Source organism: Dama dama, chromosome 5, assembly GCF_033118175.1.
Source record: "Dama dama isolate Ldn47 chromosome 5, ASM3311817v1, whole genome shotgun sequence".
NCBI classification, from domain to species: Eukaryota; Metazoa; Chordata; class Mammalia; order Artiodactyla; family Cervidae; genus Dama; species Dama dama.
The window spans coordinates 106,792,602-106,853,549 of NC_083685.1; the positions used below are offsets into that span (position 1 = coordinate 106,792,602).

Sequence of the window (60,948 nt, forward strand, 5' to 3'; positions counted from 1 at the left end):
GGAAGATGACCTGCCCATGGGTCTATGGCAGTAAGTGGTGGAAGTGGGGCTAGAATCGAGGGCCTCTGGCTCATGTAGGAGGATGGGGTTAGGGTGGTCCTCATTGCTTGTCCCACTTCAGGCTCTGTCTTGGGGACTCAATCTGTGTCTGGGCTATTGGCAGATTCTGTGTGATAACCAGTGTCCAGGGCGCCTGCATGCTTGCCCCCACTCTGCTTACTACTTCAGCAGACACCCCTGACGTCCCTTGCTGTGGTTCTTAGTGCCTGGACATTGGATAGTTCTGCATAATCAATAGGGAGCCCCTAACTGGGGATGGACATGCCAGGATCCCAATTATGCCTAGAGCAGGGGGAAGTGGGAGAGGCCCCAGGCCAGGCCCTTAAGAGAACAGAGGACAAAATCTTATAGCCCATAAGCAAGGGGATGGAGACATACATTTACTTACTTAACCACTAGGTTTTAAGCATCTACAAAGACCTGGCTCCTGGATACACAGGGAACAGCACGGAGCAAAGAAGTCTAAAGCAGTTGTTTTCAAACAGAGCTTTGGGGCCGCCCCTACCCCAAAGATGCTGCCATGGGGGATGGGAAAAGGGGCTTGAGGAAGTCTCTGCTTCCCACCTCACCAATCCTACCACTTCAATCAAAATAGCTTCCACTTTCATTTTAATCAGACTTCTAGGAAGATTTCATTTGAAGGCTCCCAATATTATTAGAGAAGAAATATTGAAAACCACTGCTCTCTCAGGGAATAGAAGACAAGATTCCTGCCCCCGCCAAGTCCAGACAGAGGTCACTGCTGGAATTAAAGAAAGCTGAGAGTGTCTGCTTCTCACTTCAGAGCAGTGACTCCAGTGTCCCAAGATTGCAGTTAGACCCTAGGAAGGACTTCACAGATATTCCAGGCTTTGCTCTTGACTCCAAATTGGGTCAGCCTCCCTCCACAGGACCTGCCTCACTACACTGCTGAAGTCGCATCAGCTAAAAGTGCAGAGTCTTTAAAAAGGGTCCAAGGATTGGAGTGTCATCCTCCCGCCTCCTGCTTCCAAACCAGGGAACAATCGGGCCCTTTGTCCGACAGGAGGATGCCCAAAGGGTGAGGTCACCCCTAACATGGCTCTCTTTGTCCTAGAGCCAAGGAGACACCAAGGCTAAATCCAGGCATCCTTCCCCTGTCCCCAAAACCCTGGAAAACTCCCCATCCCAAGAAAGGCTTTCCCAGGGGCACAGGAAGGAGCACTAACAAGGAGGGAGGCAGGAGGCACTGGCAGAGGCGCAGAAGGTTCGATACGGATACGCTCAGGGCATGGGGCTGAGGAACAGTCCCAGACTTACAGGGTGACACTTCCTCACAAGGATCTCCAGACTCTAGAGTGGCTTCATCCATAAAGACAGTTCCAAACTCGAAAGGAAAACCTGAGCGGTCTGATCCAAAAGGCCCCAGTAGCTTGCCCCAACATTCTACCCGGAAGGCGCACAGGCACAGTCAGAGGAGGCTTTGGGTGAAGCGGAGGGTGTCGGGGGCCCAGAGCACCGGAAACGCTGGGGCTGCGGAAGGTAGGCGAGCTTGTCCACAGCCTGGAAGGGCAACACAGCCAGAGTCTGAAGCACTGAGATGGGAGAAGCTGAGATGGGAGGCCTTCCTGGGGCTCTACTGTCGGAGGGGGTTAAGGAGGATGAGAGGGACAAGAGGGCTTCTATGAGGAATTTGGAGGACACATCCTCATGGTGTCATTGGACACCAGGATGGGAATCAAAGGTGTTGGGTTCTAGTCCTGGCTCTGCCTCTAACTCACCCAAGAGCTCCAGGCTGCCTCACTCCTCTGGGTCAGTTTCCCCCATCTCTGCAACGAGACCCTTCCCGAACCAAAGTTCTAGCAGTCCCAACTAAGATGTCCTAGGAAGCAGGGTGTGCGGGTACAGATCTGGGGCCCAGGCAAAGGGGCTCCTTGTGGTCACCCGACGAGACGTGGTGCAACCTGGCCGGGCAGCTAGGTGCCCTCCAGAGCCTCAGCATGGGAGAGGCTGCCACGGGGATGGAGGGGCAAAGCTCTGCAGGAGCCAACCATGACTGATTCTGCCAGGCAAGACCCTCGTGCCATCAGTGGACAGTGTGGCTGTCCAAAGACCACCAACGTTGGCAGTGTGGAGGGGTGAATCCACCTGTGGGGCTGAAAGGACAGCCCAGAGAGGGCCAAGAGCACGCTGGGTGCAGGGGCCAGTGACAGGACAAGGGAAGGATTCTCAGACTTTGGAAGCACCCTGCCTCCTGGCCCCTCCTCACTCCAGGCATTCCCGTCCAGGCCCCACCCCATCTTGGTGGAATGTTGTGTGAGCTGAGAAGAGTCACTGCCAGGGTCAAGGAAGGGAGGGTCACCAGGGACTAATTGCCCTAAATAAATGAGCAATTAAGGCTGTGTTACAGGAAGAATCCGGGCCCCTCCAGCCACCACCCTGAAAGATCACCATGGCAACCACTGCTGGCTCCACCCCGGAAAAGTGTGAACCCTTGATTGGCTCACATGGCTGTCATTCAGACAAGGTAGAGGGGGTGTGGCTTCAGTCAAGGAAAGGTGAAAGGGAGGCAGAGGGATGGCTGGAGGGACCTGTGACAGAGGATTCTGGGTGATTCTTCCCCCGTCAGTGGGGATGAGAGGAAGTCTGGAGTACACTCTGGCAACAGCCTGCAGATCAGTTGCCCCAGAGGTAGGGGTGGGGGGTGAGATGGAGGGTCGTTGCCAGGGGAAGTAGACCTTGCCAGGCGTTCATCTCCTCTCAGCACCCCGGCCCTCCCCCTACACTTCCTGTAATGGCGTCTCCAATGGGGAGGCCATTAGTCCTGCTCAGAGCAGCGCCTAAGTACTGTGGCTGATAAATATAACATGAGCTCATCGATTAGAATCCTCTAGTCCTGCAGCAACTCGGCTCTCTAATGGCTCCCCTCCCCTCACACACTGACTACCCACCCCACCCCCACCCCAAGCAGTTCCTTACTTACTTGGGACTGTGAGGCAGCCGGTGCTCAAGAGCGAGGTGATGGAGGCAACACCCAGAGCCCAGTCAGAGGTATTGCTATCTGGAGACTGGCTGGACCAGTCTGAGCAAGTCTGGGCCCCAAGACACGCCGGGAGCCTCTTGTCATTGGGGAGCGAAGGGAGAATGACCCTGTCCAGCACACAGGGCACAGTGTAGAAGGCTGAGGGCTCTGCCCTCAATGGGGTGGCTGGCGCAGCTCTCCTGAGATGGGGCTTTCCTGGTGACTATTAAAAGAGGTATGCAGTGAGACCAACTTACACCCTGTCACTACATCCTCTTCTCCCTGACATCTGCGACCACCACCACCACCCCCCCCCCACCATAACTGTCCCAGCCTAGCCCAGCATGCCCCTCCCTGTCTTCCCCATTCTGATCCTCCCAACTTCATTTCACCCATCTCCAGATGTGTCCATACTCCCTTGTCAGATTAGGAGCCCTGAGCACACAGGCTGTGTCTCTCCCCTTGGTCTGGGGCCCCCTGAGCAGTCAAGACATTCTTCTCTATGGGAGGGCGCTCTGGAAGTCTGGAGCTGTCTCCCCAAACCCCGAAATCCAGACTGGGAACTCCAGACAGTGGGGTGTGCCCTCCATAAGGTAGTCAGGCCAATTAGACCTTTGGACTTTGTTAAGCATAATTGCTAAGAGCTGAAACAGCAAAGCCAAGACAACTTTGCACACCTCCCCCCAACCTGAGACCCCCTCAAGTCTCTGACTGGCTGCTCAAAGACATCTGGAAGGCCTTGGCAAGAGGCACAGGAACATCTCCTGCCTGGGCGCCAGAGGGGGCTGTGGTGGGTTTGTGGGGGCCCAGGCCAGGGAGGGGCTGTGGTTTTGCAGAATTGTGTCTCTGGGCAGAGGCTGCCCACAGAATCCTCTAACAGGAAGACTGAGCCAGGCTGGCTGCAGCCAGGAAGTTAATCCTTAATGTGCCTCTGGCCTCACTGCTGTGCAAATTCACCACTTAAACACTCCAGGCTGATGGGGACGAGCCACAGAGCTCACACTCCTCAGGGTAGGGCTTGGTACCACGGCAAGCTGAGTCTCAGGGATGCTGTGTGTGTTACAGAGGTGCCTGTCTGCTACAGTGGCTTCGTATGAGAAGAGTGGGTGTGCCAGAGGCCAGGAGTGGGTTTGACTGTCTCTGCTGTACTTGCAACCCACACCTCTGTGCCTCCCGTAAGCCTCTGGTAGGCACTCCAACAAAGAAATGTGGGTTTTTTGCAGGTTAGGATTTGAGCATCATTCTTCTCTCCTACATGTCTAGTTGCAGCTGTAAAGATTGTGGCTAGATTGCAAGAGGAACTTCCTCCTGTGTGTTAGATGGGAGACTAGAGTAACCATCCTTGAATTTCTGGAAGGGAACTTGACTCTTGTCCTAGCTCCAGCCACCATAACAAAATACCACAGACTGGGAGGCTTAAACAACAGAAATTTATTTTCTAACAGTTCTGAGGGCTTGAAGTCCAAGATTGAGATTCTAGCCATTTTGGTTTCTGCTGAGACTTCTCTTCTGGCTTGCAGATGACTTTTTTTTGGTGCATGCATGCAGGTGGCCCAGGAAGTGACTGATTCTCTGGTGTTTCTCTTTTTATAAGGACACTAATCCTATCAAATCAGGGGCCCACCCTGTGACCTCATTTAACCTCAATTATCTCATTCCAGACCATATATATGTAATCTCCAAATATGATGACTTTAGGGTTAGGGCTTCAACATACGAATTTCTAGGCAAGACACGAACCAGCCCACAGCACATGATAAGGCATCTCTCTTCCTTTCCCCCCCACACTGTATCCCCATTTTGGGGGATGATCTAGCTCGGATCTCCCCTTCCAACTCTCTCCCACCCCGCCCCACCTTCTGAGAGGCCCACACTCCCGATCCCAACCCTACTCCCTTCTTTCCCAGCCTCTTCTGCACCAGCTTTCTGTGGCCTGGGCCTGGGGCAGGGCAGCAACAGGCCTGTTCCCTCAATAGACTGAATTCAGCCCCCAGCCCAGGCTATATTTAGACTCGTGCCTCAAACACTGGACAAAGCCACTTTCCGAGGAGCTGGTGGGGACAGAGTTGAGAGGGGGCTGCCCTTCCTGCCCCTTCCCCTTCCTGATATGGATACCCCTCCGTTGCCCTTCTGGAGTTACCAGGAATGCTGTTCACAGAATCAGGGCCTGGGACTTTGTGTGACTTGCCTTCTATTTCTAGTTTCCGCCCTGGAAAGGGAGTTCTGAACCCCTTGCTCCAGTCTGAATGGGCACGTTCTGGAGCAATTTTCATTTCATGTCCTCACAGTGCATCAGAATCATTTCAGAAGTGGATGGATGCCCAGGCCGCTGCTCCTAAAAATTCTGATATATCAGAATTGGTCTGGGATGAGTCCCTGGCATGCTTTTTTTTTCCTTTTAAAAACCTCCCTGTGTGTACTAAATCACTCCAGTCGTGTTTGATTCTTTGCAACTCTATGGATTTTAACTGTCCAAGGGATTCTCCAGGCAAGAATACTAGAGTGGGTTGCCATGCCCTCTTCCAGGGGATCTTCCCGACCCAGAGATTGAATCCACCTCTCTTTATGTCTCCTGCATTGGCAGGCGGGTTCTTTACCACTAGCACCACCTGGGACCCTAGGTGACTGTAAATGTGCAACCAAAAGAAAAACCATCCTGGCCACTTCAAGTGTGGTTCCTGGATTGGCAACATCAGCACCAAGGGGGAGGGGAGGCTTATTAAAAATGCACATTATTCTCACCCCAGCCTGCTGAATCAGAATCAGTATTTTAACAAGATTCCCAAGGGGTTCTAAAGCAGGCTGAAGTTTGAGAATCACTGTTCTAGAATCTTCCACTGTAAGTGGGCAAGACTCCAGGTCTGTGCTTCTAAGTTGTTTAGGTAGACAAGGGTTTCAGTTAGGCTGAGCAGGAAGAGGTTATGATGCTCACTCTTCATGTCTCTGCTCTATTCTTAGGAGAGGGTTGTGACTTCTTGGGAGGGTCCACCTCTTCTAGTTCCAAACCATGATTCAGAATGGTTTCTAGGTCTTTCCTTCACTCTCCCATGTGTCCTTACACTCATACATGTGCACATGTGCACACACATACACACACACACATTTCAGATCTCAGTCCACACCCCTAAGGCAGGTAGGATCTCCACAGTCCATGCTTGGAGAGCCCCAGAAATGTGTCTTGACTCTCATTTCCACAAAAGAGCTGTCCACCTTCTCCTTCAGCATCAGCAAGGGGCTCCATATTTCCTGCATAAGAAATCCCAAGGGTCCCCAATCACCAGAAAGTCTGTCTCATGTCCAACCTATCTTCTCAGGATCTGCTTTACTAAGACTGTGTTATGTCTTGCCTTACCTAAAACCCTTCACTGGTTATCCCTGTCTGTAAGAAAGTCTGTTGTTAAGTGGTGTTCGACCCTGCAACCCCGTGAACTGCAGCCTGCCAGGCTCCTCTGTCCATGGGATTTCCCACACAAAAATACTGGAGTGGGTTGCCATTGCCTTCTCCAGGGGATCTTCCCAACCCAAGGACTGAACCTGGTTCTCCTGCATCTCCTGCATGGCTGGTGAGTCTTTACCACTGAGCCACTAAGGAAGCCAAGTCTGGGAGAAGCATCATGGCCCTAGTCATGTAAGAGACTTTCCTCCTGCTGCGAACCTACCCTACACCCAGCACTAGAGCCAGACCCAGCGCCTTCTGCCTGCCAAGCACACACTGCTCCTGCTCCCTTGATGATGCTCCTTTTGTACAACAGCGTTTTGCATTTGCCGTTCCCTTGCTGGACTGGCTTTTATCTTTTCTTTGCCTGTCTCCCTGCCAGGTTCCTATTTATCCTTCAAGTCCCAGATAAAGTCACCTCCCCCGGGAAGCCTTCCTCAATATTCCAGGCACAGTTAGTAGCTGTTTGTATAGGCCCTTCTCCCAGCACCTATTATATTGTCTGTCCACCTCTACCTCTTCCACTAGTCTCTTCCAGGGAAGAAGCAGTCTCATTCATCTTTGTAACTCTGGCATCTTAGCCCAGTGCCTGGCAAGGAGTAAAAGTAATAGCTACCATTTATTGAGTGTTCATTCTGTACTAGGTACCATACAAACCACTTCCTATATATTATATCATGTATTATTCACAACCACCTTACAAAACAAGTACTTCTATCATCTGAGTTTTATTGATGTGGAATCTGAGGCTCAGAGAGGTGAAGCACCTTGCCAAAGTCACACAGTGAATCACGGCAGAGCTGGGGTTTGGACTCTGTCTGTCAGACTCCAGGGCTCGCATTCTTCACCACTGCACTTACAGAGCTCCTTAGATGGATGATGGAATGTATGAATGAACAACTTAATGACTCCCATGTAGGAATTTCTAGGAATCCAACCTCTTCATCAACACGTTCTTCTTCATTAGTACCGATCTCATCTTTCTATCCTCCTTGTTACCTTCACCAGCAAGACTCCCCTGTAGGCGTCAAGCAACCATTGGTCCTGGAACCACTGGCCTGACACAGGGATTAGGGTATCATTCCTGAGCTTCTGCTTCAAGTGAATGACTCGCAGGGGTCACATAGCTTGGGTCCAAATCCTGGCTCTTCGACTTCCTACCTGCATGACCCTGGGTCATGTCTTGGGGATAGTGATGGTCCTCAGCTGTGAGAGGACTAAGTGAGGTGATGTCATAGAGGTCCGGCCTGTGGGGATGGCTCAGTTCACTTTAATGTTGAGCTAAGTCCCAAGGGGAGGTGGAGCTGCTGAGGAAAGGTGGGTTTCCTGGTTCAGACATCTTCCTCCTGCCAGGGGTAAGGGACGTGGCTATCTGGACACTGATCTTGATGAGGGAAGAGGGTTGTCACACGGTGTTGAGATTCCTTTCCTCACACTGAGCGGGGTTGAGTGAAGCCATCCCCACTCCCCCATTAATCCAAGAGGACCCGAGAGGAAGAGGGGAATTTTGAGAATGATGGAGATGTTGTCCAAGAGGTGGTCCAGAGGGCTGGAGATGGGGATGGGGATGCAGAGAAGGCAGCAAGGATGCCCTCAGGGCCACCACACACCAGCAGACTCTCTGCTGGGTGGCTGCCTACAGGGCTTCCCCTCTTCCTCCCCCCATAGTGCTTCCCCTCTTCCTCCCCCCACAGTGCTATGGTTGCTATATTCAAACCTGGAGGTGACCACTACCTATCCCAGCCTCATGCCTTCCTTCTTGGCCCGATTGGCACCATTTCCGGGGTGGGCACCAAGAGGCATAGAGCAGGAAGAGGGGACCTTTGTCCAATCCCCCAGAGACGACAGCTCTTCGGGTCAGGGCCAGGCCGAGGGGCCGATGCCCAGCCCCCTCCCCTCGTCCTTCCCTGCCCCGCGAGGAATGTGTCCTCAGAGGCTCACCAACTTGGCGGGCGGCTCCAGTTCACAGAGGGGGCTGTGTCCTGCCACCCATCCCCTCTGAAGCCCCCATTGTCAGGCCAGGGGGGTTGGGGGCAGGCCGGGGGCACATCTCAAAGGCCTAATGTTCTCAGAGGTGGGAAGGCCGAGGGGCCTGCCGGAAGGACCAGGCTGTGGGACACCTGGCTCTTCTCGCCTCGGCTTCAAGCCCTGGCTGGCCAGGAAGAAGGGTGCCCAGAAGTAAGACAGTGGTGGGAGCCTCCTCAGTCTTTGTCAGCCTTGTGCCAAGCTGTTCCCTAAGTCTGGCAGATAGGCTAGAGGGGATTAGAAAAACAAAACAAGCAGATGGTTAAAGTAATACAAGCTAACTTTATAAAGTCCTCCTGAGAACCAGGCATCCTGCTATGGGTTTTCCAACCATCACAGCCCACCTTGAAGTGGATGTGATTATCAATGTCCTTGTATTGCAGATGAGGAATGCCACCTGGAGATGTCAGGCGACTGCCCGAGGTTACATAGGCAGGGCAGGAAGAGCAGGTGGAACCCAGGCAGCTCAGTCGCAGAGCCCACATCTGCAATGGCTATGGGAACCAGGGCCAGATGATGCCCTTTCGTACCCCAAGGCGGTCCCCAAGGCACCTCAAAGGATCCCGCAGGCCTCTCGATCACAACTGAAAACAGTTCTAAATCTTCCCCCAGGATCCTGTCCTCAGTGGGGTCTCCAAACCATGGCTCTTAGATGAGTCTTAGATTGCTTTAGTCTGGGACCCACTTGAGGGCAAAAGACAATGGGCACATCTGCCCACCAGCCCACCTTTAGTGCAGCTCCACCAGCTTTTACCGAAGGCCCTTCAGGCTGGGTGGAAAGTACGAGTGCATGTTTTCCAGGGGCTTGAGGCCAGCACTGCTGGAGGAAACAGGGGCCCTGAAAGGGAAGTACAAGATGTCACTGATGGTTTTGATAAAAGCAACAGGAGTCACTCATCAGACCACGTGTGGTCCCTTTCAAAGCCCTCTTTCTAGGAACCCCTCCCCCGCCCCAGGTTGTGGGAAAGTCTTAGACCTAGCAGCTCAGCCTTCTGGCTCTTTAGGACAAAGTCAAAGATTATAGTCATGAGGACTCAACTTGAGTGTGGGGGCAGCCAAGAGCCCCTGGAGTCCAACATGGTGTGTGAGAGGCGCTGCTTCCATCCGGGCAGGCAAGCGTCACTCAGCACACAGCTGGTGAGCAGGCACAGACCAGGGGCACAGTGCCAGGCTAGGGTGGGGGTGGGGAACCAAAGAAGACTAAGGGGTCCAGAACACTTGCTGTCCAGTGCAGAAGACGACCCCCAGCAGTCCAGGGTGATGTGGACAACACATGTGGGGCCTCCTGCAGGTCAGGCCTTCCATGCACGGGCGTGGGGGTGCTCCAGGACAAGGGGGAAGGTGGGAGAAGGGCTGCCATGAGGTTCAAAATCAAGCACACCTGAGAGATTATCTCCAGCATGTGGAGAAGGGTTTACAGAATCCAGGATGACTTCCAGGAGGGGCAGGCTTTGTCCTGAGCTTAAATGGGTCAATAGGATTTGGATAGAGTTAAATAGGATTTGGATAGAGGGCTTCCCTGGTAGCTCAGCTGGTAAAGAATCTGCCTGCAATGCAGAAGACCCCGGTGCAATTCCTGGGTTGGGAAGATTCCCTGCTGAAGGGATAGGTTACTCACTCCAGTATTCTTGGGTTTCCCTGGTGGCTCCGACAGTAAAGAATCCGCTTGGAATGCGGGACACCTGGGTTCAATCCTGGGTTAGGAAGATTCCCTGGAGGAGGGCATGGCCACCCACTCCAGTGTTCTTTCCTGGAGAATCCCCATGGACAGAGGAGCCTGTCGCAAAGAATCAGACATGACTGATCGACTAAACACAACACGGAGTTAAATAGGAAGGGGATTCCAGGTAGAGGGAACAAGCTGGTTAGTGCCATTTTGTCTAAACTAAACCAGTAGATAAAATAAACCCTAACCCTAAAATAAACAGTTGTTATAGGAGAGTGGCAGGCACATTTACAGTTCTGGCTGAGGACCTAGACCTGAGTTTACATCCAGCCTCAGTCATTTACTAGCTATGTGTCCTTGGGCAAGTGATTTAATCTCTTCCAGCTTTGGTTTTGTCATTTGAAAAATGAAGTTAATAATAGGGGCTTCCAGCTAGGATTCTTTGAACACAAAACAAGTGGGCAGTCAGTGACTGGCCCATGGTAAGGGTCCAGCCAGTGTCAGTTCTTGTGACAATGGCAGCAACTCCTTAGAGGCTCCTAAAGAGACCAGAAGGGTTAGTTCTCAAAATGGATCCCCAAGCTACTCTGAGCCACAGAAAACATGTGAGGTGCCCTTTGCCCTGCCCCTCAACAGGGTTATCAAGGGAGGAGATGACTCTTGGTGGGTTCTACCCTTAGCATATGGTCCCCATGGATGACTCCTGCTTCTAATCAGTCAACAAATCCCGGGGATTCCTCTAAAGTGATTTTTCCACTCTTCCCTCTTTACCTCCAACCAGAAAGCAGCAGCCTGGTCCAAGTGCTCTGTCTTGGTCTCTCCTCACCAAACCTCATCTTCCTCATGGCCTCCAGAGCAGAGCAGATCTGGCCTCTCGCCTGCTGAAAAAACATCCATGGCTCCCACTGCCGGGAAAAATGAAACCCAACTCCTTAGCCTGGCACCCAAAGCCCCTCCTCCACAATCCAGCCCCTGCCTGCCTTTCCAGCCTCCTCTCCTACCACGCACATGCCAGACCCTCCAGTCACACTGGGCCAACCAGCTCCAGGTAGTGGACAGCCTGAACCCTCGTTACAAGCAGCCCTTGCTTGCCTTACCCTCTGCCTGGAATGACCTTTCTCCCTTCTCTGATGGCTGAATCCTAGACAAGTTTCAAGGAACTATCTCAGACAGCTCACCCTCCCTGGAGCCCGCCCAGACTCTATTCCCCAGCAGGATAGCTCTCTCAGGGCCGTCTCCTTCTGCAGCTGGGTGTGGAACATGGTTGAAGGCTGGGGCCACTCTTCACAGCGTCCCAGAAGACCTGTTGGGGCCCACTCCTCTCAGGGCAGAGACCCCTGCTGAGAGATGCTCCACCCTGCAGCCCCCTCGGAATACAGCAGGGTGGGGCTGCAGAAACTTCCACGGAGCCTTGGCATGGATGCCAGCAGCCCAGATAGAGCCCAGGCAGCAGCCTTGGCACGGCTCCGCTGCCGGAGATGAGGGTGAGACAAACAGCAATTAGCCAAGCACAGGCTGGGCTCTCAAGGCTAATTACCAATTAGATGGGGCCGGGCGATTAGCGACATGAAAGAGACAGTCAGCAAATAGTCACTGGCAAGGCACAGCGGAAGGTTGGGGGTGGTGTCTGTTCTTGCAAGCAGGCCTGGCCGCCTGGTGGTCAGTGCAGCCCTGTTATAGGGGAGGAGAGAATTTCCAGCCATGCAGGAGCTAAGCTTTCTAGGGGGGCTTGAGCTGATTTGCCTTCTTCTTTTTGATTTCCAGAATCATCGTCCCAGTGGAACTCATGGCCTGTGTTTCTAGGGGGTGTGGGGTGACGGGTGATGCATGATTCGACCCCCTTGGCCAGGTGAGCCCAGGAGGACCTTGCAGCACTTTGGAGCCTGTGCCCAGTAGGCTACATTTGTATCTGGAGCCTGCCTGGCTTGGCCAGGCTGGAGGAAGGAGCAGAGTGCGAGGGAGGGAGGCCGATAGCTTCCTTCCTCCTATCTCTTGGCTCAGCACTTGGCTACCCTCTCAGTCTCCTCTGCCCCCCTCCCTGCTGGTCTGCTCATTTTCTCTTTCCCTTTCTTTCCTCCTCCCTCTTGCCCCCTGTGTCTCCATCGTTTCCTCTCTGGCTCGCTGACTCTGTCCTTGTCTCTGGCTCCCTGGGTCTCACCCTCCCTCCTCCCTGAGCCCCACATCCCACAGGCCCTGCTTCTCTTGGGGTGGGGCCTCCACCACTGCAGGAAGGATTGGGACCAGGCAGATATGGTGACTTCTTGGCCACCAAGACCAGGCCAGTTGGCTGAGCTGCCTGGGATGAGAAAGGGTGGGAATGGTGGGAGAAAGGGTGGGAATGGACCTTCCTCGCTCTTGGAAGTTTGGCAGGGCAGCGGGGTGCGGGGGCGGGAGGGGGAATAGTGATTTCTGGGAATGATCCTTCAAGGAGGCCAGGATTCAGAGCTGAATCAAGTTCAACCTATCCCTCGGCCATTCATTTCTCTTCAGTCCTGGTCTGCTTGAAGCCTGGTGGGCCCTGCTGGGCCAGGAGGAACAACCTACTGAAATGCCTGGTACCAAACCTGCCCACCATCCAGGCCCCGATGAGCCTTCACAGGCCCGGCCTGTGTGGTGGTGATGGGAGTACTGGCTGGGGTAGGCTGGGGGACAGGGCCTGGGCAGACCAGTGCAACTGTCTCAGCACCATCTATGGAATCTGTGCTGTAGACCAGACCCTCTGGGGTCCACAGACATTAGAAGGAAAGGATGCTGCTCTCTCGGAAAGGGGGAACGCAGATGGGGGTGGGAAAAGAGTCGAATTCAGTGAGTTAAGAGAATTCAGTGAGGGGACAGAGGTTTCCATACAGTGAGGTGCTCAGTGAGAGGGAGAGGATTTCATCAGAGGAGAGGGCTCTGGAGGAAGATGCGGGCTTAGATGTGGACTCTAGCTTAGGAATGCAGAACTGGCCAAAAGAGTGTATCTCTGTTAACCTTGGCAGCGCCCATCACAAGTGCACCCAGACAGGACATCAAAGCACCTGGAGTCTCGGCCCAGTGTGGGTGGGGCTCCAGAAGACAACCCTGCCCCCACGGACAGGTGCCACAATCCCCTTGTTGTTGCCATGTCCGGAGCCCACCCCTCACCCCCGGAAGGTGGGGAGATTCTGCTTCAATAGCTCCCGGAAGGAAAGAATAGAGCATCTGCTGGCAGGAATGTGGAAAGAGGCGAGGAGAGGCTGCCCTGAAGGGAGATTGTGTGTGTGTGTGTGTGTGTGTGTTTGGGAACCTCGTGAGCAAGTGGGCCTGTGAGTGAAGATGGCAGTGTCTGGGCTACAGCTCATGTGCATGTTGTGTGCGCCAGCCCCTTCGTGTGCAGTTTTGTGTACCAGCCCCTTTCCCCAACAAGCAGCCCAGCGATTCTCCCTGACTCCCTCCTACTGCGGTCAGAAAGCCTGTGACCAGTCAAGTGGTCCACATCTCTGGGCTCTGAACTCACCCCTCAGCTATGCCCCCAGGACAACGGGGCTCTTTCTGCACAAGATGGGCACGAGGGACTCTGGCATGGACTTGTGACCTGAGGGACAGGGCTGCCCCAGGGCATATCCCAGCCTTGGTCACACTTGTGGACACTGGCTGGCCTTGGGCCAGGGTGGACCAAAGAGAAAGAGAGCTTCTCCTGTCTGCCTGTCCCAGAAGGCTCCCTGGAGGAGGGGTCAATACTCCCCTCCAGCTCCTTGACACGCCCACATCTTGGGTTCTGGTGGATGGGCCTGGTGGGTGTTCATGCATGGGGCTCCCCGCTCAGTGCAATGGGGAGCCTGAATAGCACCTGCCCTGGAGCTGACAATGTCCCAGAGCACCCACATGCCAGTCCCTGTGGGTCAAGAGGAAGCAATCAAAGCTAGTTTGGTGGAGTGACACCACCCAGCTGGGCACTGCTTTGGGGAAAGGAGATGTGTCCCCAGCCTCCAGGGAGTTTCTACTCCAATGAAGGACTTGGCTCCTGCCCTCTCCTTGATAAGACCCCTCGCCCTCTCAGAGCCCCCAGCCCTCACTGGAGGAAGGGTCAGTCTGTTGGGGCAGTTTGCACCCACACTTCACCCTATGGAGAGCAACAAGACCCAGGGAAATGAGCATGGTGACTGGCCTTTGTGGTGGGAGGGACTAGATAAGGACCCTGCCCATCCCACCTACCTCTCCCAGAGGACACTAGGAGAGCTTCTGGGCAGGGACTGTGGGCAGGGAATGTCTGGGCCTGGGGAGACACCCGGTTAGGGCTCAAAGAAGGGTGGGGGGTGCAGGGAAGAGCTTCTGGGGTGACTCTCCTCCCATGATCAGGAGCATCTCAAAGACTGATGGAGTAGCCAGTCTCAGCCCCGTGGCAGCCCAGCACAGGAGGAGGAAAGACCCAGGTTGTGCCCAGGTTTCTGACTCGAGCCTAAAGCCCTTTTACATCCTCTTCCCCCTTCCCCGCAGCCCACACCCCCGGTCGGCGGGAGAGATCTGTCGGGGGCAGGAAGAGAGGTTCCACCCCTCGGCGCCCTCCGCGGGACAGCTGTTCTGCGCAGCTGCTGGGGGCTCTGGGGGCTGCGGCGGATTTGATTTGTTTCAGGCCCCAAAATAGCCCTCGTAGCAGGAAGCAGCCCCCTCCCCTGACCCCTCCAGGGCTCTCCATCCGGGGGCTGAATTGACACCTTAGAGGTTCTGCCCCGCCCTCCCGCTGCATTCACCCTCTGGTCTCGGGAGACCCACTCCATTTTTCTCTTCTTAGCCGTCTCCCCTCCTCCAGGAAGTCTGCCTGGACACCACCTCCCCCCACCGTGCCTGCAGCGGCTCTTTGCCCACACACGATCCCCAGCCAGGCTCTTGGGAGGTCGGACGCGGGGGAGTCTATGGCTGAGGGCCTGTGGCCAGGCACGGGCGGGCTGCGGAGGGCACACAAAGACGCTGCCCTGGCCTTTGATGAGTAATCGTCGTTCCCTGGAGCCACGATTCCACTCGGCCCCTTGCCCCCGCCCCCCTCCAACTCCTCAAATAAGACTCGTTTTTGTTCTGAGGACACAATGCGAGAAAATGTCACCCAGGGGGCGTGCCCCCTGGCCCCAGCCCTGAAAACCGGAGCTCTTAATCACTAGGGCTCCTTCCTCCCCAGCTTCCCTCACCAGCAGCTGGCTGAGCTGGGGGAGGGGGAGACAGTAGGGATAGGGGGACAGCCACCACCTTCTGGGGTTAGACTTACTGCAGCCTGACTGCCAAGCCGGCCACTCTCCTCCTGCCCTGGATGCGGCCCTGGCACCTGTTCCTCACAAAGCCCAGTTTTGCTCAGTTCTCAGCTGCCATCCAACCTGCCCAGGTCCCCTAGCAGGGAGAGGGTCAACTTATAAAAAATGCACAACGTGAGAGTCACGAGTTAAGTTTTATTTGGGGCAAAATGAGGACTGCAGCCCAGGAGACAGCATCTCAGACAGTTCTGAGAAACTGTTCCAAAGAGGCTGGGGGTGAAAGGTCAGCATATATGCCATGTTGGTGAAGCGGGAATACCTGCGATCAAGCACATATTTTTCCAGAAAGTTTCTGCTGGTCATGAGGAGCCGTTGTCACCATGAAAGATTTTAGTACTTTTCTAGATGTGAGAAGATACAAGAATTGGGCTCGTGAAGTCGGCTCCTGAAAATATCTAACTCCCAGCATAGCGTGCCTCATTTCTGCTCTCTACCCTCAGCTCCTTTCCGGGGTTGAAGGTTAGCAACTACATCAGCATGCGACTTAATCCTTGCAGAGGTAGATGGCAAGTGCCCATGGCAAGTGCCAGTTTGCAGTTAACAGAGAGTAGCCTTGAAAATGCACCAAAAGCTCCAGAAAGGGGCTGTACCTGAGAACAGTGCCAACACGTTGATAAATGCTACAAAGAAAGCAAAAGAGCATGACAGAGTGATCGTAGGGGAGGAGGGCAGAGGTCCTCTCTCCAGTGAGGCTAGACTGAGAGCCTTCCATGCAACGGCCCTGTGGCCGGTGATGGTATTAAGTAATTTGGAGGGCCAAAACTGCCCCCTCCATTATACCCCTAAGCATCCTTCTTCACCTGCCCCAAATAAACACAGTATAAATAAGAACAGTGCTGGCTATGCACACAGCTGCTAGATGGTCCTTGGCTCCCCTTCCAAAAACACGGCTGCTCCCAAAAGCCTTCTATATTGAAATTCTGGAACCTTCACTACTGAGGTCTTTTTGTTTATTGGAATATAGATGATTTGCAATGTTGTGCTAGTTTCCGGTGTACAGCAAAATTATTCAGTTATAATATATCATTTTCTCAGATTCGTTTCCCATATAGGTTATTATGGAATATTGACTATAGAGTTCCCAGTACTATACAGTAGGTCCTTGTTGATTATCTTTTTTACATATAGTAGTGTGTATATGTTAATTCAAAACTCCTAATTTACGCTCCTCCTCCTCTTTTTCTTTCTTAATCCTCACAGCTCATGCACCAACCCACCCATCTGATCTGCTCTCCCTCCCAAACCCGCGCTGACCTGCCCACTTCCTCTGCCTTCACTGTTACTCTCCAGCTAACACCATTGGGCATCTGGGCCACTTCGGTGGCCTCTGTCTGGGTTTCAGCTCCACGCTGTCTCCTGTGATGCATTTTCCACAGAGGAGACAGAGCAATCTTTATGAGGTGAAAATTAGATCATGTCACACCCTTGCTTAAAAATCTCTGAAGACTTACTGCTTTGAGAATGAAACTCAAATTCTTCTTTATTGGGTTGGCCAAAAAGTTCTTTGGGATTTTTCCATAAGTTGTTACGGAAAAACCCAAATGAGCTTTTTTGTCAATCCGATAGGAGCAGGGAGAATGGAAGATTCACATGAGATAAATGATGGTGGGTTCTCACTGAGTGTGAGGGAAGACATCAAGAAAATAGTCAAATTAGAAGGCTGAGGATGATGCTACTACATCACTCTAAGAATGTGAGCTGAATGATTAAATTTGTGGACCTGAGATCCAGTAAGGAAAAAAGAAATCCAAACTCTTATTTTGATCCAGAGGGCCCAGCTGGAAGGGCTTCCCCAACTTTCCCCACCTCGTTTCCTACCACTCTTGCCTTTCCTTTTCTCAATGGGCTCTAGCAGAGAAAAAAGAAGATTTCAACCCAGAGTGCAATTTCCCAGGCCATTCATATATTTATTCATTCATTCAGACTCCGGTATTGAATCGCTGCCACACATCAAGCATTGATTAGATATGGAGATACAGAGCTAAACAGGGGCTTACAGTCTAGTGGGGGAGGCAGACAGATAGTAAAGATATGCCTGGGAAACTGGGAAAGGCTTCACAGCTTTAAGGTCAGATTTCAAGGAGGAGCCCAAGTTCACCAAGCAAAAATCAGGGTCAGAATTTTCGGTTGAGGGGGTGACGTCTGCCAAGGCAATAACCGTGAAAGAACATGGGCTGCTTGGTGGGGCAAAGTGTGGTGTGGATGGATCGAGGAGCATGCTGGGAAATGCACTTGGTTGCAGAAGCAAGGGTCAGACCATGAATGGACTTGGAAGCTCGTTAGGACTTTGGATTTATCTTTAGGCCACAAGGCTACAGCCAAGATTTTAAAGCAGAGATGCGCATAATCAGATTTGTGTTTTAGAAAGAGCTCTCTGGCAGCAACACAGATGGATGATAGATTAGAGAGAGGACAGACTGGAGTCAGAGAGACAGACCAGTTCCGGAAAGAAATAGCATAGGCTGAACCAGAGCAGGGGTGGCAAGGGAGCGAGAGAAGGGCACATTCCAGGTAAGGCTGTCTGGACTTTTGGTGAATATGAGAAAGTGAAGCGTGAGAAGAGACAGGTTGATGCTGATACCCACACCTCAGGTCAGGGTGATTGGCAGGGTGGCAGAGCCGCCCCTGGGAGGAACAGCAGGGAACAAGAACAGCTTAGAATCGGTGTGGAGGGTTCAGCCTGGGTGCGTTCAGATGCAGGCAGGGGGGTCTGGCTGTCAGCTGGGAAGCAGGCTGTGCTTGCAAATGAGATACTGAGAGAGTAGGGAGGATCTCAGCATAGGTTCCCCAGTCTCCCAGGGACACTGCTTGTCACAACAGTCTCCTCCGCAGAGAACTGCCCCTGAACTAGGGGCTGCGGAGGGGGAAGTAGGGGCAGGACGCTCTGCACCGTGCACCTGCAGAGATCAGGGAAGGCCAGGGGTCCAGGGGAAGGGGCGGTGCTGGGAACCGCGGATGGCAGGACCCCATGGTTATGGAATCCTTTCTTCAACCGTAGCAGAGGGCCTCAAAAATCATCCAGCTGATCGAATCCTCACATCTTACAGATGGAGAAACTCAGGCTCCGGTGAGTCGAATGGCCTGGCTAAAACTGCCCCCCAAGTTGCTCCTCCTCTAGGTTGGGGGGGATGATTAGATTTGCTTTTGATTTACGCTCAAGCTGCCCATTTCCACAGAACCTGGTACCCCACTCCCCCTACCACCCTGAGTGTGACAGAGGAGGCAGCCAGAGCCCAGGTCAAAGGGGAGGTGTTTCTGTCAGGCCTCTGGGGCTCTTCCTTCCCTCCTGCTGGATGCTCCCTCTCCCTAGAGAGCGCCACCCTGCAGTCCACTCGAGGACACTGGCGCCTCCTAGTGGTCACACGGAGCACTGCTCTTGGTCCCAGGTCAGCGTGGCGTCCAAGTCCCCGGAGCATAGGACCTCAGTCCCCTCTGACCAGTCTCCAGAATGGGCCCACTCTCTGCTCCTCGTTCCCCAACAGAGGACTGCAACTGTAGGATGTTCACTCTCCCCAGAGCTGAGGCCTGACCCCAGCAAGACCCTCTCTCCTCCAGGACAGACTCCTGGGCCATGACTGATGTGTTTCCATGGCTTATAATCCACATCCCACCCTGTTATACCTAGATACTTTCGCCAGATGGAAAGCTCCTCGGGGCACGAACCATGCTTACTTCACTTCTATTTCTTCAGAGTCTGACACAGGGACTCACACATACTGTGTGCTCAATGGACGCCCACCGGGCTCAGATCGCCTCCTCTTTGCACACACTCCCCGGACCAGCATCCTCCTCTCAGTTTCAGCTCATCATGAAGCTCCCCCTTTTAAAAAACCCAGATGACTCTGCATGGTTGGTGCCAGTCCCTCCAGGCTTCAGGGGAAATGGAGAAGCACCTCCCAGAACAGCATCCAGCTGTCTGTAAGGGTCTGTACTGAGCCCCCAGCCCTCCAGGCTCCAGCCTTCCCTGCCCCACCTCCCGACTCCACCTCAGAGAGTGAAGGTGAATCAGAGACCTTATCAAGGCTTTGTCAGCACTTCCCAGACCCCATCCTTCTCTTTTTTTCCACATGGTCTTTTAAAAATTGAAGATTTTTGCTTATTCAACAATCCTGGGGCAGGGGGAAAAAAGGAAAAAGAATAAAAATGGGAAAAAATTCTGGGGGAGGGGAGGGAGGTGGTGTAATTTTCATGGGTTTTCCCCTCCTTTTTTATGTGAAGAGTCAGTTGTGTGTGGCATCCAACCAGAGTGCAACATTTTCATTACTCCTGGCTGTGCCTGCGTTTCTGAGGAAGCGAGAAGAAAATGTCCTGTGTGAGGGGGGCGTCCTGCCCTGGGGACAGGGTTGGATGTGATTATAACAGCAACTAACACCTGCACAAGTCCTGAGGTGATTCTGTGCAAGACTTTTGAACATGAAAGGTATGTTCTCCCATGTCCATTTAGCAGAGGAGGAAACTGAGGTAAATATGTTGCTCAAGGTCACAGAACTGGCAAGAGTGCCAAAGCTGGGACCTATGTCTCGTGATTCTCAAGTTCACTGTCTTTTCTCTCCAACAGAGGTGCCCCCTTTACACAATCTGTGACCTTTCAGAGACTGAGAAAGGGAGGGGAATGTTGTTACCAAAGTCCCTTAAGAGCTAGAACTGCAAGGAGGGGGTGGCCCTGTGTGGTGGTTGTGCTACTGCCAGAAACCCAGCCCAAAGCAAGGGAGGCGCGAGGAAGAACTACTTCAATTTCTATCTCACCCCATCTTCTACCAGAGCCTCCCACAGGCCTAACTCACCAGGAAGTAGTGGGCAAGCTGGCTGGATGCACATGAAATGACTGGCCTGCCTACCTACAGACAGGACAGAAATGGATCTGGGATTTTTGTTTGTTTAATTTTTTTTCCCAATTATTTTTGTGGATCTGGGATTAAACTAAGATGGACCAGCACACTCATATACACTTAATATTACAGGAGTCTAACGTAGTGCCTGATATCCAGCTGGCACTCAAGAAACACGTGAATACATAGAATAGTTAATAATACCTATCCGGTGAGGTGTTGGGAAGATTAAATAATAACCCTTAACATTTGCTGAGTGCCAGTGCTCCACTAGAGAAACCACAAACATGATTTAAAAATGGTCTAACAAACGCCTGGATGCAGAAGGCGCTCATTAAGCATGCCTCCCCTCCCCTCTCCCCTCCTGAATGAGTTCAGTTTAATCAAGCAGGAGCCTGGGGAGCACCGCCTGGAGCACGGCGTGGTCTAAGCACAGCACGCTCAAAGGGAAATCAGCGTGGCCTCCAGAGGTTTCAGGGCAAGGGGGACCAACAAGCCAATACATGAATGATCCAGGGCTGAGGCGGTTCCCTTCTGCAGGGAAGACAGGGCATCTGCAGGTCCTGCTGCAGCACAGAAGACCCGTGAGAGGAAGAGGAGCAGGGGACCGCGACTGGGCAGCGCGGTCCAGCAGCAGGATCTGAGAGCTGTTGCCGAGGAAGGCCAGCCACGGAGGGAAGTGAGCATCGGGACAGATGGGAGGGAGGGAAGAGAGCTCGACCTACTCCCATCCCCAAAGCCCCAGACCAGTCCCCAACCTCACTCCCCTTTCACCTCCATCTCCACCAGAAGTCACCCCAGGTTTTTCATCCCACTTCATCCCTCCAGTGGACCCAAATCCCACCCTGGCCCCCAGTCCTCCCACAGGGCCCCCTGGGGCTCCCAGCCTGTGGCGGGCAGACTGCCTTCTGTCTTCCCCTCTGTCGGGAGCAACTGGTCCCACATGGCAGCCCCTCCTGAAGCCTATTCAGTTGAAAGCTTTTCTTCTCTCACACCCTGAACACCTTGCAGCTTGAAGGGGAGACAAGAGTCCTTGCTTCCAATTTCTTTTTTCCTTCTTTTCTTCTTTATTGAAGCTCCTGCGATCCATCTACCTTCTCCCCAGCTTGTCACTATCCGTTCCTTAATCCACCTCCCTGAACCTCAAACTCACCAGAAACTACAGCTCCTCTGAAATCTCTGACTCCAAACGCCACCTCCTGTCCTTCCAACTTGCTTCTCGGGTCCTGCTGAGCCCACACTTCAAGCTCAGAGACCTCCTTGTCGGGTACCACTTTCTCACTAGCGATTAAGCCCTTCCTGACTCCCCCACCCCCATTTTAGCCCAGCCTGGATTCTGAGGTCCACCCCTAGCCGTCCCTCTACCCACCTTTCTCCTCTTTCTGTTGTCATAACCCACGGGGCAAAATCCCAAAACTGTCAGCCATGCACATCCCTCAAGCCTGGCGTGAGTAGCTGGCCGTGGCTGCAGAGAAGCTCGAGGCTGAGCAGGTCACTGGGTACTGAGGCTCACAGACCTCAGTGGGCTTGACTCTGCCCAGCCATCCTGCTGTTTCTCTGGTAGCTTTGCTTTCACTCCCCAAGACATCTCATTGCTTTTTCCTCCTCCCGCCTCTCAACTAATGATCCTACACGTACTTAACTGAGAAACCATCTGACCTGACTGCCATTTCCCACCACCAAACCCTAAACTCCCTGCATCCTGCATCACACCATCCTTCCTCCTCCTCTCAGCTTGAGATTGCAATGCCTCCGCTTATACTCCTTGCCTTTCCAAAGATTGCTCCTTCAGTGAACTAGCCTCTGGAATCCTCGTTTCTCACCACCTGATAATTCCTATCAGTCTACAAACAGGACTGAGTAACTCCCAGGGGCGGGGGACCCCCCCTTTTCCCATGTCATTCTCCAGCTTCTACCTCATTTCTCTTCTCTGCTTCCCCAAAGAATTGTTGACACACTCAGTTTCCACTTCCCTGCTTCCTATTCTGTTTTTCTTCCCCCATGCTTACAAAGAATCGTTAATGACAGGAAAATTCTCATAAGAGAATGTAAAGTGAATATAGGCCAGATATAAAGCTGCATATTCTGTCTGATTCCAATTATTTATACATTAAAAATGAAGGAAAGAGCAAAATTCTAACGGTGGTCATTTGTGAATGTTGGGATTAGAGGTGATTTTTGTTTGCTTTGGATGCTTTTCTTTTTTCCTATTTTCTTCAGTGAACACATTTTACCTTTTTATAATCCAAAAAAGTAAAATATATATGAGAGAATAGAAGCTTCTCTTGAACTAAAAGTCTGTTGTGTCTCTGCCTAAGTAGAATATACATCTTCTTGTACTGCCAAATCGTCACAGCTTTTTTTCTTCTGTAATTATTTGTTAGAAGTTTAGGGAGACAATTTTTGTCATATCTTCTTGTGTATGCTTTCTCCTTTTTACCATCTTTCTTCCTTATTCTTTTAGTTTTCATTTTACTCAAAGATACATATGTACATAGTTAAATAATTCAAAGAGTTTCAGAAGCCTTACAAACAGAAGTCCTTGTATCTTTTTTTTTTTTGGTATTTTCCTTCACGTTTCTAAACCACATGCTTGTGGAACTATTTGCTGAATGTTTAGTTGTCAGTATTACTTATGGAAGTTGGAGATTTAGCTCATACACGTACACATCATCTTCATTCCTCATCTTCCCAATGGAGCTGCTGTCTCACCTTTTGTGAGATTGTTAAGTGCTTGTATTATTATGACTATGAGGATGTTATTCACATTGAGCCAGTTAGTGTACTATGATACTATTTCCTACCTTGAAAAACTTCATTTTCTCTGGAATTAAACTTCTCTTTTTAGAAATTTTGCTTATTTTCTATGTGCTTATTGCTAATCCCCACACTCTTTGACAGAAATGAAAATCTCTCAGTATTTTCAAACAGACTTTTAAAATTTTATTTGTTTATTTATTTTTGGCTGTGCTGGATCTTAGTTGCTGTGCGGACTACTCTCTAGTTGCGGTGCAAGGGCTTCTCATTGTGGTGGCTTCTCTTGTTGCAGAGCAGGGGCTCTAGGACGCACAGGCTTTGGTAGTTGTGTCTCCTGGGCTCTAGAGCACTGGCTTAGTGGTTGTAGCACCTGGACTTACCTGCTCTATGGCATGTGGGATCCCTTCAGCCCAGGGATCAAAGCTGTATCCTCTGCAGGCAGATGCTTTACCACTGAGGGAAAGTGAAAGTGTTTAGTTGTTCAGTCATGTCCGACTCTTTGCGACCCCATGGACTGCAGCCCGCCAGGCTCCTTTGTCCATGGAATTTTCCAGGCAAGAATACTGAAGTGGGTAGCCATTCCATCTACAGCCTGCCAGGCTCCTTTGTCCGTGGAATTCTCCAGGCAAGAATACTGAAGTGGGTAGCCAGTCCCTTCTCCAGGGGATCTTCCCGTCCCAGGAATCAAACTTGAGCCTCCTGTATTGCAGGTGGATTCTTTATCATCTGAGCCACTGGGGAAGCCCCAAACAAAATATTTTTACTCACAATATTTTCCCTGAAGCCCTGCTTCCTCCTGCTCCTTTAACCATCATTCTAGAGATCCCTTTTGCCTCTCTTGTGGTTAGATCTCCTATTTCCTAAATCCTTTAAAATTTTTTTCTCCTTCTTTTGCTGCAATGCAGCTCATCCCTAAGTAGCTTCCTGAGAAATGGTGCATGGAAGGTAAAAGTTTTAAGATTTTGTATTCTAAGAATGTCTTGATTTCTCACACGTTCGGAAGGCTGCATATAGAATACTAGGTAGCAAATCAGTTTCCCTTAGAATTTGAAAGCATTGCTCTGTTATATCCTAAGTTCCAGTGGGACTGGTAAAATGTTCATGCCATCCATTCCAATTCTTTTCTCTCTGGGAGCACTGAGAATCCGCTTTTTGTCCTCATCGTTCTGAAAGTTCATGATGATGAGTGCTGGTGTCAAGCACTCTTTTTCATTTGCTATGCCCTACTTGTTGTGATCTTTTAATCTGAAATTCATATCCTTCAGTTCACTATGTTGTCTATTTCATCATATCCTCCTCCTTTGCTTTCTCTGCTCTTATTATTTTCTGCAAATCTTATTAGTAGATATCAGACCTGAACTGATTCTCCAATCTCTTCTCTCCTACTACCATCTCTATCTTTTGTTCTGTTTTCTGGGAGTAATTTATCTCCCAGTTCCTCTATTGAATTTTTTGTGTTAAATTTTATCTCAAAATTTTAATCTCCAAGAGCTTTTTAATGTTTTCAATAACTCATTCAACAAATATTTAAGGAGAATCTAGCATATGCCAGGCATTCTTCTAGGTGACAGGGATCTAACAGTGAAGAAAGACAAAAACTGATGTTCTTAAGAGTCTATTTATACTCTACTTTTTTGAAAAACAACAACCACCCTATTGAGGTGTAGTTTACATGAAGTAAAAGGAACCTATTTACGTGTGATAAAATTTGGTAAAATTTGTCAAATTAATACACCCATGTAACCACCACAATCAGGATACAGAAAATTCTCACCACACCAGAAAGTTCCCTTGAGTCCCTTTGCACTTGGTCATCCCCTTATCCTGGTCTCAAGCATCCACCAATATTCTTTATGACAATACAGATTAGACTTACCTCTTCTTGAGTTTCATATAAATGGAATTTTAAATTTCACTCTTTTTCACCTGGCTTCTCTCATGAAGAAAATGGTTTCAGACTTTTATATTGCTGTATATCAGTCATTTCGTCTCACTGCTGTATAGTATTCCACTGCACCCCACAGATTTCTATCTATTCACTTTGTGATCGACAGTGGGGTTTCTCCCAGTCTGAGATTAGGAAGAAAGTTGAAATAAACATTTGTACACAAGTCTCTGCATGGACACAGGTTTTTGTTTCTTTGGAATAAATATCTAGGAATGAAATTGCTGAATTGCATAGTTATATGTTGAAGTTTATAAGAAAATGCCAAACAGTTTTCCAAAGTGGTTGTACTATTTTACAGTTCCACCACCAGAGTTCCAATTATTCTACATTCTTTCCAGGAGTTGATATTTTTAGGCTTTTTCATTTTAATAATTTCAGAGGATGTATAGTAGTAACTTGTTGTATTTTAATTTGCATTTCCTTGGTGACTAATCTCATGTGTTTGTTAGCTTTTTGACACTAAGGAACTTTGATGAAGGATTCATTCAAATCTTTTGTCTATTTAAAAATTTTTTAAACTGAGTTTATATTCTTGTTCTTGAGTTGTAAGAGTTCTTTACATGTATTGGATACAAGTCCTTTCTCATATAAATATATTGCAGATACTTTCTCCCAGTTTGCAGCTTAAATTTTTTTTCTTAACAGTCTGTTTCAAAAAACAAAAGTTTAAATCTTAATGGAGTCTAATTTATCCATTTTTTTTTTCTTCTATGATTTGTGTCTTTTGTGTCCTGTGTAAGGAATTCTTACCATAGTCTTGAAGATTTTGTCCTGCTTTTCTTCTAGAAGTTCTATGAATTTAGCTTTTATGTTTGCGTCCATGGTTCACTTCAGGTTAACTTTTGTGTGTGGAGAAGGATTAGGGTGAAGTCCTTTAATTTCTCCATATGGATATTCACTCACTCCTGTGTCATTTTTTGAAAAGACAATCCATTGATCATTGAATTACATTGTCATCTTTAAAAACAAAACAAAACAAAAAACAACTGATTACAGATGTGTGGGTTTATTTCTGGATTCTCTATTTTCTGTTGAGAATCAATACCACATCTTCTAGATTACTGTAGCTTTATGGATAAATGGACACTATATCCTCCATATACACTAAATCTTCTTTGTTTTCTTTTTCAAAATAGTTTTGCCAATTCTAGGTCCTTTGCAATTCTATTTAAATTTTAGAATTAGCCTGTCAATTTTTATCCCAAAGAAACTTGCTGGAATTTTGTTTGGGATTGCTTTGAATCTATAGATTAATGTGAGGAGAATTGATATTTTAATAACATTCAATGAATATGGTGGGTCTCTCCATTTCTTTAGAGGTCTTTTAAATTTTTTCTTAGCAATGTTTGTAGTTTTTATCAGACATGTGGTAGTGAATTTATCCCTAAGTATTTCATTTTTTTATGCTATTGTAAAGGGTATTTTTAATTTTCAATTTCCATCTTTCAGTTTGTTTATCAGCCTTACATCTTGCATCCTTGCTACACTCACTTATTGGTTCTAATTGCTTCTTTCTAAAATGTTTAGGATTTTCTTCATATACAATAAACAAAAGCAGTTATACTGTATCTTTTCCTGTCTGTATGCCTCCTGTTTATTTTTCTGTGCCTGTTATAGCTTTGTACTGGCAAAGACCTCCTAATATTGAATAGAAGTAATGGAAGTGGGCATGTTTACCTTGATCTTGATTTTAAGGGAAAACACCTTTCATCTCTACCCATTTTTCTTAATAGCATCTGTTCTCATTTCATGCATCTTTCAAGGTTCTTTTCCTTTACTTGAGGATATCCATTACAGTGTTGTTTGGTTACTTGGTTTAGATTTTCGATGCTCTTTGCCTTATTTTTGATTCTGCCAAGTTTTTTGTTTGTGTTCTTTTGTTTTTGTTTTGTTTAGTTGTTTTGTTTGTTTTGCTTTTCTTTTTCATTTTATGACTTTCTCAAATGGACTTACATCACTGTCTATTCATATTTGAAAGTGAGGTACTCAGACTGCTGGTTAGTCCCCAATCCTTTCTTCCTGGATACTTGGCTGCCCAGCTAAAGGATACATTTTATAGCCTCTTCTGTGACTAGATGAGGTCACGCAGCCAAGTTTCACCGATAAACTGAAGTGGAATTTCTTTTTTTTTTTTAAATATGGAATGCTTCACGAATTTGCGTGTCATCCTTGCGCAGGGGCTATGCTAATCTTCTCTGTATCGTTCCAATTTTAGTATATATGCTGCCAAAGCGAGCACTGAAGTGGAATTTCTATGTGCTGCTTCTGCCTCATATGCTTACAACAAAATTGCTGCCCTGATTTTCCTGTTTTCCTTCCTGCAAGCTGGAACACAGATGGCCCATGATTAAATGAAGACAATCTTTTAGGGGATGACAAACCAACGAAAGGAAACTGGGTCTGTGAATGACCTGTGGAACAAAGAGAAACTAAATTCTATCTTCTTTAGTCCACTGTATTTTGGGGTCTCCTTGGTATAGCAAGTCAAACTCTGCCCTAACTGATATTCCAGCTAATACAAGCACTGAAAAGCTGGCTGGAAGCTTCACTGGTGTGAACGTCCAGGGGTGAGTTTCACTCCAAGACAGTGGCTCTCCAGATGTGGTTCAGATAACCTGGGGGTCCTTGAGGCCCTTTCAGGGGGTACTTGAAATCAAAATTATTTTCATGACAATACTAAATTATTATTTACCTTTTTCACTCTCGTTCTCTCCTGAGTGTCAGCAGAGTTTTCCAGAGGCTACATGACCTGTGATAGCATAACAGAATAAATGAAGAACCTCAGATTTGCAAAAATGTAAAACAATGCCACTCTTCTCACTATTTTTACTTGAAAACTATAGTTATTTTTCATAAAAATACATTAACACATAGTTTATTGTTATTTTTAAATGAGTAAGTAAATATTCTCTATTTTTTCATTTCAATCTTGAATATGTATCTTTTTTTAAATTGAAGTATAGTTGCTTTACAATGTTGTGTTAGTTTCAGGTGTATAGCCCAGGGATTAACATATACCTGAAAAAGTATATGCATATAAATAAGTAATATATATTTTTTCCAGATGCTTTTCCCTTGTAGGTTATTACAAAATATTGAGTTTAGTTCCCTGTGCTACATAATAGGTGCTTGTTGGTTACCTATTTTATATATAGTAATATGTATATGTTAACCCCCAAACTCCTAATTTCTGCACCCCCCATCATCCATTTTTAAAAGCTCTTTGGAATACTTAATAATTTTGAAGAACACAGAAGTTCCTAAGATCAAAAAGTTTAAGAACCATTGCACAAGGATGACCTGCCAGGGTTCTTTCAGTGGGGATTTCCAACTGTCAGGATCTGTGGGGTTTTCTCCTGCTTAGAAACTTTCAGAGACCTCTCACTGCACTTAGAACATGGTGGGTAACTGTCCCAGTCCCATCACTCATTATAGTTGGACCACACTGGGTTCCTTCAGGGCACCAAGGTCCAGCCTGCCTGGAGGTCTCTGCACTCTAGGGAAACGGCTTCACTGAGGCAAGCCTGGCAGCCTTACATGGCTCAACAGAGTCCACATCGGCAATGCTGGAACTTCAGCGAAATTTGTCTTGCAGAATACCATGTGATCCTCCGATGACAAAAGAGAGGCCGGTGAGGAGCTGCTACAAGGCCATTTTATACTCATTTCCTTATCTACCAGGAAAGCTGTCAGGAGATAGTTTCTCCTAGCCTCTTGGTTCTGGTGAGATCTGAGGCTTTCTGTCTCACCCACCCCACCACCCCATTAGGGCGCGGGCTCTTCAGCCACAGGGTATCCTAACCTCCCGCCCCATTTGTTTCTGTGATGCCTTACTCAAAGGTCATTAGGAGTTAGCATCTTTGGCTACTCTTCCTTTTGGTGTCTGTATGAGTAATAAACTGTCTGAATCTAAACAGGGCTCCTTGTCACTTTACCAGCCAAATCTCTCTGCCATGCCTTTCCTTGGGCTGGACATGTCAATGTTATTCTCTCTCCCCATCCCACCCAGCCTTTCACATCTAATTTCTTTATTTCTTGTTGTGAATGTTATTTCCTCATGGAGCCCTTCTTGACTAGCTCGCTCAAAACAGACGCACCGTATCAGACACGGTTGGTCGCAATTCCAACATCCATTCTCCCTTGCATCCTGTTCCTTGCTAACAAACAGCCTCATTTTGATTTCTTAGCATATTAGGCTCTCATGTGGTTGAAGAGAGGCCAGCCCTCCCCAGTCCCGGAGGCTGACTTTCTGGCTCATCAAATTCCAACACTGTAATGCCATTCCTTTGCCAGTGACTGTTCTGAAAGGGGCAGATGACACAGTTCTGCCCAATAGCACATGGGTGGAAGGCTGTTTGTGTGCTTCTGAGAAACTTTACCTCACTCATCTAAGGGGGCCAAAAACATGACATGCCCTTTTCCTGCCTTCTGGCCTTTAGTTATTATTGTGTGAGAACATTAAACTTGAACCTTCTACAGTCATCTTGTGTCCTTGTGGGGACAAGCACGAGGATGAAAGTCAACACCTGAAGATGGCAAAGCTGAAAGATGGAAACATTCTGAGTAACCGAGGGCTTGGTGAGCCACTGAATTAACCAACACCACACCAGCTCTCCCCTGAGACTTGCTAGTTGATATATTTCTTTACTGTTTAAGTCAACCGAGTCCACTCTTCTGTTACTTGCAGTACTTCGTTACTGATGCATCATTGTCTTACTGTCTATTTCCTTCATGAAGCTAGTCAAAATTCCATATCATTTATTCCTTTGTGTACTTCTCTTTTGTTTGAATACACCACTCTCCCTTCATCCCATAATGTAAATTCCATGAGGACAGGAGCCTTCTCTGTCTTCTTCATCACTTATCTCCAGTGTCTAGCATGATGCAAGAGGCCTCCAATAAACATGTGTCAAATGAATAAAGAAAGAGTTGTTTTTCTATAATTACTTGCTTTAGTTACCATCCTTCCAGTTATGGCACTGATCCTGGAAGTAGAATCAACCTCTGTTTGGATATTAATTACAGATTGCACAGTCCCACAGCTTGGAATAGCACAGGCTATGGTTTAAGATATATCTGCCACTTGCCAGCCATGTGACAGTAACCAAGTTACCTTGCTTCTCTGAATCTCCACTTCTTCAGCCTTGTCTAACTCAATGAAACTATGAGCCATGCCGTGTGGGGCCACCCAAAATAGATGGGTCATGGTGGAGAGTTCTGACAAAACGTGGTCCACTGGAGAAGGGAATGGCAAACCACTTCAGTATTCTTGCCTTGAGAACCCCATGACCAGTATGAAAAGGCAGAAAGATAGGACACTGAAAGATGAACTTCCCAGGTCAGGAGGTACCCAATATGCTACTGGAGATCAGTGGAGAAATAACTCCAGAAAGAATGAAGTGATGGAGCCAAAGCAAAAACAACACCCAGTTGCGGATGTGACTGGTGATGGAGGTAAAGTCTGATGCTATAAAGAGCAATACTGCATAGGAACCTGGAATGTTAGGTGCATGAATCAAGGCAAATTGGAAGTGGTCAAACAGGAGATGGCAAGAGTGAACACGGTTCCAAGAACAGCATCTTAGGAATCAGCGAACTAAAACGGACTGGAATGGGTGAATTTCACTCAGATGACCATTATATCTACTACTGTGGGCAAGAATCCCTTAGAAGAAATGGAGTAGCCATCATGATCAACAAATGAGTCTGAAATGCAGCACTTGGATGCAATCTCAAAAACAACGGAATGATCTCTGTTCGTTTCCAAGGCAAACCATTCAATATCACAGTAATCCAAGTCTATGCTCTGATCAGTAATGCTGAAGAAGCTGAAGTTGAACAGTTCTACGAAGACCTACAAGACCTTCTAGAACTAACAACCAAAAGAGATGTCCTTTTCATTATAGGGTATGGAATGCAAAAGTAGGAAGTCAAGAAATACCTGGAGTAACAGGCAAATTTGGCCTTGGAGTATGGAATGAAGCAAGACAAAGGCTAATAGAGTTTTTCCAAGAGAATGCACTGGTCATAGCAAACACCCTCTTTCAACAACACAAGACAAGACTCTACATGTGGACATCACCAGATGGTCAATACTGAAATCAGATTGATTATATTCTTTGCAGCCAAAGATGGAGAAGCTGTATACAGTCAGCAAAAACAAGACCGGAAGCTGACTGTGGCTCAGATCATGAACTGCTTATTGCCAAATTCAGACTTAAATTGAAGAAAGTGGGGAAAACCACTAGATCATTCAGGTATGACCTAAGTCAAATCCCTTATGATTATACAGTGGAAGTGAGAAATAGATTCAAGGGATTAGATCTGATAGACAGAGAGCCTGAAGAACTATGGATGGAGGTTTGTGACATTGTACAGGAGGCAGGGATCAAGACTGTCCCCAAGAAAAAGAAATGCAAAAAGGCAAAATGGTTGTCTGAGGAGACCTTACAAATAGCTGTGAAAAGAAGAGAAGCGAAAGGCAAAGGAGAAAAGGAAAGATACACCCATTTGAATGCAGAGTTCCAAAGAATAGCAAGGAGAGATAAGAAAGCCTTCCTCAGTGATCAATACAAAGAAATAGAGGGAAACAATAGAATAGGAAAGACTAGAGATCTCTTCAAGAAACTTAGATACCAAGGGAACATTTCATGCAATGATGGGCACAATGAAGGACAGAAATGGTATGGACCTAACAGAAGCAGAAGACATTAAGAAAAGGTGGCAAGAATACACAGAACTATACAAAAAAGATCTTCATGACCCAGATAATCACGATGGTGTGATCCCTCACCTAGAGCCAGACATCCTGAAATATGAAGTCAAGTGGGTCTTAGGAACCATCACTGCAAACAAAGCTAGTGAAGGTGATGAAACTCCAGTTGAGCTCTTTCAAATCCTAAAAGATGATGCTGTAAAAGTGTTTCACTCAAGTGCTCGCTTCGGCAGCACATATACTAAAATTGGAACGATACAGAGAAGATTAGCATGGCCCCTGCGCAAGGATGACACGCAAATTCGAGAAGCGTTCCATATTTTTCAATGTGGATGAGAACTAATTGCTGATGGTCCAATAAAGTTATTGAACTGCAAAAAAAAAAAAAAAAGTGTTTCACTCAATATGCCAGCAAATTTGGAAAACTCAGCAGTGGCCACAGGACTGGAAAAGGTCAATTTTCATTCCAATCCCAAAGAAAGGTAATGCCAAGGAATGCTCAAACTATCACACAATTGCACTCATCTCACACACTAGCAAAGTAATGCTCAAAATTCTCCAAGTCAGGCTTCAACAGTATGTGAACCGTGAACTTCCAGATGTTCAAGCTGGATTTAGAAAAGGCAGAGGAAACAGAGATCAAACTGCCAACATCTGCTGGATCAAGAGAGTTCCAGAAAACATCTACTTCTGTTTCATTGATTATGCCAAAGCCTATGACTGTGTGGATCCCAACAAACTGTGAAAAATTCTGAAAGAGACGGGAATACGAGACCACCTGACCTGCCTCTTGAGAAACCTGTATGCAGGTCAGGAAGGAACAGTTAGAACTGGACGTGAAATAACAGACTGGTTCCAAATAGGGAAAGGACTACGTCAAGGCTGTATATTGTCACCATGCTTATTTAACTTATATGCAGAGTACATCATGAGAAACACTGGGCTGGAGGAAGCACAAGCTGGAATCAAGATTGCTAGGAGAAATATCAATAACCTCAGATATGCAGATGACACCACCCTTATGACAGAAAGCCAAGAAGAACTAAAGAGCCTCGTGATGAAAGTGAAATAGGAGAGTGAAAATGTTGGCTTAAAAGGCAACATTCAGAAAACTAAGATCACAGCATCTGGTCTCATCACTTCATGGCAAATAGATGGGCAAACAGTGGAAACAGTGACAGATTTTATTATTTGGGCTCCAAAATCACTGCAGATGGTAACTGCAGCCATGAAATTAAAAGACGCTTGTTCCTCGGAAGAAAAGTTATGACTAACCTAGACAGCATATTAAAAGGCAGAGACATTACTTTGCCAACAAAGGCTCGTCTAGTCAAAGCTATGGTTTTTCCAGTAGTCATGTATGGATGTGAGAGTTGGACTATAAAGAAAGCTGAGTGCCAAAGAATTGATGCTTTTGAACTGTGGTGTTGGAGAAGACTCTTGAGAGTCCCTTGGACAGCAAGGAGATCCAACCAATCCATCCTAAAGGAAATCAGTCCTGAATATTCATTGGAAGGACTGATGCTGAAACTCCAATACTTTGGCCACCTGATGCAAAGAACCAATTCATTTGAAAAGACCCTGATGCTGGGAAAGATTGAAGGCGGCAAGAGAAGGGGACAACAAAGGATGAGATGGGTGGATGGCATCACCCACTCAATGGACATGAGTTTGAGTAAACTCCAGGAGCTGGCGATGGGCAGGGAGGCCTGGTGTGCTACAGTTCATGGGGTGGCAAAGAGTTGGACATGACTGAGCAACTGAACTGAACTGAATTGAAATAAGACTGTATTTATGAAGCAAGTGGTTCACAGTCAGTGTTCAAGATGTATTTCTTCTTAACACCAACGTGCAAACCTGGCTGGAAGAAGAGCTGAAGCGGAAATGCCTTATGCAGCAATAAATTGGATCCACCCCTGAAGCTGCTACCCCAAAGCTGCTCTTCCCTAATTTTTTAAAATACTAATTTATTTATTTTAATTAGAGGCTACTTACTTCACAACATTGTAGTGTTTTTTTGCCATACATTGACATGAATCAGCCATGGATGTACGTGTGTCCCCCAACCTAAGCCCTCTTCCCACCTCCCGCCCCATCCCATTCCTCAGGGTTGTCCCAGTGCTCTGGCTTTGAGTGCCCTGTTTCATGCATTGAAGTTGGACTGGTCATCTATTTCACATATGGTAATATACATGTCCCACCCTCGCCTTCTCCCACAGAGTCCAAAAGTCTGTTCTTTATATATGTGTCTCTTTTGCTGTCTCGCATATAGGGTCATCATTACCATCTTTCTAAATTCCATATATATGCGTTAATATACTGTATTGGTGTTTTTCTTTCTAACTTACTTCACTCTGTATAATAGGCTCCAGTTTCATCCACTTTTTTAGAACTGATTAAAATGCATTCTTTTTAATAGCTGAGTAATATTCCATTGTGCGTATGTACCACAGCTTTCTTATCCATTCGTCTGCTGGTGGACATCTAGATTGCTTCCATGTCCTAGCTATTGTAAACACTGCTGCAATAAAAATTGGTGTACATGTGTCTCTTTCAATTCTAGTTTCCTCGGTGTGTATGCCCAGCAGTGAGATTGCTGGGTCATATGGCAGTTCTATTTCCAGCTTTTTAAGGAATCTCCACACTGCCCCAATGCTGCTCTTCCTTAATTTTTGCCTCAGCCCAATTAAATTCTTCCCAGATACCCCCCTCAGTATGATTATCCTTTAACCTTCCCATCTCTCCACCTACAACTAGCCCAGGTCCACATAGTGCCCTCATGTCACATGAGTTTTCCTGTTGCCTTTGCTTCCCAGGACACAGAGGGGAAGTGGAAACAGGGCTTAGACCTAGAAGATGTGTGATCCGGTCCAGTCTGGCTCTGACTAGATGAGTGACCCCAAACAAGTGATTTAACCTCTGAACTTTGACTTCTTTATCTGTAGAACATAAGGGGTTATAATGATGCTCATGTGGGATGTTGTAGATACACAGACTTGAAAGTTATAAAACATACAAAAATTGGGTTTTTGTTTTTTTTTTTTTTCATATTTTCAGCGTCCTGCTGGTGAGAGGAGAACGGAAGCGGACAATACTATGGCTGTTCTTGCAGGATTCTGGAGCATACCGCCTTGCGCTTCCTGGCCACAGTCTGCCTAACCAGCCACTTCAATGCTCTTCATTATTCATTCATTCAATAAATACTTACTGAGTGCCCACCGTGTGCCAAGCACTGTCGTACGTTCTGGAAACAGAACAATGAAGATAGTAGACTAAATATTCAGCTCTCATAGAGTGTGCATTCCGGTAGGCAGAGGAAAAGCCTGTGGGCACTTAGGATAAATACATACTACCTGGAGAATGCTGCCATGCATATCTCTGGCCCTTTTTTACCCCACAGGTGCCAAGTGGGGACAAAGGAGAGAGACAGAGAGGAGAGGAATGCAGGAAAAAGAAGCTGAAAGAATCCAATCATATTAGAATCCAGAAATGGGCCTGGTTTCATTAAAATTAAGTGTCCATACACCACTTAGCTACCTCAGTTAAGAATGCAAAACAACAAATCTAATTATGAGGAAACATCAGAGAAACCCAATACCAGAACATTCTTTTTTTCTATTTTAATATAACAAAAGGCAAGGAAGCCTGAGGACAAATTAAGAAGACTAAACCGACATGAAAAATAAATATAGTACCTAATCTTGACTGCCTCCTGTATTGGAGGGTGAGGGGAGAAGACTGCTATAAAGTCCATTATTGGGTCAATGGAAAAAATGGAATGCAGAAGTTAGATTAAAGTTATTCAAGTTATGTAAGAGGATACCCTTATTCTTCGAAAATACAAAGAAAGAGAAGAAAGGAGGCAGGGAGAGAAGGAGGGAACAAATGATAAGATGTGAAAATTAATAAGCAGAAACCTCATATTAAATTGAGTCAGGAGTACAGAAAGGGGAACTCTCACAACCTACCAACAGGTAGAGACTCAACAGGAAGAGACAGCTTTGCATCTCCAATAAGAAGGTTACTACTTTAGTTTCCAGCAGAAGGAAAGAAAATTTTCTCCTTGCTCAGAAACAGCCCAGCCAATAAGAGACTGTCACAATTGAGACAATGAAAAGCCACACTTTCAAATTCCCAGTTTCCTCTAACTGTTTATGACAGTCCCTTCCAAGTCACCCTTCTCCACTAAAAAAAAGTCCTCTTCCTTGTTCTGCAGACTTGCCTGTGAGTTGCCATAAATTGCTCACCGAGAATTGCAATTCTTTGCTGTTCTCAAGTAAACCCAATTTGCTGATAAAATAACTGGCTATTTTATTGCTTTAGATCAAAAAAGTAAATGGAACAAATTGTTAGCGGTAGGTGAATTCGAGTAAAGATTACACATCTTCCCTGTACTATCTTTGCAAATTCTTCAAATAAGACTTTTTTTTTTTTTTTTTAATATTGTAGTGGTTTTTGCCATACACTGACATGAATCAGCCATGGATTTACATGTGTTCCCCTTCCCGACAAATAAGACTTTTTTAAAAATGTGTCCACCGAACCCAGACTTTAAGCCCAATCCCTTTTTTAAATTGTTGCATGACCCTGAATGACTCCCTTCCTCTCTCTGGACCTCACTTTCTAGTCCGGATGGTTTCTAAGGTTCTCTCTGACTCTGGTAGTCAATGTTCCACAACTCAGGTCGCTTCTAGACAGGACTTTGGAAAGATAGCTCCTCTGTCTCTCAGTCCACCAGTTACTTAACAACTTTATCCCGCGTGCACACCCGCCCTCTTTCATCAGCCATAAACTTGCCCTTGCCCATCTCGTCCATCAGCCAGAAGGCCCAGCTACTCTTTCTGAGGGCCTTAGGGCTCATCTTCTGGTACAGGCACGTGCATTTAGCCCCCAAGAAACTACAGCCCCCTAAATGCTTTGCGGCAACCTCTGGGCCTTCAGTACCACCAAAGACAAAAGGTTTTTCAGCGCAGGTCAGCCCCTGCATGGCTTTTTGGGAATTGTAGTTCATCTGCGAAGAGCCTGGGAACAACAGTAAGGCAGCAAGCCACCGTTCCCAGAATGCATAGCGCTCGTGCTCACCAATCCGAAGCGCGGATCTTGGAAGTAGGGCGGGGACGTGGAGGAGCTGTCCGGCGCACGCGCAATCTGTGGCTGGGGAATTCATGTGGAGGTCAGAGTGGAAGCAGGTGAGAATGCTGGGGAGCGGCTGTGGTCCGCGTCCTGGCGTCTCTGCAGTTCCCCCTCTGCGTTCCCATTCGTCTCAAGTTGGGGCGGGCAGGGTGTGTGCCTGGGTCCGCCTCGTGTCGGAGGGGAAGGGGGTGAGCCTGGGAGGAGCCAGGAGTTGCGTAGAGTGAGGTAGGTGTGTATGGGGGCAGGGTGAGGAATAATCCGGAAGCTATTAGGAATGGAAAGGCCGAGGGGTCAGGACTGGGCGTCCTGATCACGGGAATGGAATAGTTAAGTGCACGGATAGAGATGAAGATACTTAGAAGTTGAGGCCTGAGAAGGAGCGGGAGAGGCTGAAGTGGCCGACGACGATGGGGCGGGGAAAAGGCAAAGTTTAAGTGCAAGAGCAGATTGTAGAGCGGTCAGGCGCGCTCCCGCCCACCCCGCCTCTGCCCCCACCCCGACCTGTTCCAGGGCTCTTGCTGGCGTTGTAGCTGTTTAGTACCTTTTTGGCCCTGTTATTTCTCGTGATTTGTTGGCCCCAGAACGTCAGCCAGGGCCTGCTTCCATAATAACAGGTCATTCATTCTTAATACCTGATGTTGAGAAACCGTGGTGAGGAGTTAACCGTGGTCGGTCTTCTAGAATTAGACCTCCAAGTTCTAATCCTGGTTGCCTCCTTCATAGCTGCCTGATCTTAGGCTTCTCTTGTAACTTAACCTCTCTTTGTGCTTCAGTTTCCTCATCTGTGTAGTCCTCTACTTCATAGGGGTTGATGTGAAGATTAAATACACAAATTGCTGTTAGAAGACTGCCTATTGTGAAGGTTAGCTGCTACTGTTGTTTTGTTGTTGGGATCACGTTCTTTTCTGAATCAAAATCGCACAGAACCAGCCCCTCTTCTAGAGGCTCTCTTATGGGGCCTGCAGGTCCAGGAAATGAGAGGCAGTTTTGGTATGTTGCTAAGTTTTCTATGGGTAATCCAGCCCATGCCTCCTTCCCATTTTGAACCAATACCCGAGTCGCCATTTCTTAAGTAGTAGAAAAAGAAGAAAGCAGCGGGAAAAGAAGATCAGAGGAATTGATTATACACTTTTACAAGCTGCATAGTGTTAGTTATGAAATGCCTTTCAGTTGAAGATTTAGAGCTCTCAGGAGTGGGGAAATAAATAGCTAGCTTGAGAAATGCATGTGATGCCTCAGAGAGGGCTTCCTCTGTGGATTGGGGATTGAGTTGTTTTGTTTGTTTTGTTTTTACCCCCTTAGGTGTGAGTGGGTCCAGCCAAAGGAGACATGGCTGCCAAAGTGTTTGAGTCCATTGGCAAGTTTGGTCTTGCCTTAGCCGTTGCAGGAGGCGTGGTGAACTCTGCCTTGTATAATGGTGAGGCGCTGAGGGGTGGTGGGTCACTGACCTTTGCCAGAGGATTTTCATTGGTCTGCCTAGCCTGTGTGACACTCCTGTTGGCAAGCGCTTGCTGTGAATATATTTGTGACCAAGAAGGCTCACCTGCTACCATCCTGCACCATATGATGGCCTTGTCATCAGAACCTCTGTCCTTGTAGCCATAGGTTCTCTCAGAGCCTTTATTTACAGAGAGCCTCCCAAGCTAGTTGGGTGTTTCCACCTTCTCTTGTTAAAGTGATGCTGTAGCAATATGTCGGGATTTTGCTGGCCAGTTGAAATGGAGAGTGCGTTCTCTTCTGCTGGTGTGGGAAGTAACTCAGCAAGGTCATTAGACCTTTGGTGACCTTGATCTGAGCAGAAACTTTTGCTCTGCTCTAGTTGAGTTGTTCCCGAGAAAATATCTTTGAGATACATTGCCCAGCTTTTAACAGCGTAACCAGACTTGAAGCTGTCTTTTGGGGACTTCCCTGGTAGTCCAGTGGTTAAGACTCTGCAGGGGGGGCAGGTTTGGTCGCTGGTTGGCGAATTAAGATTCTGCAGGTGGAGCGGTATGGCCAAAAATTTAAAAAATAAAACTAGCTAGGTTTTCTTCTACTTTTCTGGGTGACCTTAGGCAAGTCACCTTCCCCTCCATAGGACTTAGCTTTCTCGTTGGTCAAGCAGCAGGACTGAACTAGTTTGTGTCTAAGACCCCTCCTGCTTTGATATTCTCTTAACTTTTTACTGTTGGAAAGCAGCAGTAGATTGACCCACCTCACTCGAGACTCTGACAGCAGGAGGATTACTTTCAGAGTGAGGATACTGGACCAACTGTAAAGTCCAAAAAGGCAGAGACAGAAAGTGGCTGATAGAAAAGCCTGCTCAGCTTCTGTGGGCCAGCTTTATACTCTGATCTCTTTGGCCACCCTGCATGGCTAGACTGTAATCACCATCATTAATTTCTCTCTGAAATTAGCAAGACAGTTCTATAACCCCTTCAGACTTTAGAGAAACCAAGCTGTTGGAAAGAAAAAAATGAGGACTTCCAAATTTTAGGATTGCCATAGGAAGGGTGCTACTTATGGGAACACTGGGTTAAATTGGAACCAGGATGGACTGTGAGTTTTAGAAGGAAGTTTTGGGAGCTGGTTCCTAGGAATGTGTTGGTGGGAGTTCACGGGTGGAGTGGTTAATCAGAAAATCAGCAGCCAGTTTCAAGGAGGAAGAATGCTGAGAATAGATCCTGTTACTGAAGTCCTTGGGAGGACACAGGACAGAAAGTGATTGCTTTGTTTTGTAGCTGTTAAGAAGCCTCTGGAGTCCTGAAGTGTGGGAAGACAGAGCAAGAGACCTACTATATGAACAGAAAACACCAGGGGTCTTTCAGACATGAGCCTTTTGGTTAAAGGGTGAGGGGGTTTTTCTGACCTGTTGTTATCCTTCATTCCCAGTGGATGCTGGGCACAGAGCTGTCATCTTTGACCGGTTCCGGGGAGTGCAGGACATTGTCGTAGGAGAAGGGACTCACTTCCTCATCCCTTGGGTACAGAAACCAATCATATTTGACTGCCGCTCTCGACCACGTAACGTGCCAGTAATCACTGGTAGCAAAGGTGAGTCTCATCTGTGGGTCAGGTAGAAGTAGAGTGTGTGGAACGGGTGCTGTGGGATCCAGAATGGGTTGAACTTCCCTAAATATTTTTCCTCAAGAGTTTTATGTGGCTACAGAGAAAGAAATATACAAGCATGCCTCAAGACATATAAGTTCAGTCCCAGACTCCTGCAACAAAGCAAATGTTGTAGTAAAGCGAGTCACACAAATATTTTTGTTTCCCAGTGCGTATAGATGTTTATCCCATACTGTATCCTATTACAGGTGCAATAGCTTTATCTCTAAAGAAACAGTGTACATACCGTGATTAAAAAATACTTTATGGCTAAAAATTGCTAACCATCATCTGAGCCTTCAGTGAATTATAGTAGTAGCATCACAGATTACCATAATGAATGTAATAATATTGGGAAAGTTTGGAATATTGAGGGGGTTACCAAAATGTGACTCAGAGACTTTCTTGGTAGTTAAGAATCTTCCTGGTAATGCAGGGGATACTGGTTCGATCCCCACTCAGTGAACTAAGATCCCACAACTAAGGGGGTGCACACGAGCCACAACTAGAGAGTCCCCCTATTGCAGCAAAAGATCCCGCGTGCCACAACTAAGACCCAAATCAGCCAAATAAATATTTTTTAAAATGTGACACAGACATGAAGTGAGCAGGTGCTGTTAGAAAAATGGTGGTGATAAACTTGCTTGATACAGTGTTGCCCCAGACCTTCAATTTGTAGGAAATATGGTGTATGCAAAGCACAATTAATGAGGTGTGCCTGTATATTCAAGATACATACATAACTGTATGAATTTAGAGAAATGAACAGATATATTTCAGTAGTTGCATAGCGATCCAGTTTTAAAGAAATCTGAATGTGCCTTTGCGCTCTCTCTTGGTTGACCCTTCCCATCAGTTCTTGTTCCCCCACGGTGACTGTAAACTGATCTCCAGCCGTTGTGTTTGCCTTCACAGCTGACTTACCCTTTGCCTTGCTTTCCAAGGCCTATGTTTCCAGCAGTGCTGCTCTCACACTGTTACCTTCTGGGCCAAGGCACACGTCCCTGAGAGCAATCTGGTGTCTGACATGCCACTGACTCCCTAGTTGGAGCCTGAAATGAATTGCTATCACGGTTCTTCCCCCACATCGTACACACAGAGGTGCACCGCAGTAAATGGAGCGGCAGATGCTGGCTCGGCTGTGACCGTTCTGTGCGAGAGGAGAGGGTCGTGTGGATGTTCCTGGTCCTTGGCAGATGTTTGCTTTCTACAGTCGTGTCAGGCTTTGTGCTGGGTTGGAGGGTGGGGTAGTTCATTGATGAGTAAAGCAGGAGCCTTTAGGAGATCGATCTAGCAAGGGAGACAGACGTGGACAGGTGTTGAGAATTGTGGTGTGGTGAATGCAGTGTGTAGGAGAGCGGAGGGGAACTGTGAGGAACGGGCGTCTGTGCTGGTGCTTGAGAATGAGAAGTGTGTTGGACAGGGGAGGGGACAGGGTATTGTCTAATCTATCCTGTTTCTCCCAACGAGGGAGAGGACGAGCCTCCTGTAAAGGGTCTGGCCTGCCTACTACTTCAGAGGAGATCAACACTGGGATGGGGTTCATTAAGAAACATCTTAACTTAAAGGCCTTAATGAGCATGTGTGTAACCATTTCCCACTCTGGTGCCTGGTTCAGAACTCATCTCATGGGCACTTGGTCCATATTGTTGATGACTGCAAGCAGTGCCTCAGCTCCAAGCACAGCTGGATTGTCAGGGGAAGTTGTAATTCCCTGGGTCCTTTGACTGGTAATGAGAAGCAGCCTCTCGATGAGTCTGATAACCCCTCACCTCTGTTGCATATTTGACGGAGTGCTTTTGTACCTGTTTCCTCCTTCAGTTTCTCCCAACATGCCTGGAAGGCAGATGATATCATCCCCATTCGTACAGATGAGGAAATAAGCTGAGAGAGGCTAAGGCTTAGTGGGTCCGTGTAATAAGTAAACATCAGAGTTAAGGCACAGCCAGGCCCTGGGCCGCTAGTCCACTGGACCCACAATCACCTCTCCGAAGCATACTCCTGCCTTGAGCCACGTTTAACCCGGCCTTGGAGAGGCCTTATCCTAGAATTCTTGGCATTGGCCTATTTCTTTGCTTAAAATATTCATTATTCCAGAGATTCCACGGCACCTACTAGACCTATAATCAGAATTTGCTCGTGTCAGAGGGCATTCAGGACACGGAAAAGCTGTCATCACCGGAATCCTTTGGGAAGTTATTAGCGCTGGTGCTCAGCTGGGTTCTCTACCAAAGAAACCATGAACCTGTGCACCTCACCTTGAAGGGTTGGTTAATCAGCAACTTTACTTATATATTGTAGCAGATTTGGCATAGGGGAGGTCATAGGAGGCCATGTGATTTGTATTTTTAACTCCAGCATTTGTGCCCTGCCCTCAGATTTACAGAATGTCAACATCACCCTGCGCATCCTCTTCCGGCCAGTTGCTAGTCAGCTTCCTCGCATCTTCACCAGCATTGGAGAGGACTACGATGAGCGCGTGCTGCCGTCCATCACTACAGAGATCCTCAAGTCCGTGGTGGTGAGTGAGCAGGGCCTCGGCCTCAAGCCCAGCCCCCAAGAGCGCACTCACTGGCAGGAAGAGCTTGGTGATGACTGATTGGGATTCTGCTTCTTTGCAATCATGACTGGCTCCTCTGCCTTCCCTTGGAACCAGGCTCGCTTTGATGCTGGAGAACTGATCACCCAGAGAGAGCTGGTCTCCAGACAGGTGAGCGATGACCTCACAGAGCGAGCAGCGACCTTTGGGCTCATCTTGGATGACGTATCCTTGGTAAGGGTCTTGGGGAGCCTGGGGGGTGGGGTGGGGTGCCTGGCTCCATTTTTGGGTAGATACTGTGAGGTCCTACCTTCCACTTGCCTTGATGAAGACTTGAAAAGGTGGAACCTTCTTAGTGGTATGAGACAGTCTCCTTGGGTTTATTTTCAGATGAGGATTCTTCTGCCTCCCCTGTGCCGCAGACATTCCTATTTTGACTATTGGTCCTCCCTAGGTGGTCCCTAGCCACTTGATTTTTTACCTTCCCCAGACTGAGTGTTCCTCACAGCTCCCCGGGAAGTGTTGTCACATTTACCTCGTTTGACACAGACAGAAACTACCTGGAAGAGACCAGGGAGCAGCTTGGATAGTCTTTTCTCCCTTGCCCAGACCTCCCAGCCTGACCCTTGGGAATTTTCTAACACCTAGGGTTTGAAGTGCCGTGACGGGAACTCTGGGAACTCCCCACGAAAGGTGATAGAGTGTAAATGAATGGTTCCGTCCCCCAAAGCCTGGTATGGGGGCATTTCTGAGGCATGAGTTACCCTCTTGAGACTGTGTGGTCTGTGTATTTATACGACATTGAATGCCGCAGTGCAGACAGAAAGCAATACAGGCAAGATAGCGTTTCAGATCAGGGAGGGTGAGGGAAAGGGGTCGTGTTTCTGATTCTCTGGGAAAAATCACTTGGAGTGATTTGTTCGGTTAGTGGAGTAGAGTGTTTCCTGTTCCGTTCTCCTGTGCGTCGCTGGGGAAGGCAGCGTTTCCCACTCAGCATCTGCGCAGCTGTTTAAACAGTCACCCTGCGCACGCCCGTTGCTCACCCCAGGGCACTGTCTCCGTGGAAGGCTTTTGGGTTCCCTCTACTGGCAAGACGCCAGGCTGCAGCCACTTGGCCCTTGTGACCAGAGCAGTTTCTCAGGCCTTCCCACTTAGTGCTAATCTAAACACCTCGGCCGTGAGAACATAGTAAGTAAAAACCTAAGGAGAACCTTGGCATTTTGCTAAATTTTAACCACATAGTCCATTCTGGGGAAATGTGGGTTGACCACAAGAAACAGTGTCTAAGAGGTGTGAGGAGAAAACTAGGTTTCATGGGGAGTTTGCTGCCTTCAGCTGGCCCTTCTGGAAAAAAATTTTATTCCTTAATATGCGCATTTCATTTTCATTTCTCAGGGTCGTATTTTCTTCCCCAAACTTTGAACAGGAGTCCAGAAATGGAGCAAGCAAGGTAGAACAGCTGCAGTATAAGAGTTAGAAGTGTTAAAAATTCTGGAAAGACAATGGACTGTAATTTACTCTCCAGAAGAGGTTTTGAGCTGCTTATTTTTTTTTTAAAGCAGAGGTTGGGAGTGTGGGGGTGGAATGAAACAAGTAGAATTTGATAGCAAAACCCATACTATTCTCCCCTTTATTCTTCCCATTTAATAAAAAGTTAGATAAATAAATAAATTAGACTTTAGGAGTGCTGAGCTCTGTTCCCATTGTTTGCACTTGGTCACTAGGGAAGGCCTATGCATAATCAGAATTTTATTTATTTATTTATTTTTTATAATCAGAATTTTAAACCTTCACTCTAACAGTAATCTTTACCTGTTTTCTCTTTCTTTTAAACCCTTTACCAGAAGCACTTGCTCATAAGGAATACTGTGATTTGCAAAATCATGATTTGGAAGTCTCACTCATCCTCTTCCTGTTTTGTAGTGGAGATGCTGTGAGAAAGCAGTGGACTGGTTAATCTATAAGCAGAGAGCCTCACACTCTTGAATCCCTGAGAACCAGCTGCGTGCCTCACTCTCAGGGGCTCAGTTTTCCGTCTGGTCTCTGAGGGCTTTGAACAGACCATCAAAGGGCCTTGGAAGAGCGCTTGTCGGTGGTAGGGGTCCTGGAGCCCACAGTTCTCCTCCCCTAGGGAGGTGGTCCGTTGAGTAGACACCTTCTGGTGCCCATGGGCTGTTTCCTACCTGAGGACAGTGATGGACAGGAGCACTTTGGGCAGCTGAGGATTCTGGGCTGTGAACTCAGTTTGGACACGGATGTGGAGGTGGAAGGGTGTTCTGGCCTCATGTTATCTCCAGCTGCTAGAGCCATTCCTGGCCTCTTCCTCCAGCCACCATGGGGGCTCTGCAGCAGCCCTGTCGAAGCAATTACAATGCCTCATCTTGCTCTCACTCTCTCCCCCTAGACGCATCTGACCTTTGGGAAGGAGTTCACAGAAGCGGTGGAAGCCAAACAGGTGGCTCAGCAGGAAGCAGAGAGGGCCAGATTTGTGGTGGAAAAGGTGAGTGCTCAACCAGATGGCAGGAGCCTCTCTCCTCTTTCTCCTGTGCTCAGCCGCCCCGTTTGCTGGGTGGCCTGGAAATTCATCATCTGTCATCTCTTCTTCCGGGATCATCGGAAGGGGATTGAAAGGACTGTGCTCCTGCAATTGGTTCCAGAGTCTTTAGGGTCTAGTCAGGGATATGTGAGGTTATGTTCCTAAATCATTGAAGAGTAATTTCTTTTCCACGTCCCTAAGATCAAAAACACTCTCCCACAAATAAAAATGTTTCTTCTGGAATATTTTCAGCTTCACTGAGAAGTTGTTTTTAACCTTGGTTACACAGTGAAAGCTGACAGCCTAAAGGATCAAACGTTGCACCAGATATACTATTGTTGCTGGATTTTTTTCAAGCACTAAATCCATCCAGATGTGTCAGAGTGTGCTGGGATGCAGTGGATTTGCACAGGGCCTGGTCTTGTATTTATTTCATGTATCTCCTTCTCCCCACCACTAATACACTTGGATTTTTATTCCTAATCTAAGATGCCTTAGTCCTTAGAATCAAGCAAAGAGAGATACATGGGTAGACGTTTTACTTCAGAGAATATAGACTCCCATGTGGGTGGAGATTTTTTTTTTTTTTTTTTCTTTTTTCTGCCTCTCTCCAGCTTTTAGAACATGTCCAGAACCATGCCTGAGGTAGACACTAGGTATCCATAAACATTTCTTGAGTGAACAGCCCCAGAGCCTCAGTTAAGCAGCTGTGTGTTAATCTCAGAGAGGCTCTGCACGGTAACTCTCCTCCCGCCCTTCTGAAGGTCATGCGTTGTAGAGAGACATCTTCCTGTTGATAAGAGCTGGGAAAGCCAGGAGGTCTTGTACTGGGTGCCCAAGTTCCTGGTCGGGAAACCCTTGAGCCCACAGTCTAAGGAGCATCCTGTGCCTGCTGCTCCTACTTGGCTGCACTGGTTTTGATGAAAGTCACTTTGACTTGGGCCTGGAGGGAAAGATGAGGATTGAGTCTACCTTTCTTTCTTGCTTTCCGTGGCCTGGGATCCTCTAGGCTCATAGTAGGTGGCTGGCTTCAGTTGTTGTTAATGTTATTGAGGACTTTGAAATAATCAGACAGCTCTCTATACAGCCAAGCGAAATGTGTCCCTATAGTAGTGAGCAGTGGGCATGATGGGGGACAGAGGATTGGGTGAACAGTGTTTGTTGAGCCCTTCTGAAGGGGGAGGTAAAATCCCAGAGCTCATTCAGGACCCAGAGAGGGTGCCTAATGCAGTCCTTTTGAGGGTGTAACCCACCATCCATGCCCCAGGGTGTCATTTTGGTCTCTGCCTCCACCCTTGCAGGCTGAGCAGCAGAAGAAGGCAGCCATCATCTCTGCGGAGGGCGACTCCAAGGCGGCGGAGTTGATCGCCAACTCACTCGCCACTGCAGGCGACGGCCTGATCGAGCTGCGCAAGCTGGAGGCCGCGGAAGACATCGCGTACCAGCTGTCGCGCTCGAGGAACATCACCTACCTGCCCGCTGGGCAGTCGGTGCTCCTCCAGCTGCCCCAGTGAGGCCCACGCCTCCTGGGCCATCTGGACCACAGCCCCGAAGTTGCTCAGCACCACCTTCCTTCTCCTGCCCCAGAAATCACTGTGAAACTTCATGATTGGCTTAAAGTGAAGGAAATAAAAGTAAAATCACTTCAGATCTCTTAATTACTCAATCAGATGAAATTCTTTGATTTTTCTCATTCCCATCCCTCTTTTTTTTAAATTTACCTTCTTACCCAAAATTGCTAAGTGCCTACACAGACCAGCTTGGCCCCTGTCTTTGGGGCCGGCTGGCACTCCTGCCCAGGCACTGACAATTGGCAGAAGAAAGGCAGGGCCTTGTGTGTAATGAGCTGGGAGTCAGTGGGAGGCCTGAGTAAACTTGTAGCCTCCAACCAACCCTTCATTCAGGATTTGAGGAAGATGGCACACGCAGATGAATGGTGAACACAGGCCTCAGTTCCTGCACAGACCCAGCTGAAGAGAGGTGCTGGGGAGGGTCAGAGAGGAAGTGATCCATCTCTTACCATAAAGCTGATGCTCTATAACTGCGGGACCAGCGGAAGCAGGTGTGTACAAACGGCACAGATCGAAGAATCTGCCTCCATGAAGGTGGGTGGGCCTGATTTGATTTGCTCTCCCCCTGCCCCAGAGTCCTGGAATGGATTTGAATAGAGAGAGCAGGCCTGGACCGAGATGAGAGTCCTGTGGCCTTCCTCTCCACCTCCCACCTTCGTGTCTCAAATACCCGGCGGATTTCCAGCTTTAAGGATTGCATCCGGCCAGAGCTGTACGGGCCTGCCAAAGACGTGTGCATCCAGTGTTCCTGGCTCCTTGGTTCAGAGACTGCCCTTCTAGAGGGCTCTGTGCCTGTGCCTTGAAGGAAATGACCATGGGAAGAAGACAAATGTGTGTAAACTACTATCAATAAATGACACCCAGACCTAGCTCAGTCTTATGGGTTTGTTTTGTTTGTTTGTGGGAACCATGGGCTCAGGACAGAACATTCCAGCAGTCTTCATGTGCACATTTGTATCACCAGAGAGGACAGACTCTCCAGCAGGGCAGGAAATGCTTTAGTTTCAGAAAACACTGGGTTGCCGTGTTCCAGATCCATCCCCAGCCTGAAATTAATCAGTGGTGTCAAGTGAGGTTTATCATGACATGGGTACTTAGAAGGTAAGGTCAGATGGAGGTTTGTTAATTTCCTTTGTTATCTTTGAGTTGGGAGCTGTAGGCACATTTGCTGAAAGAGGGATTGACATAAAATACACTGTGCCAAGCCCTCAGTGCGCTCTGGTTGGACTGACACACAGTAGATGGCTTCAGGTGCCTTGCCTGTCCTGGGATAGTATTGCTTATTCTGCTTTACTTTGATGTGGAAAGGCCTTGGTCTTTGAAGGGCGGGGGGAGGGGGGGCAGGATTGAGAAATGAGCTGTGCGGGTCACCCACCTCAGATCCTTTCAGGAACAAAACGGAAACAAGTGTGCAGTCAGCACCCGCACCGATTGTGCTTTCACCTCTGCTCTCGGCTTAATCCCAGGCTCACCACCTGGCCAAGGAGAGCGGCCTCTTAAGAGGCCTCTGCAGGCTGGTCTGTGACCTGGATTCTGCATTTCCTCTCCCAGAGTGGTAGGGCCAGCTGTCAGCTGGGAAAGGGGACAGATGCACCGATGCGGGGCTGGGCCAGGGACGGAGTTCTCCCAGCACCACACCCCGCTCCCCATTCAGGGCCCCTCCACGGGGATCACATCCCTTCCCACCACTGTGAGCATGCCGACAGGCGTGTGATGGGCTCGTGACCCTCAGCTGAACTTCCCACCAAAGCTTCATTCTGATGCTGAGCGAGCCTTGTTCAGCCCATCACCTCACCGCCTCACTGGCATCGGTCATCTCAGGATAACTCTTCCTACTTGTGTTTTTTTGCTGTAAGAGTAGCGATGCCTGCAAGGGGTGAGGTTCCTGAACTCAAAACGCGTGGAAGACTGGAGCAGAAAGAGCTTGACTGCTAAATAGGTTCCAGACCTGCTTCCACTCGGCGGCCTTCCTCCTTTCCTGCCGTTTATTGCTCCGGACACCCTGAGGGTGGGGGGGGGGGGGGGGGGGAAGCGGTGCAGGAGGCGCCTCTCTGCCCCAGGCCCTTTTTAAAAGAGCAGTTTGTTTCCCGCATTTGGCAGGAGATTGGATTTCCCACCCAGGTGTGTGAGGGAGCCCTCCCTAGCTTCTGAGTTCTTTCTGCCTCCAGGTCAGCCCTTCAGCAGCAGGCAGGCCAGTTCCTGCTGATTTTGTCTGTAGCCTCCCTGCCATGGATGGTGCCAGTGGTAGCCCGGGGCCTCATTCTGCCTTGACTTCCGCCAAGTAATTCTTTTCACAAATGTTCAAGGGCTGTTAACTGACTGCTCAGCCCCAGAGTCCCCTGAAGGCCTCCGGGTTTCTCCAGACACTGCCACAATGGGCTTTTATCAGCTCAGGATTCTCTTGGCCTTGGATCAAAAGCCCTGTCCTGTCCTGGCCAGGGAGGGGGCCAAGCAGGGAGGGTCTTCGTCCCTGTCTCCTTTGGTCAGGCTGAATAGCTCCCTTGTTTGGGCCCTGAACTGGGGGAACCAGGGAAAGGAGACCCTCGAAGGTTGCTGCATTTTATGCAAGTTCTGCTGGTGTGGACCAAAGTGGGCAGAGCTGTGCTGTCATCCCCAGGTGGGTCAGTTTGAAAGAGACAATGGAACATTGTCCAAGCGTGGTGTAGCAAATGCTCTTCCAATGAGCCAGTGGTCCAGCCGTCAGCAGGAAAGAGTGTTTAGGCCCTCCCTTGACCTTTGCCATCTGCCAATACTGTGGGCAAAGCAGCCCATTCTGACTGAAAATAACCTGGGTGAGACAGTCACAGGAAGCTGTAATTGATGCCTTTCCTTGGCCTCCTGTTCATCCTGCACACTGTTCCAAACTTCATTTTTCTTTATTTTTATTGGAGTATAGTTGCTTTACAATGTTGTATTAGTTTCTGCTGTATAGCAAAATGAATCAGCTATGTGTATACATATCCCAGGTGGTGCTAGTGGTAAAGAACCCTCCTGCAATGCAGGAGACATAATGAGACATGGGTTCAATCCCTGGGTCGGGAAGATCTCTGGAGGAGGGCCTGGCAACCCCCTCCAGTATTCTTGCTTGGAGAATCCTATGGACAGAGGAGCCTGGCGGGCTACAGTCCTTAAGGTCACAAACAGTCGAACATGACTGAAGTGACTTAGTACACATACATATATATACCTCCCCTCTTTTTTGGATTTCCTTCCCGTTTAGGTCACCACAGAGCACGGAATAGAGTTCCCTGTGCTATACTGTAGGTTCTCATTAGTTTTCTATTTTATACACAGTAATGAATATATGTCAACAAACTTCATTTTTCTAAGTAGCTCTCTTCCCCTTTCTCCTTAAAAACCTTCAGCAGCCACTCCTTCCTTGGTTGAAGTGAAATGAAAGTTGCTCAGCCATGTCCGACTCTTTGCGACCCATGGACTACACAGTCCATGGAATTCTCCAGGCCAGAATACTGAAATGGGTAGCCTTTCCCTTCTCCAGGCGATCTTCCCAACCCAGGGATCGAACCCAGGTCTCCCACATTGCAGGTGGATTCTTTACCTGCTGAGCCACAAGGGAAGCCCAAGAATACTGGAGTGGGTAGGGTAGCCTATCATCCCTTCTCCAGTGGATCTTCCTGACCCAGGAATTGAACCGGGATCTCCTGCATTGCAGGTGGATTCTTTTACCAGCTGAGCTACCAGGGAAGCCTCCCTTGGTTAATAAAGTGCAAATACCTTGTTCGGGCATTCCCCTCACTGCCTTTCTAGTCCAACATTCTTGACTGCTTACTGTCGCTTACCTACCTCATGGCCCCATGGGGTGGGGAGTGCTATTGGAAAATGCAAGTGGAAAGGGGCAGCTGCTAGTAGCACTAGGTGACGGGGCGTGCAGGTGGCAGGGGCACTACGAGGCCTACTTCGTTCGGGGCAGACTCACGCGACACGAGTCCCAAAGGGGGGAATGCTGAAACCCCCCTTTGAAAACACACACCAAACTGCCCCTGTCGGCATACCCCCCACTTTCGCTGCATCCCTCTGCTCACAGTGCCACTTCTCCAGTCAGCCCTTCCCCCACATTTCACGAGTCCAGATGTCCCCCATCTGTTGTAGCCACGCGTTCGGAAGACAAACTCACCCAGAAGGACAATGCAGATAGTGGAGTGCAGTTTATTAGGGGCCCGAAGCAGAGTCTCCTCTTAGCCAAGGACCCCAACCAGTTTTTGTGAAAACCTTATATACCCTAAGTGTACGTGCCCAAACCCACCTCCCCAAATTCCCTGAAACTAGCCTGAACAAAGGAAAAGAAAGATACAATCAACGTTAACCCGTGATTCATATGCCTTAAGCCTAGGTAGTTAACAGTGGACAATTATCAATAGGCCCATGGTCATACCTCAATAAGCATAATAGAATTTATGATTCTGTTCGGTTACACAGATAATTAGGGTATTCTTTTTAGGATGTGGAGAGTCTAGGTAGGAGCCCTGGGGCTCTTCCATCCGGGGGTCCGGTTTTCCAGTTGGTATGTCGTTGCCATAGATACCGGGCACAGAGCTCAAAGCCCAGAGTCCGGCCCAAGATGGAGTCTGTTCTGTTTCCTCCTCCACACCCTGCATGCCAGCTCAGATTCTTTCTCTAACACGCACACACCTTCTCCGATCCGCATCCTGTGAAGCACTTCGTGCTCGTTTGGGTTGCAGGTGTGTGTTCTCCCTCCAGCCCTACATTTAAGGAGGGCAGGACCCTTACGCGAGTCAACATTTCCCCTTCCTCTTCTTCCCCCCAACCCCCATGACCTTTTCCCCCAAGTCAAACATGCCTGGCTCTTGGTGGCAGTTACTGAATGTTAGTCAGATAAAGAGATGAAGAATAGACATACAGGACTGAGGTTAGAGGTGAGGTGAGGGCTTTTCCCCTCGCCGTTATGTTGAGTGGCCTCAGGCTGCTCTGAAGCAGGGCTCACGGTCCTGCAGACGGACCCACCCACAAACGTCCCACCACCCTCACTTCCTGCAGCCTTCATGTGCGGACCCTCCTCTTGCTCTCCTCTACCCTCCCCTGCTTCTCTCTGGAGCACCTCTCCTCTCTCACCTCCCTCTTTCAATCCCAGTCCCTTTTTGTCTCAAGCCCAACTTAAAATCCTTCTTCTCCACGAATTTGCCTGTGGCTGACCTCTTCCCACCTTTCTTTACACATAAGATCTCCTTTTATTCAAAAGACTTTAGCTCTGGAACTCTGGCAACAGAGGGGTTGAGGATTGAACAAAAAAAGGAGTGAAGAGGCCTGTCCCAACTGGTAGAGGCTGGGATGCTTTGGCAAGGCCCAGATGCACATGGCTGGAAGAGAGAATGGAAATGTACTGGCCTGGGGAAGCTAGTTTAGATTTGAAAGAGGACGGCTTTGCCCAGGACGCTGTGTGGAGAAGGAGGAGGGTGTATTTCCAGCATCCTCCAATCAAGCTACTTTGGAAGAGAGAGTACAGCTAAAAGGGCAAGGCTACTTTGAAGGAACTGGAAGCTGTTGTCATCCAGGGAAGATCAGACGAACCACCTGGATTAGCCAGAAAAGCTTTTTATTGATGACAGGCTTGGACCATCTAAATTTGCCTGAATGAGCTGCAAACATTCAGGTCAGGAGCTGGCAAAGTCTGGCATGCAGGCCACATGCAGCCCATAGCTTGTTTTTGTACAACTCATGAGCTAACAGTGGTTTTCACTGGTTGGAAAAAATCAAAAGAATACTATTTTGTGACATGAAAAAGATATGAAAATCAGCCTTCAGTGTTCGTAAGTAGAGTTTTGTTGGACAATAACTATGCATGTTTGCACTACAGCAGCAGACTTGAATACTTATAACCTAGATTATATGGCCTGCAAAGCCTAAAGTATTTACTGTCTGTCCCTTTATAGGAAATGTTTGCTGACCTCTGACTTAAGGAGATTAGGTAGCCTTAGAGATGGGGTGAACCCTGAAATTTGGAAGTCTCAGGCCTGAGGGCTTTAATGTCAGGTATGATGTAATTGTCACCCAAGTCCTTGACTGTGTCCGAGGCTACAGTGAACTGGGAAGCAAAGTAACATCAAGGCCCTGGCACACAGACTTATAACACCAGCTGTCTCCGTGGCTGCACATGGTTCTGGAATAGGCAGAGTGGGAATGGGGTAGGAGACAGATGGGAATTAGGTGACCCCATAGTCACCGAGGGGTCTGAGGATCTCCAGGCCTGGGGTAAAACCACTTCTTTTCCATTTGTCTGCCCTCCAGGAGGGTTTGCTGTTGGACTGTCCTTTCCAAGCCAGACAAGGCCACGGCCAAGGAAGGGAGCCTAGTGCAGCAGTGACTTCAGAGATGGGGCCTCTGGGACATTTAGCCGCTGGGTGGGAGAGTCTCTTGGTTAAGACGGTGTCTATCCTGGACAATCAGAGACCCTAAAAGAACCCATAGATTTCCTCACTGTAGATTGTGCCAACCCTGTTCTCCACCAACCATTCAAGAACAGAGGAGCTTGCCATCTCTGGCTAACAATGGCTTCTTTATCTTGCTTGCCTCCACCGGCCTCTCAGTGTGAAATGCTATTTCCCTCTCCCATGTCCACAACCCTCCAGCTCACTCACTTCCTTCGGGGATCTCCACTGCAGTCACAACAGCACAGAATTGAGCAGAAGGTTTTCAGGGCCTCAGGAACAGTCCCTTCATTTGGGGGAGGAAGGGAGGAGTCTTGCCCAACATCCCATAGGATGCAGGTGGTAAGGCCAAGGGTGGAATCCGGCATCCACCCTCCATCTAGTACTGTTTCCATCCCATCTCTCAGCTTCCAGGATTCTAAACCCAGGAACCCCTGTCCTGTAAATCCTTGGCACTCACAGGTGTGCAAGTGCGTGTGGGGTCTTCAGTCCCTTTGTGGGCGCACTTCCATCCCCAGCTAGACCATAACACTTGGAAATCAGAGACAGCACCTGTGCCTTCTAAGGCCATCCTTCCAGGGCAGTACGGTCAGCCTTGCTGACACTGTGAAACTCTGAGCTGGCCTGGAAGTCCCAGGTTTCTCACCCCAGAAGACAATTAAGTTTGTAAAAGAATATAGGTTCTAGAATTAGAAAGATTCGTGTTGGGATTCTGACTCTGCCACTTACCAGCTTGGGAGACCTTGGGTAAATTACTCATCAACTTTAACCATCCTTTTTGTCTCATCAAAACTAAGGACACAGATATCCACGTTGCAGGGTTGTTGAGGAATAAGTGAGATGACAGATGTAAAAAGGCTCAGCATAGGGTTCAGCACACAGGAGATGCCCAGCTCTCCTTGTTCCCATCCCTATTAGTGTTCAAAGGGACTGCCTGCCTCTCCCTAACGTCAGATATCAAAAGACTTATTTGGGCATCAACGTGTCACTGATTCGAGGCCAGTTATTGAAGAGGGGGATAGGGACCATCATGGGTCTGCCCCTGGATTGATTCAAACAAGAAGATGTTGGAGGAGTTGAGTTCCAGGCTCCTCCTCCCTGGAGCCCAGATGTCTTGAGAGAGGAGGCTTGATCTAGCACTCAGAAAGCTGTGTTCAGACCTTCCTTACTTGAGATTAGGGGGTACAAGTTGGCTGCACATATTCCAAAATGTGTTTCATACAAAGGATTTGCACAAATCTCTTTATATCTCCAAGCCTCCATTTCCCCATCCTTGCAATGAGGGAGTAAACAGCTGTTTGCCAAGTGAGCTCCGGGGAGTGTGGAACGTTTCCCCTGGGGCTCTGAGTCCCTGCTTCCCCAGCTACAGCCACGGCAGTGTTGAGTTTGGCAGTCTTCCAGGAAGGCCTCAGTCACTTAGTGGTCTTAAAGGAAGAGATCCATGGCTACAAAATTTTGAAATCCACTGTCCTATCGAAGTTGTTTTCAAAGGTTCCTTCCATCGCTCAAGTCTGTTTCAGGCCTGGCCCGGCAAGGCTGTGGTGTCTCTTCTCCACCAGGTGGCAGCAACCTTCCAGGTGCTGCAGGTGCCAGGCTGTGTTGACAAGTAGAAGATATTCAGATAAAGATCCCAGGGAAAGGACCAGGAGGATGTCAGCGCCAGCTAGCATTATCCTTAACCAGGAGGGTAAGTAAATAGACAGAGGTGACCCTCTGCAGTCAACTTCCTGATATAGAACCCCCTGGGCATCTGCGACTGTAAATATACCAAATGCTCTGCCCCAACCACCAGCCAAACTGGTGCTACCCCTCTCTTTGCCAGGTGGGAGATCGCCACTAGTTCAGCTTTAACTCTTTCTAAAACCAGACAGGTTCTTAATGGTGTTGGATACTCAGGCTTTGGCAGCCTGAGGTCAGTTTGGGGGAACTAACCAGTTTTTAATAAATTAGTGAGACACAGAGGGGACATCACATTCTCCTTCTGAGACCCCAAGAGTTTCCTTCCAACTCCCCAAACACTCATGAGGAAAAGCAAAATAAAATCTGATAGTCTCAGGGGTAATTTGGACTTCCACTGCGTGGATGCTCTGTGAATGAATAGACCTGAAAAGGACAAGTGTCATATACACAAGCTGGTCCATTTACTCATCCAACAGTGATTACTGAGTGCCTGCTGGGTGCAGTCCTGGGCTAGATGCTTCAGGAACCAGAAGATGAGTCAAACACAGATCTTTTAAAAAGAAGTGAATACAACTTAAGTCAGTGACAGGTGATGGGGTCGTGTGTATTGAAGTCATACTATGTATCTTCTCCCTTCAGATTTCTGTTTCTTCCTGTATGGTTCAGGTCAGAAGTTAAATGATGAGGCCATGAAATGGGAGGAGAAACAGGGAAATGGAATGGCTAAAAGGAAAACAGAAACAGTTCAAACATTGGCCATAGGAATCCATAAAGAGGAGCATTGAATTGGCTCCACTCATACCCATGTGTACTGATCTTAAAGCAAAGCATTCTCCCCATCTCCTCTGGTCAATTTTTCTGGAGAATGTGTGATCCTAGCTCTACCCTGTTTAATCTTGCAAATTCACACTGCCTAACTCCTTAAATTGGCCTGAAAATGATACTTATTGCTTTGATATTTTAATTTCATTTGTTTATTTTTTTGGCTACACAGAATGTGGGATCGTCCCCCATCAGCGGTCAAACGGCATGCGCCCTGTAGTGGTATCACAGAGTCCTAACCACTGAACTGCCTAATATTTTTTATTTTAAATGATACAGAGAAGTGTAAAGAATTAAACAGAGTGAACCACAATCCCAATACCCACAGGTACTGTTTTTTAAATATTATATTTAATGTCATATATACATCACTTAAAAATGAAAATAGCACAGGAAGATAAATAGTGAACAGTGAAAACCTTTCTAACACTTTTCTCCCACAGTTGCTTTTCCCAAAATAATCACTGTTAGGTCACTTAAATTTCCTTTCAGAAAATAAAAAGTCAAGCATTCAGGAGCACATCCATCTCTAAGCCTATATGAACATGTCCTCTGCTGTCTTGGTTATCTACAGAAAAGGGATCATGCTCTTCCATATCTGACTGCTTTCATTTACTGAACTATCTTGGACATCTCACCACAGTAGCACAAACAAATCCACCTCATTCTTTTGAATGGCTGCAGCACTTCCCCTGAATCTCATATTCTGTTGTCACCAATTGGCTTTTGAATGACTTGGTGGTGGTTTTTCATGTATTTTGCTTTGCAAACAAAACCACAATGCATGCAGCTCCATTTTTCAAAGGATCCAATGATCTCTGCACAAGGTTTCCCCCTAGGGCAAAAGAGATGTGCCCAGGGTCCTAGGAAATAATCTTTGGGGTGGGGGGTGTTATTACTTGAGCCCTTGGAGCTGCCCAGAGGCTTCATTTTGTGAGTGTGTGACTCTAACTTCTTTGGAGAACTCATTACTCCACCTCCTGTCCCTGCCAAGCTGGCATGGCTGCTACCAGGCTGGCCATCCAAGCGCGGCTGCCATGGATGGGTCCCTGCTCTGGAGTCCCAGCTGGCTGAGGGCTTGCTGGGTTGGTTGGCGAGCTCCCCAGAGCTCTTGGCTCAGGCTGGGGTTGCTCTGCTTAGCTGAGGTTCATGGCTCCATGGTGCTGCTCTGAGATTTACAAACAAACAGGAAGCCAGGCCACTTCCTCCTTGCTGGGGCTGGTCCCCCGTCCTTATCACCCCCCAGTTGGCCCGGGGGGAAGGGGCAGCCCAAGATTCACAGGGCAGCTGCCGGGCAGAGGTGGTGGGGAATTCTGGCCCCACTCCCAGATGAGCTTCGCAGCCCTGGGCACCTACTTGCCCAGCTGGGACGGCCCTACTGAGAATCAAAGTTAGACTCCAGCCTCTCCCTTTCAAGAAAACTTTTCTGATAAAGCCCACTCCTGTTTGACTCCCCCTTCTTCTTTGATTGTGAGACAGAGTTCTTGTGAACTTGCAGTAAGCAGCTCTCTGGGTGTTTGTGGTGCGAGAGCTTTCCCCTTGAAGGTGGCATCAACCGCTTCTGTCTTGTCCCAGCACCCACCAGCATGGCATCTGGTCATGGGGGATGCCCAATAAGTATCTATAGACTGAATGACTGACCAACTCCAAAAGGGGTGCCAGGGAACAGGGGAGGCAGGACAGAGTTGTAGTCCCAGCTCACGGTGGGGCCTGAAGGCATCGCTGCTTCGGAGTGGACTGTGGGGCAGCTGACCAGGGGGAGTGGGGGGTCAGTTAAGAGAGTGTGAAGCAGAGACGTGGTTGGAGCCGAGGCCAGGGATGAGGGCTGCACATACTCTATCAGGTCCACAAGGCCAGAAGGCCCATTTCCAATCAGTAATCAGCTAGTTACTATATAGGTTATATGGGGGCGGGGGGAGGGCCTGTTTTTTAAGGAATTCAAATTTTTAAAGCACAGTCAACATAAAAACAGGCTTCCCAGGTGGCGCTAGTGGTAAAAAAAAGAAAACCCGCCTGCCAATGCAGGAGACATAAGAGACGCAGATTTGATCCCTGGGTCAGGAAGATCCCCTGGAGGAGGGCATGGCAACCCACTCCAGTGTTCCGGCCTGGAGAATGCCATGGACAGAGGAACCTGCCGGGCTACAGTCTATAGTGTCGCAAAGAGTCGGACAAGACTAAAAGCGACTCAGCACGCACACATGCACAACATAAAAACAATGCTGAATATACTTTTAATCCTTCGTGGTGACTCAGAGGGCACAGTGGGATACTGCACTGCCCGGGGCGGTCCTTGCGCCTATCAATTATTTAGAGAACATTAGCCGTGGGCCCAGGAGCCTGCAATGAGTCACTGCCAGTTGCTTAAAAGAGAATCTCAGCTTTAGTTGCCACTATTCTCTTCTTTAAGAAAGCTGAGCACAGAAACCAAACTTAAAAATAAACAATAACTGGGAAACTCTAGAAGCCCAGTTATCTTCCTTTTGCAGTTGTTTGGTCTTCAAATACAAGTTTCTGTTTTAAGCACCGGCAGGGCAGGGAAGCCTGGACGGAGGCCGGTGAGGACAGAGTGATGGGGGACCAGGCTGGGGCTGAGGCGGAAGGTGAAGCAGGAAGCGTTGCCAGGAGGCAGAGAGTCGGAGAGCGCAGGAGGGCAGAGAGGGAGTCAGAGCTGCCTCTCCGAAAATGCGGAAACAACCCAGACCAGGGTGCAGCAGCCACCCGACGCTTCCTAATGAGGGTCACACAGGTGGGCTGAGAGCTGACCCTGGAGGCCTGGTGAGGCTCCAGTGTGAGTGATCTTCACCTTCCATAGCAGCCTCCCAGCATCGCAGGAAGGGGAGGAGTCAGCTCCCTACCTGCCCCGCACAATTTCCAAAGCTTCAGTGAACAGCCCGTTTAGGGTGTTTCCTCTATAAGTGGAGAAGGGAGAGCTTAGGGGAGACAGCTAAGGGTGAGGGCTGAGGCTGGGCTCGGCAGGGAGGCCACAGACTGTAACCCCCATGGTTGGCAGACCATGCCAACAGCCCCACCTAGTCCCAGCCGGACAGTAAGAGGTGAGTGGAAACCTCAGGTTAAAAATACCCAGTCTTCTTGTAAAGAGAAAGAAGAACAGGAAGGAAGTGTGGGGAAGCAAGGCAGAATAGAAAAAAAAGGCCCAGAGAAGGAGAAGACATGTGAGTAATGGCCGGAAGTTGATCAGGTAAAACAGGTGGGGAAAGCCCTCCAGGTGCCCGATGGGCATGTGGGCGGGGTTCAAGCAGACATTCCCAGACAGATGATTCGGATCCAGTGAGACCAGGGCTCAAATCCCCTACAAAGAGCCTTGGCCCAGGAAGGCAGTGCCCCCAGGGACAGTGGGACAGGGGTGACCAGCGGGAGCCTGTCATGTCTGTCCTTCCCTCTGCGGGGAGAGAGCCACCTGAGGCACCAGACCCTCAGTCTCACCCCGGGGCAGGATGGAAGGGGGTTCAACTGGCCTTGGGAACAGCACCCACTCTTGTGGAGGGAAGGGAGGACAGTGAGAGGGCTGGGTGAGGTGGCACGGCATTGACCAGAGGTGACCATCAGCCCCTGTATCCAGGATGCTGAGTCTGACTCCTGACTCAGCCGCTTACTAGCCCCACCACCTGGGACTGACACATAACTTTTCTGTGCTTCAACTTCCTCATCAGTAAATGGAGATGCCAAAAGGGACAACCTCATGGTGTTGTGGGGAGGATTAAGTGAGCTAGTATGCCCAAGGCTTCTAGAACAGTACCTGGTACCGAGGATTGCTTTTTCAGCATTAGCCATTGGGGACCGGAGTAGGAGACAGTGCAGGTGATGGGTGGGAAGAAGTTCCCAATGCCTCATGTCCAGGGGCCAGTGCTTCACAGACAGCCTGCACCACACCAGGCTAGAAAGGAGGGGAAGGAAGGAGGGGATAGAAATAAGATAGATGTAGCCTAAGCATTCAGGAACCAACAGAGCATACAGACAGCTAATCACATTTCAGCATAAAACAAAAGCATTTCATACCAAGTGCTAGAGTGCATGAAGATGGAGTAACTTTCCTGCTTTCAGTGTTTGGAAGGTGCTGGGCATACTGGTCTTAGAAGTCAAGTAGAATAAGTCAGCAGGCTGAGAAGGGAGCATGGTATTCAAGGTGTGGCTCCTGGGTGAATGCCTGGGAGTCAGGAGCAGAGAGAGTAGCTGGGAGTGACCAGCTTAGAAGGGTCAGCAGGGCCCAGCCATACAATCCTCTGCTGAGAGGTGGAACTTCATCCTTTAAGCCTGAGGCATGTGGAGAGGCTAGGAAGGGAGAGACCCAAATCAGACTCATGTATTTGAAAGAATTCTCTGGCAGAAATATGGAGGGGAAATGAGAGGGACCAGAACAGTGGCAAGGAGGCTGATTGGTTTAGTGGCCCAGCAATGGGAAGGGCCAGCGACACCAAAGGGAGGGCCCTTACAAAGTGGACTAACGTGGGGAGGGATAAATTAGGAGTTTGGGATTAACACATACACACTACCACATACAAAATAGAGAAACAACAAGGACCTACTTCAGAGCACAGGGAACCCTACTCAATACTCTGTAATAAACTGTATGGGGAAAGAACATGAAAGAATGGATATATGTGTATATATAACCGAATCATGCTGCCGTACCCCTGAAACTAACACATTGTAAATCAACTATATTCTGATATAAAATTTTAAAAAATGTAAAAAAATTAGAAAATAAAAAATATAGTACAGCGTGGGGAATACAGCCAATATTTTATAATAACTATAAATGGAATATAGCCTTTAGAAATTGTGACTCACTATATTGTACACCTATAACATACAAGGAGATCCAACCAGTGCATCCTAAAAGGAGATCAATCCTAAATATTCATTGGAAGGACTGATGTTGAAGCTGAAGCTCCAATACTTTGGCCACCTGATGTAGAGCTGACTCATTTGAAAAGACCCTGATGCTGGGGAAGATTGAGGGCAGGAGGAGAAGGGGATGACAGAGGACAAGACGGTTGGATGGCATCATCGACTCAGTGGACGTGAGTTTGAGCAAGCTCCGGGAGATGGTAAAGGGCAGGGAATCCTGGCGGGCTGCAGTCCATGGGGCCGCAGAGAGTCAGACGTGACTAAGTGACTGAACAACAACATACTAGGTAATACATTATGGAAAGGCCTGAACAAACTTTTGGGCCAACCCAATACAATATTGTACAGCAACTATACAATTAAAAATAATAATAAAATAAAAACACTGCTCAAGAAAACAAAAGAAAGTGGACTAGTTTGGAAGGATGGCAAGGAGGAAGGAGAAGAAATGACTCTGTAGTTTCTAGTCTGAGTGTTTAGTGGTGTCCTCATCAGAGATGGGGAAGAAAGGGAACAAAGTAGGCTTTACAAAGGAGGTTTAGGAAGGGTGAGCTTCAGGGCAGCCCAGGGGTTAGGACTCAGCGCTTTCACTGCAGAGGGCCCAGGTTCAATCCCTGATCTGGG

General features: G+C 48.3%; 1 protein-coding gene, 1 long non-coding RNA gene and 2 other non-coding genes across 5 annotated transcripts; 2 read left to right on the forward strand and 2 right to left on the reverse strand.

Annotated features, from left to right (window-relative positions):
- Nucleotides 1-25,690: 25,690 nt before the first annotated feature.
- On the reverse strand, nucleotides 25,691-36,894 carry LOC133057352 (uncharacterized). Its single transcript, XR_009693004.1, has 3 exons — nucleotides 36,763-36,894; nucleotides 27,658-27,714; nucleotides 25,691-25,922 (listed from the first exon to the last, which is right to left on the reverse strand). It is a non-coding gene; the product is annotated as an uncharacterized LOC133057352 (long non-coding RNA).
- Nucleotides 27,098-27,204, reverse strand: LOC133058054 (U6 spliceosomal RNA). Its single transcript, XR_009693179.1, has one exon. It is a non-coding gene; the product is annotated as a U6 spliceosomal RNA (small nuclear RNA).
- On the forward strand, nucleotides 31,898-32,004 carry LOC133058014 (U6 spliceosomal RNA). Its single transcript, XR_009693140.1, has one exon. It is a non-coding gene; the product is annotated as a U6 spliceosomal RNA (small nuclear RNA).
- Nucleotides 36,773-46,623, forward strand: PHB1 (prohibitin 1). Of its 2 annotated transcripts, XM_061143783.1 has the most exons (8): nucleotides 36,826-36,869; nucleotides 37,587-37,675; nucleotides 38,116-38,230; nucleotides 39,685-39,846; nucleotides 42,279-42,421; nucleotides 42,557-42,673; nucleotides 44,844-44,939; nucleotides 46,277-46,623. In XM_061143783.1, the coding sequence occupies exons 3-8, from the start codon at nucleotides 38,143-38,145 to the stop codon at nucleotides 46,487-46,489; spliced, it is 819 nt and encodes a 272-aa protein (XP_060999766.1). In that variant the 5' UTR covers nucleotides 36,826-36,869; nucleotides 37,587-37,675; nucleotides 38,116-38,142; the 3' UTR covers nucleotides 46,490-46,623. The 2 variants fall into 2 exon arrangements, with proteins under 2 accessions (XP_060999765.1, XP_060999766.1); XM_061143782.1 differs by lacking the exon at nucleotides 37,587-37,675 and having other exon boundaries at nucleotides 36,773-36,869.
- The last annotated feature ends 14,325 nt before the right edge of the window (nucleotides 46,624-60,948 follow it).

Excerpts from the sequence above, each read along its gene's own strand:
- PHB1 (XM_061143782.1), top strand. The coding sequence starts at position 38,143 with ATGGCTGCCAAAGTGTTTGAGTCCATTGGCAAGTTTGGTCTTGCCTTA. Across the intron at positions 38,231-39,684 it reads GAACTCTGCCTTGTATAATG|TGGATGCTGGGCACAGAGCT; the intron begins GTGAGGCGCTGA and ends CTTCATTCCCAG. Across the intron at positions 44,940-46,276 it reads CCAGATTTGTGGTGGAAAAG|GCTGAGCAGCAGAAGAAGGC; the intron begins GTGAGTGCTCAA and ends CCACCCTTGCAG.